This window comes from Diadema antillarum, unplaced genomic scaffold (genome assembly GCF_040938485.1).
Source record: "Diadema antillarum isolate AM-2024a unplaced genomic scaffold, OU_Dant_1.0 seq00000512_RagTag, whole genome shotgun sequence".
NCBI lineage: Eukaryota > Metazoa > Echinodermata > Echinoidea > Diadematoida > Diadematidae > Diadema > Diadema antillarum.
Genome location: NW_027271466.1, coordinates 2834059 through 2903308, shown reverse-complemented (window position 1 = coordinate 2903308; position 69250 = coordinate 2834059). Strand labels below are relative to the sequence as shown.

The 69250-nt window shown below is 38.4% G+C and overlaps 1 protein-coding gene across 1 annotated transcript; it reads right to left on the bottom strand.

The window, feature by feature from the left end:
- Positions 1-8883: 8883 nt before the first annotated feature.
- Positions 8884-50793, bottom strand: LOC139734152 (scavenger receptor cysteine-rich domain superfamily protein-like). The gene is made up of 20 exons (XM_071644956.1): positions 50766-50793; positions 48876-49005; positions 47350-47534; positions 43742-44050; positions 39566-39689; positions 38939-39168; positions 37320-37625; positions 36141-36253; positions 35163-35358; positions 34530-34659; positions 32377-32543; positions 31794-31906; positions 28432-28627; positions 27520-27683; positions 25389-25554; positions 15900-16211; positions 14517-14693; positions 13837-13896; positions 11304-11415; positions 8884-9660 (listed from the first exon to the last, which is right to left on the bottom strand). Exons 1-20 carry the CDS (start codon positions 50791-50793, stop codon positions 9543-9545), a joined length of 3336 nt encoding a protein of 1111 aa, XP_071501057.1. The 3' UTR covers positions 8884-9542.
- Positions 50794-69250: the final 18457 nt, after the last annotated feature.

The following is a 69250-nucleotide window of genomic DNA, read 5'->3' as shown; positions in this document are numbered from 1 at the left end:
CATTCATATCGACTGTTCAAGACCCGTTAAGTGAAAATTAGCGAAACTTCATGATATCAGATCTTACTTTTTTCCCCTGATTTTGATTAGGTTTTTTTTCTGTTGTGCTAACAAAATCTTATTTCATCAGACTGACTTCAACCGGTCTGAGATTGTCCATAAAGGATGATGATGGTATGATTGATATTGTTATTATTATTATTATTATTATTATTATTATTATTATTATTATTATTATTATTATTATTATTATTATCATCATCATCATCATTATTATCATAATTATTATCATTATTATTATTATTATTATTATCATTATTATGATCATTTGTGCGCAAATTTTAACTTGTAGTTGTGTGGAAGAGATCCCTCTCGCAACCTACGGCATGCACGCTGTCCGTGAAGAGACAACTCAGCTGGCGCTATAACCCATTGTCATCCAGAGCCTTTTATTAGAAGGCTCTGTTGTCATCCTTGTGTACTAGTATAGTTCAGAGCTCGGTTACATTTTTATGCACGTTTTTCGTTATGTTGAGCTGTACCATGCAACGCTGCAACTCTGGGCGCGTCTATTCAGTAGCTGGCGCTATAATGCAGACTTCTTCTTTTTTTTCTATCAGCATCCATCCGTAATGAAACCAACACCAATTTAGAAGTCAATTAAAATTTACCTGCTCAGAAATCGACAGAGCACATGGCCTAACACTCATAGAAGGCACGACGACTCATTCATATTAGTTTGGACATATCTAAAAAATCGTCGAGAGAATAATATTGATATTAGTCGGGTTTTTTATCAATATGATTATGATTTTATAGTACAAATGTACATGTATTTTGACATCAAAAGAGAGTTCAAATACACTCTAAAAAAAAAAAAAAAAAAAAAAACAGGTTAAACTTTGTACATTTTAGACCGGTGAGCTCTTTTAAAGATTAAAACCTTGGAAATTTGCACCTTTAAAGGTGCTCATTGGTCTGAAAGGTGCAAACTTGAACGTATTATTCTAAGAGTGCACAGAAAAAGGTGGCAAATATATTTCATAAAGGCCTGCAGTGTATTAACCAGCATTTTATTGCTTCATAGCCTAAATGGGGTTCTCTTGTTTTCCACAAACTTTAATAACTGCGTGATTTTTCTGCATTCGTTCAATCCACATAATCTTTTGGGCAACCTCGCCTATACGCCATTGCTTTAAATGAGAAGAAAATACAATTGTATAGTAAACTTCGTATGAGGCGACGTCCTCGGGAATGAAACTGTCTACTAATTAATTTATCGATGGACTCGCGAGAGAGGGAATGTTTTTCAACTCACACGATTTTCATTTTCCAACCTGTTGACGAGCATTTAGGCATGTTTCTGTTGTGTGTTGCCGTTAACTCTAATGTTATAAAGCAGCTGGCATATTTTGCTAATTAAAGGACAAGTTCACCTTCTTATACATGTGGAATGAGTGAATGCAGCAATATTATTTGAACACATCAGTGAAAGTTTGGGGAAAATCGGACAATCCGTTCACAAGTTATGAATTTTTAAAGTGTCTGTGCAGTCACTGCTGGATGAGAAGACTAATAGAGTGTATGATGTCACTTGCGTACAGCGATGTAAGGAGAATATAAAGAGAATTTCACAAACTTTTATTTTTGGAAAAAAAGTGCACATTCCCTCGACTTGTCGCTGACATAATGTTAAGGGTAATATTATTCCCCCTGCCTTCTGAAAGAGGCAAGTCAAGCGTTCTTTTATTATGCGAGAAAAGTGAAAATGTGTTGAATTTTCTTTGTTTTCTTTATATCGTTGTACACATGTGACATCACAAGCCGTAGGAGTCTTCTCATCCAGCAGTGACTTAGCAGAAACTTCTAAAATTCATAACTTTTGAACGGGTTGTCCAGTCTTCCTTAAACCCTTACTGATGTGTTCTACTAATACTGCTGTATTTACCCAATCCACGTGTCCATAAAGGTGGACGTGTCCTTTAATTGTACACACTTCGATTTACAGTGCTAACGGTTAGGCAGTATGTCGGGGAATGAATTTTGATAAGAATCTAAATCATATATGTTCACGAATCAACACTTTTTACCTTCCGAGCTCATTCGATGTAAAGGGAAAAAATAGCACTAACAACCTATCATGTGATTGGTTACACACGTTATTCCGAAGGTTCCTTATTTCCACTGTTCGTTGATTCGAAAATGAAATATGGTTGGTTATTCCGAAGGTTCATTATTAAACCATTCAAAAATGAATAAGGTTCGTAATTCCGAAGGTTCGTTAATCCCATTATTCTGAAGGTTCGTTAATCCAAAAAAACTGCAACATGTTTCCACTTTCGGGTTAATGAACCTTCGGAATAACGCTACCTAATGTTCAGATTAACGGAATAATATTATCGAAATTCGTTAATCTGAAAATGACGTAGGGTTCGTTAATCCCGACATTATGTGGCGTTATTCCGAAGGTTCAAGAACCCGAAAGTGCAAATAAGGTGCAGTTTTTGGATTAACGAACCTTTGGAGTAACTAACCTTATTTTGTATTCGGATTAACGAACCCAATGTCATTTTCAGATTAACGAATTTCTGTATAGGTATACAGAACATGCGTTTTTTCGGAATAGCAAACCTAATTTCATTTCGGATTAGCAAACTTTCGGAATAACGAACAACACCATTGTAATCAAACCAAGTTAAAGCGTAAGTCCACACCATTTTCAAATTAACTTACTGAACCAGACGAAATTGACAGAAATCATAGCTACATCAGATCATCTTTTTTTTCTTAAAGTCGAGAATTTAAAATATTTTTCACCGTATTGTGATTTGGTTGCAAATTTATATGCACATTGGATGAGAGGATGACGTGAACTCACAACTTTCCCATAGTTGTTTGCATATTATCAATAATAGAACAGAATTCCAGAGATGCATCATACTGTCAATACACTTTATTTAAAGAACACACACATTTTCCGGCGCCCTGTCCTTCGTCAAAATATGATTTTTTTTTTCTTATTTGACAAAATCACTTGACAAAGGACAGGGTGCCTGAATATTCGTGTGTTCTTTAAATAAATTGTTGGTATTGACAGCATGACACATTTCTGGAGTCCTGTTCTATTGTTGAAAATTTTATTTGACCAACACGTGGACAGTGAATTACTTAGCACATACACACACACACACACACACACACACATACATAGACCCCTATATATATAGATATATATATAGATATATATATATATATATATATATATATCAATTGTTGGTATTGACAGCATGACACATTTCTGGAGTTCTGTTCTATTGTTTAACATTTTATTTGACCAACACGTGGACAGTGAATTACTTAGCACACACACACACACACACACACACACAAACATAGACCCCTATATATATATATACATACATATATTATATATATATATATATATATAACACATGTATAGATCCTTGCCATCTAATTGGATGAATGCGGGTCACATGACATAAGAAGAATCAGCCGTCCCACGCTCACTCTCAATGGCAGTGCAAAAGATCGTAGGACACGCTGAACTTGATGCATATACGCGCACCCATTTCAAGAACTAGAGCCAGATCTAGATCTAGATCTAGGCCTAACTGTTAGTCCTCCTCCTAGATAGGATTAACGTTAGATCTATTTTGGTTTACGCCAGGCATACATCGTGTGTAGTAATAACACAAATATATCATTCATGCGACGGTTTGAATATTACATTCAGTGCAAGTTTACCCATTCTATATTCAACTCCGCTTCACGTCGTTGAATAGAACGGTTAAGCTTGCACGCTCATGTAATATTCGGAACCAGCGCACTCATAAACACTGAATATTTGTAAAATATAAAACATACATCTAATCGGCATATATTACAACTGAATATATACGCCATCATAAAAAGCACGTTTTTGGTAGATGATTAAGCAATTACATTCTTCCCCCTCTACAATCCATCACTGCGAGGTTATCACAGCAAAGCAAGAAGGGGGAAAAAAAAGATGATTTTTTTTTGTTGTTTTTTTTGCATAGGTTTTTGTTTACATTAGATATATGAGGAAATTAAATGGTCATATTGATTGTTCGTCAGCTACAAACTTCTGAGGCCGTGAAACATCATCTCACGTAGTCGGCATAATTATGTGCTTACTATGTACAATCTTAACACAATGTATCACCGTTTTGTGAAAAGATGTAAAACTAAAATTCATTAACTGAAATTCAGTAACTTTTTGTTATCTCCTGTCACATTTTAAACAAATTCTGCTAGATCTGTCAATATCATACCAGTAAATATCTTATAAAGTTATTTTGGGGATGGCGACGGATTGGACTTTGAGAAATGAAAGAAACCCAAACAATTCAGAGTGGTTAAAATGTGCCAATAGAAATATCAAAAAGTTTTATTCGAAGAACAAAAACGCTGAACATACATATACATCTGTGATTCAAACGTACTACAAATAGATAATATATACAAAATATAATTTGACATCGTCATAGAGACATTGTTATTAATGGTGTATATCAATCCATTATTAAGTACAATTAATGTTGCTTACTCAGTATACTTTAATGTATCAATCATTTCCTAAATTGTTAATTTCTCCATCCTTCAGTTTAATGCAAAAAACAATACATTCACAATGAAAAGTGGTAAAAAAGAACACACAAGTGGCGCTCCAATGTGGTAATCCGCCGTTAACCCTGTCGATATCACCTCCAAGCCTCCACACATTCTCACAGACTATTGTCCAAAGAGAAACTATCAAATTTAGGGAACATACACAATCAGTGTCATCTGTTCTAATTGGCTTTTACGCATAGATAGCCAATCAACATGATTGTGATATTTGTGTCTCTCGCAATCTAAATCCACGTACAATAAAGCTACAGTTCTCTCCGATCTACCAACTACGTCACTTCAACTTTCTCTCTAGTCGTCTATCGGGTAATCTAATGGACTCTCCTTTCTTGCTATGTCTACAACAGGGTAGTCTTGAGATGGTCTAATCATGGTTTATATACACCGTATGTTGTTTTGTTCTTACACTTGCAAGCGAAGTAATACTGTAGTCATGGAATTCAGAGCACAAATATCATTTTGAAAGCATTCCTGGCTCGTTGACATTGACGTCATAATAGCAATAAGATAATCTGCACAAAATGAAAGACCGCACTGTTTTGAAAGGCCATTATAACAGAAAACAAAACAAAACAACAAACATGAGATGTAGATGGTTCATATTTCCTTTTAAAAAAGTAACTGCATCGATACATCAACAAGTAGTTTCACTACAGGCAATTGTCATGATAATCAGTCCCCATGTCTTTCTTTCCCCATTTCCATATTTGCCCTAGGCCTGGGCCGATACTGTAACACTCCTACCTAACGATGAATCTAATCTAGCTTAATCTATTCTGATCTTATCGAATCTAGTCACTCTAACATAAATCCTTTTCAGAGTGGAGCTTTTAATATTACTGTAGCACTCACAATATATTCCTTCAGTATACAAAGTGTAGCCATGATACCCGACAAGGTCTTAAATACTGTTTAAACTTGATCCTTTCCTTTTTTTCACCTCCGTCCTTCTGCCTTATCTTATTTATCATTGTTGTTGTTGTTGTTGTTGGCAGTATAATTTCCTACATTCACGTTTTAAAACCTGCATCACACAGGCAACTCCCCTTATAACCAAGTCCTCCAGACAGGCAGTTTTCTTTCGTCATACCGAAATTTTGTTACAGCCGCACAATGAACTTATTGTTTATTGATCATAATATGGAGACCTAAATTTGCACTTTGTTGTAACAAGATTTTTGTTATGACCGTGTTCGTTATAACGGGAGTGCACTGAATAAATTGTTTGGCACCAATGTTTACAATATGTAACAAATACATCTACCTTCAAGACACTATTTCCAATTTGAAAATAACATTTAGGTCTGATCTGCATGCTTCTACACGGTCACAGTGTCTCTGATTCAAAAGTCTTTACCCGACAAAGAATAACAGAGTAAATCTTGATACCAGAGTGAACTCTGGATCAAGAGCATGATGATTATCAGGTCCATAAACTTTTTGAACAGCATACCTGCACATGCACAAATCTAAATGTATTAACATCAGCCATTCTAACCTTAAAAACAAAACAAAACAAAACAAAACAAACAAATAATGATACCTACAGTGTACACTCCATCATTTCAAATGAAAGATGAATGACTTTCAAATCACAATACAAGGGAACCTCAATAAAACGAGGCCCTAAAATCTGTGAAATTTTACATCAGAGGGCTTAGTTATATCAAAACTCTTCATAACGAGGTTAATGCTCAATGAGTGTATGATTAGCTTACCCTGGAGTACAAACTGTGTCCAATACACATGCAACTCAAATTAAAAAAAAAAACAAATGAAAAAAAAATACATTGTAGAAATATTCTAATGGCATACTTACATATATTTGCCTTACTGAAATAGGTCTCAAACATATATCTCTCAAATAAGAAAAAAAACTATCTCCAGTTAAGTACAGATATAATCTGGCCATAAATATAGTAATTTGTCTTAATAATCTGGAATTGTTTTGGTGCTCTATTTATATAGTGCATTCAGCTAATACTTTTTAATGGCGTGTTGCTCTATAAACTGACTGAATGTGAAGATCTCATTCATTACAGAAATCACAACAAAGGCACATACATCTCCTATTTGATTGCCCATAAAATGTACTGACAATCTTCAGAAATATATATATATATATATAATGTATAAATATATGATTTAATTGGTTATGCTAGCAAAATAAGCAGCATATTTTAACATTGTATTACACAAAATCATGTCACCTAGCCACATAAGGAAAGCTGCATGTCACGATTGAGATACGCTATGGTCCATTCAAACACGTGCACTCACACTTGTATATGGCTAAGGCAAATAGTATTATACTGCAAGGTTGAAGTGACTACAACCCAGCTAAAGTTTCATTGTGTCTGCAATTCTTTCTGCCATGTTCACCATGTACTAGCCCCATCCCCCTCCCACAAAAAGGTGAAAATGTACTAGACATTCTCAAATATCAGTGTATTGTAAATGGCACTCACACATGCATGCACAAACACACACACACACACGCACACACACACACACACACAACAACAACAAATCTTTGAATGCCTGTGACAAATGCAAACTCAACACTTGCATGGCTACACAATACAGACAGTCAGAATTTAGGATTTTCTCTGCCACATACTGATAACAGAGTAACAGCAAAAACTACAAAGTGAGGTATATGAAATGAAGTACCAGGTATATGAAATAGGATGAACCACAAACCTCAATCTAACCAATGCTTCACCTAATAAGATAACCACACTGAACAGATGAGAAAAGAAAATCTGTTGAGTTGAAATTGTGTATACATATTCACGATATTAACAACGTAAATCAATCTATAGCATCTTCATACTTGATTTAATATTTGTTCTTAAATAATGAAATCATCATGTCAGTCAAAACAGCTGGCTGCAGATTCAAAATGTACAGGCTAAGTCACCCGAGCTACCACAGCTTCGATACTACAAAATCTGTGAAACACATATAAACATAGAAATGCACTCATAGACTCACACTTATAGGCACACTATGACAAAGAAAAACTGACACACAGACACACAAACACACAAACACACAAACAACAATTAATCTATTTTTAGAGTTATCTCATACAGAGGTAATAACAGGGGTGCACTAATTATATGTTTGGAGTAACAATGGCAGCTTTCAGTAGCTAAGCGGACGGGCATGAGCGCTGAGAACGGTTTATGTTGTGCTTCTCAGCAGCGAGTTTGCAGCACACCCAATTTACAACATGGCACATCATAAGACAAAACATGTGTATCTTTTGTTCTAAAGATTACACCATACAGTCAGATGATGCTGTTTGTTGAAGAAGTCACAGCGAATCTGGAGCTTAAGTCTGGTACACAGTTGTAGGATGCCTGCCACGCCCAAGACCAGTCACTGCCCCTGAACAGGATTCCTCCACCGAGTGCTGGTGCTGGACTCCACGGCCTTCTACCAAGCTCTGCCTCCTGTCCATACTGTGACAACTGAAGTGATGACGCATGCACATGTTGGAGAGGTGGCGTTCAAGCATCTCAACACTGCAACATCTCAGCGCTTCTTTCATGTAGAAATGTGTTGCTCAGGACGCCAGCCTAATGGCTGTGCCGATCCACCTGATATTCCTTTCCGTGCAATTTTATGTTGTCACAACTGCTAGCTGGCAGTGAGATGATTCCATTCGCTGCTATGAAGGAAAAAGTGTCACTTAACCCGTTGAGGATGAGTCCCAAGTATACTCAGGCAAGTGTCTATGGGAAATGCGTGTTGTAGCAAAATCAGCCCGTACTCAGTGGGTCAAGGGCATTGCGCTCAAAAACGTGGTTTCATGGGTACCAGTGACACACCTATGGCAATGCAGTAGTACATCTTTCACACAACATACTTGAACTCACTCTGAAGTTAATACTCAAATTGTCTAACCCCCCAGGCTTATCACTTTTCTCTTTGATTCTCCTTCTTCCCTTTTTCTCTCTTTCTCCAACCCCATCCTCTTTTCTTTGTTATTTTGTTTGTTTGCTGGATTTGTTTGTTGTTATTATCTTTTTCTCTTTTTTTTCTGTGCACCATTTGCATCCAAAGCATTCTTAACTATGTTTAACAAGTAAATCTTATGCCCCAAAGGTCTTCACATTTTGATTCTTTTTTTCAGAGTTCAGAGATAAAAGTGGCACATTACACAAACTGCAGCTGACAGAGAACTCATTGCATCACATACATTATGCAGAAAATGAAAGGAGAATAAAAAAAAATGAAATACGTTATTACAAATCTACAAATACAACAAAAACGTAATTTACAATAATTGAAGATTGCATACAGTGCAGGCCAGCCATGATCATCAACCTCTCCTCCATGGATCCATATAGTTTTCACTATGACAGACAGCAACCTCACATCCAGGGTCATATGTCTGCTTCACTCCAAACCCTGTGCACCATCGAGAAGGCAGTGAAATCAATCGTAAGTTGACAATCAGGAGAACACATCTGTCGGGTCACCCTCATAGTCTGAATGTGGTTCCTTAAATCCAGATGATTCGCTTTTTGGTTCTACCCTCATCTTATTAGCACATCAATCTTCTCAGCAGCAGAAGCCCTTTGTTCAATCTAAGCATCAGACACAGACACACATAAACACACACACAACCAAAACAGTGCACCCCTGACGCAGCAAAAAAAGAACTTTATTCTGCACTTATTCAGTTCATCACTGAGCAAATCCCAACCAGCACAACATTGCAGGTGTTTTTCACCGTGTCCACAACCAGAATCAGCATACATCAAGTCCATCACGGGCAGGTGCAAGAGAGAGGAGCTCTTCCATTTCCAATTCGGGCGGGGTCCGGTTTTCTCCTGCACCGCATCACCTCTGCATCACATGGGCTCGCCCATCTCCTCATGGTCATTGTTCATGGAGGAGAAGAGAACTGGCTGCTCCATCTCGTCATTTTTGCCGCGAGGCCTGAAGATGTTGCCTGCTCTCAATTGTGTCCTGCACAGAATGCAAAAACACATGTGCAAAGAAATTACAGATAAAGATAAAGACATGCTCAAAGTCATTTGTTTGATATTCAAAATAGTAGGAGTTAGTAGGACATCTTTGATACAGTTGAATATGGCAATTGAGACACCAAGCCTTGTCGTCCCATGAACATAAGCGAATACTTTCTGTGACTTTCTAGAAAAAGACATATGGAAAGCCAATTGATAAATTGCCCATATATCATGCTTTTGTATAATTGTTTCACAGAAAAAACAAGGAAAAGTAGAAATTACGCGGTGCGTAATATATGTCCCTGCCGGAAGTAGCATTTTGTAGCAAAATGTGCAATATAGGTAAAAAATCAAGGTCAAAGGTCAAAGAAGTCAAAGGTCAAAATTCTGTGTAAAAGTTTGAAGCCCTCACCTAGTGCCATCACATAAAGCAAACGGAATCTAAATCGGGTTAGAAATGGCGAAGGAATAGCATTTTGTAGCCAATGTACAATACAGGTCAAAAATCAAGGTCAAAGGTCAAAGAAGGCAAAGGTCAAAATTCTGTGTAGAAGTTTTGAAGCCCTCACCTAGTGCCATCACATAAAGCAAACGGAATCGAAATCGGGTTAGAAATGGCGAAGGAGTAGCATTTTGTAGCAAAATGTACAATATAGGTCAAAAATCAAGGTCAAAGGTCAAAGAAGGCAAAGGTCAAAATTCTGTGTAGAAGTTTTGAAGCCCTCACCTAGTGCCATCACATAAAGCAAACGGAATCGAAATCGGGTTAGAAATGGCGAAGGAGTAGCATTTTGTAGCAAAATGTACAATATAGGTCAAAAATCAAGGTCAAAGGTCAAAGAAGGCAAAGGTCAAAATTCTGTGTAGAAGTTTTGAAGCCCTCACCTAGTGCCATCACATAAAGCAAACGGAATCGAAATCGGGTTAGAAATGGCGAAGGAGTAGCATTTTGTAACAAAATGTACAATATAGGTCAAAAATCAAGGTCAAAGGTCAAAGAAGTCAAAGGTCAAAATTCTGTGTAGAAGTTTTGAAGCCCTCACCTAGTGCCATCATATAAAGCAAATGGAATCGAAATCGGGTGAGAAATGGCGAAGGAGTAGCATTTTGTAGCAAAATGTACAATATAGGTCAAAGGTCAAGGTCAAAGGTCACGACTGAAATTCTGTGTAGAAGTTTCAAAGCTCCCATGTAGTGCTATCATATAAAGCAAACAGAATCAAAATTGGCTCATAAATGACAGAGAAGTAGCAAATTGAAGATTTTGATCACACACGGACGCACACACGGACACACGGATGGACACACGGACGGACGGACACACGGACGGACGGACGGACACACACACGTACGGAGCCCGTTTCATAGTCCCCTGCTCGAACTCGTTCGGCGGGGACAAAAATGGTGTATCAATTCTCGATTTAGTGTTCCAGCAGAAACAACAACAAATTTGATTTGGAAACACTTGGAAACACAACAATCGTACAGAGATTTTCACAGTGCAGGCAGCCGTTGCCTTCTAACCACCAAATCTATTGAGCATTACATTCCTGCCTCTTCTTCAATGTACATTGCATAGGTGATATCCATGGTAGTAACAGTACTGGGACAGATAATACAGTGATGACCGCTTGAACGTACCCATTTTTGTGACCGGCCTCCCGCTTGATGCACCAAATTAATCCCCCAGCGATTACCACGACGAGAACGCCTACCAGCAGACCGATGAAGAAAATGCCAGCCGGATGGATGCCTGCGAATAGAGCGTATATCAACAACTGACTGTAAAGTCTTGTGCGATATTTTCAAAGGACAGCTAAGAGGATTTAGTCTGAAAAACCATTTTGGCTGTAGAAATTGTTAAACTCTCTGTGTGCTAAATTTATTCCCTGCCAATAGGTATGTGTGTGAAATATAATCATGCATATTACTTTACTCATTGGCACAGCAGAGGCTAAAGTCTCTTTGTTGCTAAATACTGTAAAACACAATATTTTTGCAAGTTGCCTCTAACATTTAATGAATATTGTGTAGACAAGATCTTTAGCGTGCATTTTAATTTCGCGAAACTCGGCTCTCACAAAATTCACTAACTTAATATGCACATGAACATTTTTCATTTTACAGTATTGACGAATAGAAATAACACAAAATAGAATAGAATAAAATAGAACAAAATGAAATACAAAAAGAATAGAATAGAATAGAATGGAATAAATGGAATGGAGTAGAATAGAATAGAACAGAATGAAATGAAATGAAATGAAATGAAATGAAATGAAATGAAATGAAATGAAATGAAATGAAATGAAATGAAATGAAATGAAATGAAATGAAATGAAATAAAATGAAATAAAATAGAATAGAATAGAATAGAATAGAATGTCAGTTTCTGTATCTCTGAAATTGGCAGGCCCTTGGTAATTTATTTCAACAGAAAAAAAAAAACCTACAGACTTTGTGATTTTACTAGGCACATCTAATCTCTCTCTGCAACATTGGATATATGTGGTAGAAGTAGTTATTGTACTGCAATTTATGCACAGAATATGAATCCACTTGATAACTGAAGTCAAAGACATTTTTTCTTTTTTGTCAAATGGATGTTCATTTCTTTATTAGAGTAAAAGAAAAAAATTAAGGGAAAAACTGCATTTATCTGTAAACACAAGAGACCCGCGGGTCTAGCGCTCACCTGAGTATCGCAAGTTCACCTTTCACGCAGTCACTGATCTAAATTATTCACAGCTCTACCAAAATTTGACCAGGCATTCTCAAGTAGAAGATGAAAATGTACATTAAGGGCCAAAATTTTTTAAGATTCCTTAATTTGGGGGGATTGGGTCCCCCTGGGGCCCTCTGGGTGGGGCATGGTGCCCATTTTTATAAATTGAGATCCTGACCCCCTAGGGATGCTACCTGCCAAGTTTGACGAAAATACATCATGAGGTTTTCAGGAAGAAGATGAAAATGTACAATTCAGGCCCCCATTTGGACCTTCCCAACCAACCCTCCCCCCCCCCCCCCCACCCCCAAGAGGGGCACCCCTGGATCTCCTATATGAATAAACTTGAAACTACAGTCATCAATGTACAAACTCATAGTATTATCTTAGCTCTATAACTTCTGATTCTAGAGAAGATTTTTAAAGATTCCTTCATTTTGGGGGTTTGGGCCCCCCTGGGGGCCCCCTGGGTGGGGCATGGTGCCCATTTTAACAAATTGAGATCCTAACCCCATAGGAATGCTACCTGCCAAGTTTGGTGAAAATGGGTTATGGGGTTCTCAAGAAGAAGATAAAAATGTACAATTAGGCCCCATTAGGACCCCTCCTCATCCCTCTCCCCTGGGCCCCAAGGGGGGCACCCCTGATTCTGCCATGAACAAACTTGAAACTACAGTCATCAATGTACAAACTCATAGTATTAACTTTGCTCTATCACTTCAGGTTCTAGAGAAGAAGATTTTTACAGATTCCTTAATTTTGGGGCGTTTGGGCCCCCTGGGGGCCCCCTGGGTGGGGCATGGTGCCCATTTTAAAAAATTGAGTTCCTAACCCCCTAGGGATGCTACCCGCCAAGTTTGGTGAAAATGGGTTATGGGGTTCTAAAGAAGAAGATGAAAATGTACAATTAAGGCCCCATTAGAACCCCTCCCCACCCCCCTCCCCTGGGTCCCAAGGGGAGCACCCCTGATTCTGCCATGAACAAACTTGAAACTACAGTCATCAATGTACTAACTCATAGTATTAACTTAGCTCTATCACATCTGGTTCTAGAGAAGAAGATTTTTACAGATTCCTTAATTTTGGGGGGTTTGGGCCCCTCTGGGGGCCCCCTGGGTGGGGCATGGTGCCCATTTTAACAAATTTAGTTCCTAACCCCCTAGGGATGCTACCTGCCAAGTTTGATGAAAATCGGTCTTGGGGTTTTCAAGAAGAAGATGAAAATGCAAAAAGTTTACGCACGACGCACGACGGACGACGGACGACGGACGACGGACGACGGACGACGGACGACGCACGACGGACGCCGGACGAAGGGCGATCGCAATAGCTCACTTGAGCCTTTGGCTCAGGTGAGCTAATAAGACTAGTAAGCAAAGCTGGTTTTTGAAAGGAGTCAAAAATGACAGCCTAACAAGTAAAATCTACACAAAAGAGGGAGTTTCTTACCACTGCCGGGACTGCCTCCCGTGCGTTCATCACTCGTACCACCTCCTGTGTTTGAAGACTCTGAGGTTGATAGAGAGAAGGAAACATGTGATGCTTTAAGACCGAAGATTTCCCTCCACAAAACAGAATTATTTAATGTAGCTAAAAATAATACTTACCTCCACCAGCAAGGTTATGTTTTTACAGGCATTGGTTTGTTTGTCTGTCTGTTTTTGTTGTTGCTTTGTTGTTGTTGTTTTGCAAAATAACTCAGAAAGTTGCAAATGGCTTTCAATGAAATTGACAGGACAAATTGATAATGGTACAAGAAATCAGACGATTAAATTTTGGCAGTGATCTGGATCACTATCTGGATCCAGGATTTGTTTAAATTTGTTTAAACTCAGACGTGCAGTGCAGAAGTATCAACAAACTAAATTCAATTTCCCAGTGAAAGTAGTACATGTCCAAAACATTTGGTCTCGAAAAACTGCGAATATCTCAACTGCAGTTCTGTTTAAGCAAGTAAATTTTGACAGTAGGGTAGAAAAAAGAATATCACTCTCCCACGTAAGTCAAACTTTAAAAATCTTGGGTTGGCCAACCCAAATGACATAATTGAGTCCACTACAGAGAATCTGAATCTGCAACTTCTTGTGTGTTTTGAGCCGGGCGGTCACATATATAATGTCTTCACGTACTTTCGCACTTTGGCTCGGCAGAACCCCACTCGCAGACACTGAGGCAGCTCAGCGTGCGGGAACCGCTGAGCTCGTAGCCCTCGTCACAGCGGAATGTGATCTTGCTGCCGAGTTCGTACTGTGTCCTCCGGGGGGACCACGTTCCATGCGAGATGAAGTCAGGAGGATCACACCAATCTTTGAACAAGAGATGTTATGATATTGACACAAGTCAATTCACACAAATACAGATATCATAAGATACATATACACTGTATAAATGGAATATGTGTATATATATCATCACTACGTATGAATATTGTTTGTAGACACGGATTTGATAATCTAATGATGAAAGGTCCTTTTTAATTAAGGTAGCTTCTTCAGTGTTGTCACTGTTCTACCAGAGGGCCCTGCCATTTTTATTACCCTAGCATTACTAGGTACATGTATTCATACACCCGGGTCAAGAACTACATGGTGGGTAAAAACATCTCGTCCAAGGACGTAAGTAAGCACTGGGTGGGAGTAAAACTTAGGAGTTGGGAGTCTTATCCACTATGCCACAGCATTCCACTGCCCGCCCTCTTTTACAGCTTGGGTTTGTGCATAAACTATAAGAATAAACCATGACATTATGTTTTGGGTTAAAAAATTCTAGCTAGTGGCTACAACCCATTTCTACACTCACTAATGCTGTGTTATTGCACCACCACCAAAAAAGTGCAAAGCTCACAATTTTTTTTTTCTACTTCATGTCATTAAAGGAAGATGGGTGAAGATAAGATTAAGTATAGATCTCTGGGGGACTTACGTACAAGTAAGCCACGACATCATCAGTTCATCTGATTTGCATAGATGCATTGCAACTAAGACTTGCACTTTAAGAGGTGTCTTGAAACCTTTTCTTTTTTTGCTAGTTACTACATCTACATAAGAGCAGAGTAAAAAGGAACTGTTAGTAGACCCAATTTACTGAACAAAGGGACATCTTGAACAGAAATGTGTCTGTGGTTGCACAACAGAAACCAACGTAGTCATCAAAATGTCAACAAATCCATTTCTCCACCTCTTAGAGGTAAATGTAAATGAACGATGCCCATAGAATTCATCGACACTGACATACTATAGGAAAAAGAGCTATCCATGTTCGCATGAAAATTATGGATATGAAAGCTGAAATATGGGATATGACTCACATGACATTAACATTATGTACCATTTCCACCACTAGAGATAAATTTTGCGAAGATACTAGGAGACTTGTTCGACCTCCAGAATTTTATAGAGAGACAACTCTCAATTCTCTTCCCTTTTCTTTTTCTTTTTTTTTTTTGTCATGGTAGAGGAAGAATTTTGCTCATCATTAGATCATTCTAAACCCCGCCTGAGGTGCAAGCTCACTTTTACATCTAACGGCACCCTCAAAGTTGTAACCACTGCAGGGGAACGACCCCCACTCCTTGTGGCAGTCGCGGAGGCGCTCTTCTCTGCCCGAGCAGTTGAGGGAGTGCCAGTGCATCAGGTTGCGCTCGTCGATGGGGTCATTCCAGCCCCGCATCGTCTCGATGACGCTGCAGAAGCCCAGCTGGCGGCAGGCCACCGCCCCGTCCGCCAGGTCCCATCCCAGGCCGCAGATCAGCCCCCAGTCGCCGTCCACCAGAGTCTCCACCACGCCCTCGCTTGGCCTTGAACCGCCAACCAGCCTGATGTCTGCTCAGGACCAGGGGCAGATTGGGAGGGAGTAGAGTGAGAGAGAAGGACACATGCACATTTGGATTGGGAGGGAATTATGTCTATACACATGAAAGGCAATGCTAGTCTAGCTTCAAGGCTGACACCTAAAGTTCTTGTAGCACCTAATTCTACCTTTAAAAATGTGCACAAGTCTCGAGTAAAGGCTATTTTGATTTGTCTGAATAATGTTATGGAGGGCTAAAACACACAGATAGAATGTCTCTTCCTGTAGACGAGAGTGTGAAGTGTAGAAGTGAACATTTTTGTGTATCGCACAAGATTTTGCACCAGCTCCACACTCATTTCTGTCATGTAATTTAATACTTTCCAGAATGTACCTCTTATTTCCTTTCCTGTTTTGCCTAGTCTGCATTTCCACAAATCCTTTCTATTTCAGTGCTAATGTTAATAATCTGCACATCCAAGTACGAAATGCAGGACAGCAGGAATAGCATTGAATCACTTACAATAATTGTACACTTGAGAAAAATTGACTGTTCTCAGGTGCAATATAACATTTATTTACTAAACTAGGATTATATTGCTGCAAAGTCAAATACAAGGACTTTTTGATACTGGCTGAGGATATAAATGGTGTATCACAAGGAAAAGAGCAGTCAAATATCTTCATCAACAAAAAATCAAGCCTAAGGCTGATTGTTTTTGTTTTTGTTTTTTTTGTTTCTTGTTTGATTGTTTGTTTGGTTGTTTTATTTTCAAATAAGAAACAAGCTATATCAATTCATCCCCCATCACCACCATCATCCTAAAAAAAAAAATGAAAATGAAAAAGAAACAAAGAAATATCCCATTGTGCAGCAAACCATTCAAGCAAACAACTGCTAAATATAGATGTAAACCTCCAGGAACTTTTACTCAGCTGCTAAAGCATGGTACCACAATTTTCATTTTGTCTTTGTCCCATTAAGACCTGAGATGTGAGCACATACACAGAGTATAATTTGCCTATATCACTGCATGCAGACATCAATTGGCTCGAGATCAGTGATGACATACAAAAATATTACACTGTACGTGTACATTGTACATGCCTATTAAGCCTCCCTGAAGATTTTTTTTAAATAATACAGAAAAATCTATAGATAGCTTGATAAATAAATGAATGAATGAATGAAAGAATAAATTAATTAATCAATTAACATATATATATATATATAAATAAATAAGTTGGCAGGACAGTACCACTTATCACAGTATCACATTTTGCAACATTCTACTAGCTTTCAATCTGTTTGATACATTACACTGAGCTTCTATCCAGCAAATAACTACCATTGGTCTGTGCTCTGTGCCAGTTAAACATTTTCGTCTTTACTGAACAAAAAGCACAAATCTACCAGAGTTAATCATCTTAAAAACCCACATGAAGCTGAATGAATACTTGCTGATGTGAGCCAATATCATACTCATGCAGTTTGAAAATGGGCCTGCATTCATTACAGGTTTAAAGATTCAGAAACTTATAATGCCAGATGCTTTAGACTAACTGCATTAGTAAATGATTGATCTACTGAGTCACACTATAAGGGAGTTCATGGTTAGTGCATGTCTCATTTGACCCCTACACCACAGACTTTGAAATAACATGGACATGTGTTGTGATCAAGAATTCCTTCTTGAAGCATGTCATCTCGTATTAAATCAATGTTGAGAAAGTGCATGGAGAGATTATGCTAAACAGTGTTGATGAATGACTTACACCTGTACGTTCTAATTTAGTCTGAAACACATACATTGTACCGACATAATTCAGATTCTCATTGTTGCTCGAGACTTCTTTACGTTTTAAAGTCAGTAGCAAATACAGACATTCTCATTTGACCTTTGTTCTGCACATGCGCAAATCACAACCGTGAACTCCCTTATTGAACTTACATGTACATGTACACTATCTTTTGGACATCAAAGTTTGATGAATTATCCAAAGTGTTGTCAGGAGATTGAATTGAACCATCAGGAACCATCAGTTGTAAAGGGGAAAGTAAACCCACAAATTTAGCTTGCAAATAGCAGAAACCAAGGTGGATACCAAGTAAAAATGAGGATAGGGGAGAGAAGAAAGCAGAACAGATATGGACATCATTATTATAAACTTTATGAATATGTGAAAGGACTTGACTTTCTCAATATACATACCAAATTACTAAATGAACATAATACTGAAATATTCACAGTGACATATACTATGACATACACTTTAAGAAAACTGATTTTCACAAATTAAAACCAATTAATCAAGAAAACTTGGTACATTTTAGTTACAGACAAAATTAAATTGCCAATGGCAAACTACAACAAAAACAATTCGCATTTTCAACGGGGAAACACACAAAAATAATACTATTTAGTGCAAGAAATAAACAGAGTAATAATTCAATTGGCATTAGAGTAATTTTTGATTTCCATTTGTATGTATTGTCTTGATGTCTTGCTCTGAAGGCATCTCTAGTGTTTCATTTGAGCGCACTGATAGTTTTACCTAACTCTTAAGCACTGTCATTCATTGGATACTGATAAAATTAATGTCAAGTCTTGAACAAAGACTAGCTTTGCTTTATCTCATTTCTCAACATCTCCCAGAAGTGCAGAAGAAATGAACACACAGGCACCATCTTTTCTGGTACCACATTGTTTACAATGTGCACAACATATGCCAAGGTATTGGAGCAGAATCAATCACCACACTTTTCAAAGAGATCAATAAGTCCTGACTGGCAGAGTTCAAAGGTTATTGCTCTAGCTACATTTGCTTTTCCTCCAGGTCTTTTACGATCACATTTTTCATGCAGCAATTTCTGTCTAGGCTACTGCCCCTTTTTAATGATAAAATAAGCATTGTGGCAAGGCGGGAGTAAGTATAATCATAAGCTGCAGTAAGTTACATTGTTTTGCTTTTTCTATGTTTTCTTGCCGGGGGAAGGGGGGGGGGGGGGTGTTATTAGCAAGCAGGAGGGAAGAGAGACTTTACATGAAGATGGAACACTATTAGATGACAATGCATGAGCCCAAATTGATAGCAAGCTGAAAGTTCATCCAAGTTGATAACTCTAATCCCAGATATATACCATAAGATGACTTATAAATGACAATTAGTTACATTTCCCCCCAATGATGCAATTCTCTCCGAGTATAATAATGGAACTGTAAAACATAGAACTATAGTCATATACACACACATTTCACTTGTTTATCTGGGTAATTTGAAAGAGATATTTGAAAGCAAGGTATTTGAGAATATTTTGGTGCTGGTCTAAAAACCCGATGGATCCCAGGTGGGTTGAGGTAAAAGTTTATGCCATCTACACGTCAGACAAATACAATGGAGCAACATTCTACAATGACCGAGTTTAATGGAATTACTTGACATTTGGGAGATAGATACATTCATGTAGATAGATAGATAGATAGATAGATAGATAGATAGATAGATAGATAGATAGATAGATAGATAGATAGATAGATAGATAGATAGATAGATAGACAGACAGACAGACAGACAGACAGATAGATAGATAGATAGATAGATAGATAGATAGACAGACAGACAGACAGATAGATGATAGATAGATAGGGAGATAGATATATTGATAGACAGATAGACAGACAGAGAGATAGACAGATAGATACAGATAGAGAGTGGGAGAAAAAAGAGTAAAAGACAAAAAAACAGACAGACAAACAAACAGACAGTGTCTGACATTAAAACATAGAGAAAGTGGGTTTGCTGCGGCTATTTTGTAGCGAAACTTAAGAGGTTCACCATTCCAACAGTCAAATTTGAAAGCTTTTCAAAGTTTTCCTGATTGCACATTCGACTGAGCAACATGCAAGAAATAACATACGACATGACTGCCATGCAGAGCTTGTTATGGAACAGTCTGGCAAATTGTTTTCTAAAATGCTTTCCAATGCCCGCTAATCTTTCCCAAACAAATCACATGCAACTCTTCCGACAGAAGGAAGCACATATCACAAAGGAAATCAAGCTTGGAAGAAGATGTGAGCAGATCGGTTCACAAGTCAGGGTGTGATACATTTCAGAATGGCAGAGACTCCGAAAATTCAGCAAGAATTTTATTTTTTTTTTTCAACATGACACAGGCTACACAGGTGCTAAAGGTGAAGTATCATGCTCTTTGCCATCTACTCCTACACGAACAAACAAAGGATACAGAACCGTAGAGTGACAAAAGAGTGTTTTCAGACAAGATGGATTACTACATCCATTAAAAGCAAACATGGTAACACAGAAACATATTATCCAAACTAATATTTGTGTAAAGTGGATATTTCCAAAAGGAAAACACGTAACATTCACAGCGACTTGATAACATTAATAGAAAGCACAAAGTAAATATGTAGGGGGAAAAATACAACTATCAATCAAAAAGAGAAATAGAAGTCATCATTTTAGATGAAAATAAGCATCCTCAGTTAAAGTGATCATCTTCTGTCATCATAAAACAGTTGAGAGTGTAAAAATGTATGCAATATGTCTCTTTTGGGGGGAGATTGCTCACATCAAGAAATGCTGTACAATCAAAACTTTGGTATGTATTGATATGCTGGATTTCATATGCTGTACTTTGAGTGAAAGAAAAATACTAGATAGAGGCCTAACACAAATTAAATCTTGATCACGTATTTAACTCATACATTCCCCTCTCCCCCTCAAAAAGGGGGGGGGGGGTGGATTTTACTTAATATTTATCATAGTCAATACTTTACACACAATAATGGTTTGTTATTTAAAAACCTTAAATACTAGAATGATATTGCAGACAAATGCATTTTTACTTTGCTAATCTAAAGCCATTTATTAGAGAAGTACTTTCAACCTCTACCACCCATTAAAGTTAGACAATCATATCAAGAGGGGAGATTAGACTATTACAAGGCAGTGAGGGTTTGGTTGTTTGGGGGTATTTTTTCTTTTTGTCACAGGAAAATGTTATGGCCCAAGAATAGTTCTGGTACTGAAAACTAATTTTGAGGGGTAAATGCTTTTAGCTAATAGTACTTGTCACAGAAAGTTGGCAATGAAACTGGACACCATACATTTCATCATGTGGCCTTACAACAAATATGAAATGAATTTAAAAAAACACACACAAAAAAACTTTTCTCCATGTCAGAGAACTGCAAAGTACCAACACGAATATGGGTGCATGCAGCTGGTGGCATAATTTTGCATTTTAGTATACCACCTGAGAAAAATGATTGAAATACTTGAATTGAAAATATTTTTGGTGGTGATAAAACTTTCAGGCATGATGTTTTACTGGCACACACCATGTGAGAAAACCAACAACAAAATGCCACTCCATGTTCAAGTTGAGATTAAAAAATAAAAATTAAAAACTTCAAGTAAACAGAATGGTAGGGCCTATAAATGATTTCATTCAATCTGCTAGCAAGATTGCACTTGAGTTTAATAAAAATCCAGAGTCTCAAAGAAAAATCACAAAACAATGAAACAGATTACAATCATACGTATGCAAATTTGATGAGGTGACGACATCATGCCCTCACAGCTCTGTCATTGACCTGAACAGAAAATACTTCATTTCCTTTTGAAATAAGATAAAACAGAATTCACATCATTCAGTAGAGAAAGAAAAAATTGAAAAGCTGGAGTGATTTCACCTTTATATAAGGAGGAGTAATTGCAGTTACTACATCATCAATCAAAATCATGATTTTAATCAGTTTTCTTTCTATAAAGAGGCTGAGACAGAGCTGTGAGATGTTGTCACTCATATTTCATCTGATTGGGATTTATGTTTGCGACCTAATTCAAGATATGGTGGAACTTGAAATCTCTCCCATTCTTGTTCGTCTGGTTTTACTCTGTCTGCTATAACAGTCAACTTTGAACATGGAGTGACGCATCCTTTAGAAGTTCTGGAGAGTATTTTCTGGAGTTTTTATTTTGGTTTGTTTTGTTTTTGGTTTTTGGTTTTTGGTTTTTTCAGAACTACACTTGGGCTGCAGAGGGGGTGCAAGAACAGATTCAGTCTTAGCAGTACACAAGTTAGAAAAGGCTCATGACAACACATTTAAGAAAAAGAAACAAACAAAACACAAGACATGTAGAACCAACAAGAGTGCTGCTTCTGGACGGATCTTTCACATACTATGGAGAACATTTTCTATCAGATTTGAAGGTTTTCAGGTCTTTTCTTTGGTGGTTTTTATTTTTCTGTTTCACTATTCATGCTCTGCATTAAGTCATTGCCAAGTGCATTTTGTAAATTTAGGAGAAAATTCTAGATTGTTCTTTCACAATCTCTTGACTTTACCAACAGAGCTTAGACCGTGATCTCATCAGCCCAGCCAGATGTCACCCAGGAATTTTAACCCGTTGAAGACGAGTCCTGAGTATCTATGAGAAACGTGTGTTGTGCCAAAATCACTCCGTCCTAAATGGGTTAATCAACGCCATGCAACACCAATGCATGGAATTTCCACACACATCAGTTGCAGAGATCACAGCTTGGAGAATTCAAATTCATAGACTTTTAAAGGACCGTCAAGAACTATTTTGGTCTTTTTCTCCTACAATAATTTTTGTTCAAACTTTTAATGAATATATACAGCATAAAGCCACACAAATGTGGTTTTGGGGTCTGCATGGGTTATTTTAAAAGACTATCTGAATCAGCTAGGTTTCGTAATCATGGGCATATAAATTGTATCTGGATTCTCAAGGACTGCATATCTGATGTGGACCTTCAATCAATGAGGTACATCAGTACGAATACAACTTGTCACCATTTATTCCAGAATCTGGCAAAATGGGAATACCACTCTAACAGGTTGATACAATCATGTGGTTCATTAAAAAAAAAAAAATTGACGCAATAAGAAACAGCACTCTGATTGGTCTTCTGACGGCGGACACATTCCATTACCTGATTCCTGTTTGGAATCTGTTGATAGGTTAAAAAAAAAATGATACAAAAGATAGATAACAGGTTGAAGATGAGATATTAAAGAGTAAACCACATTTGTCAACAGATATACATGAAACACCTATCAATACTTTCTACTAGAGTTTCGACTGATATTTGTTTTGACTGGATTAACCTTGATACAGAATAACATCTCTTGTTCTTGAACTGCAAGCTTGAGAACAAAAACGCAAAAGTGCAAAAACAAATTCTGCAATGAATTTGTTGTTGCTCAGGCCTTTTCACTCCTTGAACAAGGGGATGAAATCAAATACAAGTATGTGATTCAATGAAAGTATTCATGATGAATACTAACCACTTTCATTCTATCAGGGGACTAGTCAAAACCATGATAAAAAGCATTCATGTATATCAAAACAGATAAGTCCCACTTCTTCAAATCTAAGTAGTGTATTATAAAGAATTAATTATATCCTTTAAATACATCGTACATGTACATACAAACCAACATTTTCATTAAGGTTTTTCTCTCTTTTTTTTTTGTAACATGCTTTTATACATGCATAGATGCATTTGTGCTTGTGATATGTCTACATAGATCATGACATGGAAAATCTCTTTTCATTTTTTTTTTCACATTCCTTGCATGCTACATTTGTAATTTGGGACATGCATATATCAGGTACGATGTATTGCTGACAAATTCACTACTAAACCACAATGTAATTACGCTGCAGTTGGCCGTTGAACTTATTATTATTATTATTATTATTATTATTATTATTATTATTATTATTATTATTATTATTACTGTTACCATTATTATTATCATTATCATTATTATTATTATTATTACTGTTATCATTATTATTACTGTTATCATTATTATTATCATTATCATTATTATTATCATTATCATTATTATTATCATTATCATTATCATTATTATTATTATTATTATCATCATCATCATCATTATTATTATCATCATCATTATTATCATTATTACTATTATCATCATCATTATTATTAGACAAATTTGCATAGCACAGCTACTATTTAAATATGCTCTACTGCCCTGTGATGTAACAGAGCTCTAACATTGTTACTGATTAGACACACAAAAAGATAAGTACAAAATTAATCAAAGGCTTCTGAAAAAAGGAAATCTTCAACAAAGATTTGAAGACAGCAAGTGATGGGGCCTTCCTTATTTTTTCTAGTAATTTATTCCAAAGTTTGGAAGCAGCACAACTGAAGGCACAATCCCCCAAAGCTACTTTAGTATGTTACTTAATTTTAATACTTAATTACGTTACTTAATAATGAGTAGGCTTATAATACCTTATCACATCATATTAGATAATAGCTCTGCGATATATTCAAATTACACTAAAATATTTTCTGAACGCAGGACTTCTGGTATAGCCAAAAACCCTGTCAAACAAATCAGATGCTAATGTACTGTTCTTCATTAACTTTTAACCTTCACATTCACGGCGTACAAATACTGAATAAAACAAGCTCTCATCTACTATATGACTGTTCTTCTCTCTATTTCAGATTAAACTAAGAAATGAATGCAAGGTAATCTGAAAGAGATCATACGAGGAATATTTTCCTCTTATGCCGATAATAAATGAAAGAGGAGAAAGCCCCAGTTCATTTAATAGTCTCTCTGTGCAACCTAATAAAATCTTCAATATTATGAGAAAAGTTTCCTGATAATATGAGAATATTCAAAACTGTTGTGAGACTTTTTTAGGTGTTTTGCTCCCTATTTCTCTTTTACAATACACTAGTAAATTAGACAATTTGACAATTGTTAATTACAGCTCACTAATGTGTGCATTTCAAAACAAAAACAAAACAAGAAAAGATAAGAGAACTGATACTCAGGTGCTCTAAATGTAAAATTGTTTGCTGCTGGTATGAATTACATTGAATTTCATAGTATGCAAACAACACACACACAAATACAACATATGTGCACAAATGAAAAATGAGAGTGTAGATCATGGACACCCAAACCTGTTAACAGCAGTGCACAGAGCCACCTACACACAGAGTTTGGCCAACACAGTTTCAGCATGTCACAGCATGGTGTACATTCCTTTGCAACATGCTTGCCTAACAGAGCACCATACTGTCATAGTGCTACAATGTACCAAGTAGAACAGAGTTGGCCAGACTTTATGTGTAGATGGCACTGGAAGAACACAAGGAATGCTGCCCTCACCTTTGCACTGCACGCCCGCTCTCCACTTTGACGTGCAGACGACGCCAGACGTCTTGCTCGGACAGGCAGACAGCATGGACTCGTTGCCACGGCAACGGACGTCCGTCATGCCCGTGTGCTTGCCTTCCAGGGCGGGGTAGAATGTCACCTGGGGGGTAGGGAAAGCATGAAGGGGCAAATCTTTAGCCACTGGAAGATCTGAAGTCACTGAAAGATCTTTAATCACAGGAAGATCTGTAGTCACTGTAAGATCTTTAGTCACTTTTTAGTCACTCTTTAGTCACTAGAAGATCTTTAGTCACTGGGAGATGATGTTCCTCCTCCTACCCCAAACAACTCTAGTTCTTCCATTTCCACAGATTGTACATTTGTATGACGATTGTGCACAGGTTGTTTGGTGTATGTTTGTTTCATATTCAAAGTCATACAAGAAAGTTGCAGATGTGTTGGTTGCAGATGTGTCTGGCTGCACTTGTACATGTCTTTTTCTAAAACCCACACAAGAAAACACACATGTACACACACTCACAAGGAAGTTTTCCTCGAACAGATGCCACTACAAGGCTTCAAAGGCTGGTATAGCAACAACACAAAAAAAATCACACTCTCAACAACAGGAGATTTGAATTGACAGAAGTTCAAATTAAAGAAAACTTTTGGATGGCCCTCTTAAATGAAGTCTTGCACATTGGCAATTCGATTCAGTGCAAATTCCATTGATTCTGTTACAAAACATATGAAGAGAATTTGTGTCATCGAATAAACCAAAAACATATTATGACATATGGGGAATCAATCATTCACTGATAGAATTGCCGGAGAACCACCACAATTTGGTCAAATTAGGTAGGGGAGAGGACTAATTATTAAATATCTATTAAAATGGACTAAAATCCTGTAAATTTTTTACCTACTGTTTTCCCTTTTATCACTCAGGCCATTACAACCGGGCACACTTCCAATCTTACGATAAATTTGGTAGTCTCAGAGTCATTGCCACTTCCAGTTTCCGTTTTGACTCGGAAAAAACTCCCAGAGTTCAACCCTGAAGAAATGACACTATGCCAAGCAAAGCATGAGTTTCCTTCCCTCTGAAAACAAACAAATTGCCATTTTCCACCCATAATGGATTTCATAATGGAGAGACCTTTGGCCACGTGAATACTTATACACATACAATGTGCATACAGTGTCTGATTATGCACAAAATGTCAGAGAACCTGTCTATAGTAGCCACCTGTGTATAGAGGCCACAATTTTTGTTTCCCTTGGGTGGCCACCCACCTGTAAAAGTGGATACGTTTGCATGAGTAATTTTTTGCGCTCAGCCGAGTACAAGGAGTTTCGCCTGTTTTTCATTCCGCAGAATCAAGACATGATCAACTACTGAAAAATATGGCAAGTGAAGATATCCAAATGCTTTTATTTTCACGGTAGTTTCTGGTTGTGCAAAATGCGCGAAAATTTCAACACCGCAAAAAATTTCCACTTTTACAGTATTTACAGGCTTGACACATTATTAAACCAGAAATTTTTGCATGCATGAAACCTTCATGAATTTTAAAAGGAGCCCAGATTCAAGAACCTGAAATGCACACAAAAGTTCTTGTCTAGACAATGGATTGAATGCCAGTGGCAATTCGCAAAACTCTCACGCCACAGACAAAGGCCATCAGCTCTAATTCTCCAAACTTCCATACCATGAATGTTTCTGGCTTTACAGTATTTGCATATGATGCATCACGCGTTACCCCGGGGTACCACGTTGTGTAGTGCCACCTCAAGTCCACTCAAGGACAGCCGCAGAGAAATGCATGCACTGTGTGTGCATCTACAGTCATTCCCATGCCACTGCATGTGATACTATGCATGCATGGTATGCTGTGCTGGCAATATAGCGTGTGCTTCAGTGCAGTGCAATGCAGTGGCTAGCGCGCGCTACAGTATGTAGCTCCATTACCAAAATAATTTCCCACTTTTTGGCACCCAGGGTACAACCTATTAAAAAAATAATAATAATTCAACAAAATGGCTGATTTTTATTTGGTACCCCGGGTTACCATTTATGTCACCATATGTGAGTAACCCGACCAATCCGGATTGTGGTACATACGTTTTTGACGTCGGTGTCGAAGAGCTGCCTACAGACAACCTGCGCCTCGGCTTCATCCCAATCCTTGTTGCATATGGACTGCCACTCGTTGTCGATGAGGATCTCCACTCGCCCTCCCAGCAGGCTGGTCGACGTCGTGCCGTTGGGGTACGACAGTTTGATATCTAGAGTTGTGCAGACCACATGATAATTTAACTGAGCTAGAGATTACGGAGGAGCCAATCACAAGTAAAACATAATAAGTGGATATGAACTGTAAATGCATTAACATACAGTTATGAGTGACTTAATGATATGAATGTTTGAATGTTGCACTTAGATATCAATTAATATTACATCGCAACTATACTTCACCGCTACATTTGATACTAACTGACAAGACCACACAGATGAGCACATGATGGGGGGGGGGGGGGGAGTGGCAGGGGGAGGGCTATGGGAGGGGTGTCAATATTTCAACAAAGGGTCAATATTTGACTACAAGGATTCGGATGGCTATGGGTGAAATAACATTTCTGTACACTTTAAATGCTTACAGTAAATTAACTTAAAGTCATTTTGTGAACTGATTTTGTGTTCTTTTGTTGTTGTTGTTGTTGTTGTTGTTGTTGTTGTTGTTGTTGTTGTTATTGTTGTTGCTGTTGTTGTTGTTTTGGAGATAGAAAAATACATTGTTCCGTGTACATTGCAGCATTTATAATCTGTATTGCATGCAACAATCATGACCACAATTCAAAACAAAACAAATATTCAATAGCTCAGTGACTTCTACTGGTTTTAGACAAAAAAAAGCAAATGATACATAAAGCATGCCCTATCACTCTGATCAGGCCCTAGCTGTTAGCTCCACTCCACACAGAAAGAGATGGAAGACTCTCGAAAAATAGATACAGATTTTCCCCGTTCACCAACCTGTGCACACCACGGAGGCATCTTCATAATGCTGGCAGTTGTGGGAGAGCCAGCCCTCGTGCGGACAGTTCTCCAGGATGCTCTCCGTGCCGTCGCAGTCCACCCCGTCCATGAGGATAGGCCCCGCCCCGGGCCCGTAGGCCTGGCAGCACTTAGCCGTCAGGGCAGCATAGTTACCCAGCTGCCTGCACACAACCTGTCACACATGGCACATGTTTTGTTTGTTGTTTTCTTTTTTTTTCATATCATCCATCAAATCCAAGAATTTATATATTTCACAGAACTGCAGTTTTCCTTCACCAGGTTGGGTTTGTCAAACTTAAATCATAGCTCAGTTAAGAAAGGAATAACTGAATGCCTGTGAAATATTTCAGCAAGTTATGGTAAAGTGTATATAAAGTGCTATCAAATAGCGGGGATATACCAGATCAGTGTGGCCATGCTGCTATTAAAGTATCATGCATTACATCTTGCTAAGAGAAGATGGGGACAATTGGGAGAAAGGGAAGGGAAAACTTTTCAACAATATGTCATCATCAGTCCCACAAGGGCATGCCATTGCATTGGAGTACTGTTAAAAAAGCAGGGAGCAAATGAATTACAATAATGGACACTTAGACCAGGCGTCCACTAGGGCGCGGACAAGACGCGGACAAGACCCGGAATGCAAATTTGGTATTCCGCACTCCTTCGGCAACCTGTCCGCACGTTCCTGAACGTGTCCGCTCACTGTCCTAAACATGTCCGGGCGTTTCCGCACCTTCCGGAGAGAGAAAAATTTCCGCGTCCAAATTTTGATCGAGACCAAAATTTGGATGCGGAAATGAACTTCCTGACACATTCGGCGACTTGTCCTGACGATGTCCTGAGGATGTCCCGCTTGTCCGGAACCCTTCCGCTCCTTCCGCACACGCTCCGGAAAGAATCCCGCGGTGTGGGGAAACTTCCCGAATGAAAGCGGAAGACACCAGGAATGTTTTAGGACAGCGCGGAGCCGATGCGGATCTATATATGCAAGTGTCCGGAACCGATGCGGAAATGTTGCGATCCAGACACGAAAATGTCGACACTTTCCGCGAGAGTCATGCCAATGAAACGCAAAATGAGCAAGAAGGGAGGTGAGGCCCCCATGCAAATATCCCCATCACAGGCACACCTTTCGTCTAGTGATGAAGAACAGGTAAATCTAAGGAATTTCCGGTCCCAGAAGGCAAAGAAGAAGGTAGTATAAGAGACTGTGCCAAAAGCAACCAGAAAGAAGTGTAATCAGCCCACTAACTTCCTAGTAAATTTATGTTGTTTTGATCTTTTCAGAAATTATTTTTTATCTGAGTGACTTCCCTGGTTCCTATTTCTTACTATGGTACATTTTCCTTTATGTTGTTTTCGTATTTTATTTGCAAACAAACTAGGTTGTCCCATGTGACAGCCCAGCTGAAAAATCACAAAAGTAGGTGGAAGTACACTCAGAAGAACAAAGTATAGAATTTTTAGCTAAATGTTAATGTATTATATAAACATGAACAAGCTGTTATTCATAAGTAAATGCTTTCTAATGATACAACATATTAGAACAAAAGACAAATTCATCACACTAAAAGGCATGAATTCAATTGCAAAGATATACCTGTGGTCTCATTACAATGTAATATCTTTGAAGCCCAAAATAACAATGAAAGCTAAAGATGATGGAGGAAAATGAAGAATTTTCTGTCAATTCAAAATTCAAGTGAAATGAGAGAAAAAGCAATAAATTATGAACTCGAAAAAGTATTTCTGTCTTTCTTTCTTTTTTTGCTGAGTGTATAATTATATTTAAGTACACATTAAGCATCACAAATCGTTCCAGAAATATTCTTTACTTGAATGATTTTCGTAGTTGTTATTACCTAATGATTTTATCTTCTCTTTTTGTTTTTGTTGCAAATAAACTCGATTGTCCAATTTGACAGCCCAGCTGAACCCCCCCCCCCCAAAAAAAAAAGTGAATTAAAGTAGGTTAAAAATATTTCCCCATTTTTACACTTCATTGACAATAAGCTAGTAAGCTCTAAGCATGAAAAAAAAACTTCTCGGACTTGAATCATTGCAAAATGTTCAAAAGTGATCAAAATAAGAGAGATTTAGAGATGCACAAGGGTGAAAATGAGAGAAAGAAAAACAAATTGAATGATTAGGATCATTTTGACATGCTCTGCAGAAGTATCAGACAAAACATGTATATACTTCAAGATGGATAAAGCACAGGTCTAGAAAAAGGGAATAAAGAATATGTATACTAGTATATTATATATATATATATATATATATATATATATATATAAGTAACAGAACTGCAACAAAGTTCATGCTGTATTCACCAACGGTTTATTTCTTGTGAAGAAAATTAACTTTGTTGCAGTTTTGTTACTTATCTTTTTATCTTGCCAATACGTGGACTACCTTATCAACACATATATATATACATATATATATATATATATGTATATATATATATATATATAATGTATATACATTTACATTTTTATGTATATTATATATATATATATATATATATATGGTTCAAAAAGTTTGCGAATATATCATCCATGTGACTGTAGGCAGAAAAAAGATTGTATTCCCAGATGAGAAAAACTATAACAAAAAATGAGTCGTCAGCCGACATGCAGACAATCCTATTCTTCGACTTTTGGTGGTCACATTTATGAAATAATATTGACCAGTCATATATAATATCAGCAGCTACTGCGGAATCACAACAAGGAGCATCAATGACGGCTACAGTCAAATGAGGAAAAGTCAAAGTCAGTGCCAAATGTATACCTTTCCATTTTCCTGGTATTGTCCGCAGTTTGTCCGCATGCCTAACTTGTGTTGTCCGGAAGGCATCCTGATTGTCCGCGTTCATTCCTGGTGTAATCCTAGATGTTTCCGCGCTGCCCGGCTACGATTAGCATATTCCGAGTTATTTCGCGCTCTTCCGGAGTGATTCCTAGGAATGTCCGCAGTCAGTCCGCGGACAGTCCTAGGAATGTCCCAGGACAAGCCGATTCACAAAGTTATTCCGCGTCTGTCGCGGACAGGATGCCGAAATGACAAAATTTGCTTCCGCAACCCTTCCGGGGCTTGTCCGCGCCCAAGTGGACGTCCGCCCTTAAGCACACTTAGATCTACACTACAAGACAATGAATAGTTTGGAGTTTTCCATGCATACTACGGATACAGAAACATGATCGATTCTGTTTGTCACAATGTCAATATTCAATCCAGCTTGTCAACATGTTCGAGGGAGGACAAAATGAATGACTGCCTCTGGAGGCACTTTGTGGAGGAGGCATAGAAATGCATCAGGTGCGTCTTACCATGGCGTCGTTTAAATCCCAGCTGTCGTCACAGACGGTTCCCCACTGGCCATCGTGGAAAATCTCTACTCTACCCTCGAGGGGCGTCCTTCCGCCGACAAGCCTCAGACCCCCTGCAGATGAACACATTGCAAGGAATGCAATGACAAATATTACAACTACAGCAATGGAGAGCTAAACTCATTTTTTTGTTTTCCACCATACAACAGCACACTGCTCCAATCAACTGGGACTGGTAACAATTTGAAGAATGAACATTGCAGATTTAAATATTGCTGTAATAATCATAGTACTATCATCATTACTGCTAGCTGTAGTATTTTGATCATGTATCACAACAGTTATAAATTATTATTATCATTATTATTATTATTATTATTACTACTACTACTACCTACTACTACTACTACTACTACTACTACTACTACTACTACTACTACTACTACTACTACTACTACTACTACTACTACCATCGCTACTACGAACACTACTACCACTACAGTGAAGTGTAGTCCGAGTCTGAAAACAAAGAATAACAGGCATTGATGGCAAGCGTGGTGGCGCCAGAAACTCATCCTCTCACCTCGGCAGATGACGGTGGCGTCAGTCTCACAGTCTCTCTCGATGGGCGTGTAGGAGCAATTTTGCAGCATCGTCTCCGTGCCGGTGCAGCCCAAGTTGGTCATGAAGCCGACCCCCGTCCCCGCCTGAAACGAGCCAAGCGCCTCGGCCGTGCTGTTGTACAGCTGCCTGTCTCATTAATGGAGCAGCAAAGGGAAAACTTTTAAGATGGGGATATGGGTGAGATACACATGTATGACAGTAGTCCTACGTACATGACATGACTCATTACCTCCGCCAAGGGAGGAGTTTATGTTTTCATTACCGTTTGTTTATTAGTTAGTTGGTTAGTTTGTCTGTGTGCAAAATAACTCAAAAAGTTTACGGATTTGGATGAAACTTGCATGAAAGGTTGAGAATGACACAAGTAACAAACGATTAACTTTTGGTAGTGATCCGAGAATTTTGGGGGAATTTTTGAAGGCTTTTTTATATTTTGGCAGGTAGGGTCAATAAACTTGGGAGTTCAGGCTGTGCGTATTTGAGGTTTGCATGCCGCGCACTAAAGTGCGTGCTCTGGTTTCTGCTAGGGCGAGGTGCGCCGTGCAGCTGAGGGTTTATGACGAAACAAAGGCTTCTATATTGGGAAATCCGGCGATTTTCAGCACACAATGCTATAAGTACGTATGGGTGGAAATCACTGATATCTCTAGATGGAAGAACAAGATCAGTGGTGGAAATGAGCTGTATGCTTGGCAGAGGTCTGCACTCTCAGAGTGCTTCGCTAGTTTTATACATGATCTCTGTAATTAAAATGTTGAGTAATGGTTTATTGCAAATACATTGTAATACCAAAACTAGATATATCGCTACGGCGACTGATATGCCTCCGCCATAATGCATGGTTCTCCAAATAGGTCTATAGTACAATGTCTTGACAATGTGTGATGACAGTTTCAAACAATCGGCAAAATACTAAAATGACAGTTTTGACACAAATGTGCTGAATGTTCACTTTCCTAGAACTAGGTTCAATTGGATGAATGATTAAAATGTCAGAGTGCAGGTATTTGGGGAACTGATGATTTTTACTTGACTTTTGACCCTTTTATAAGTTTATGCATTGAGTAATTTTTCAAGGTATTGAGAAAGAGTATAATTTCAGTATCAAATGGGAAATTAGCATTATCTAAACCTGGCCTTTGACCTTTGACCTCACAGTTCCAAAGAGAATCACTCTTAGGTTGAACATGCATAAATATGTAAGTTTCATGATGATAACTTGAGTTAGTTTTGAGATATGGAGGAAAGAAAGAGTGCAATTCAGCACTTTCACTTGACCTTTTGACCTTTGACCTTTTGGCAAGAAACTTCGCACAGAATATATATTGGGTAATACATGTATACATCAAGTTTTAAAAAAAAAACCTTCATTCATTGCATAAATATAAGGAAAGTAGTGATATTTTGAGGAGTTGACCTTGACCTTTGACCCCCATGACCTTTGATCCATGACCCCCAACTTCCCTAGATAATCACTGCCCATCGGTACAAGCATATATACTAAGTTCCATGAAGATACCTTGAACCATTTGCGAGATATGGAGAAAAACATGAAATTTCAATATTTTTTTTCCACAAAATAACCTGTGACCTTTGACCTTTGACCATGTGACCCTAAAATCCACACAAAGTATAATCCCCCAAGGATATACCCTCATACCAAGTTTGATGTAAAACCACCCCACGGTTCTTGAGATATCGACAAAAACAAAACGGGACGGACGGACGTACGGACGTACGGACGGATGGACGGACGGACGACCCGAAAACATAATGCCTCCGGCCACTTCGTTGCGGAGGCATAAAAATAACAAGAAATAACTGACTGACAGCAGCAGAGCCACCATAAAATGTTGAGACAATAATACAAAGGATCTATACATGAATACTTTGATCGATAATCAGCTTTCCATAAAATACCCATTTACACACATGGGCTGAGAAGGAATGGTGTGAATTTGTCTTGCCTGCAGACACAAGTGCCATGAAAGTAATTTGAACCCTGGACCTTCCTCTTAGTAGCACAGTGACCAATCCACCAAACCATGACAACTCCAAAGAAACCCACACACACACACACGCACACAAACACACAACAAACAACCTTCTCACCTGCAGAGTACATTTGCATCTTTGATGTCCCAGTTATCACCACACACCCGCCCCCAGCGACCATTGTGAACAACTTCCACTCGACCTTTGGGACTCGAGGCGCTGATGTCTTCGGAGACGAGACGGAGATCTGTCATTAAAATCAGAAATATCTTCATGAAATTTAAATCTTCCCACAATAAAGTTTAATGACACAAGATAGTCTCCGCAAAGCAAACTCTCAGTGTCATACTGTATGTTTCACAAATCACATAGTTTAAATGTACACGCCATATATTTAGTGAGTCTAATTGAGTCTAATCTTGAATCCGGACTTCCTGAAAATTTCACATGTGCTAAAATGAGCACAAATTAGCCTGTATTAAGTAAATAAATGAAAATGTAAAAAGTTTACGCACGACCCACGATGGATGACGGATGAAGAGTGATGGCAATAGCTCACTGGCTCAGGTGAGCTAATAATATATATATGAACAAACTGCACACACATTTAACAGCTCTAGACGTGCTCAGCAAATATTTTATCCTAAGCTCTCATGAATCAGATTTGTGACATTCAAAATCTCAGAATCTCAAAAATACCAAGGTCAACAAACTTTTTTTTTAAAAGAGAAAACAATCTTCAAGACTCACTCCGACACGACACACCGGCAGCTTCGCTGGTGCCGCAGTTGTGCGTGCCCCAGTCGCTATGGTAACAGTCCTCCAGCCTGCTCTCAGTGCCGCTGCAGCCGACATCGTCGAGGTGATAGGAGCGGGTGGGAGGGGCATGCTTGCTGCAGCAGGAGTGGGAGACAACCTCGTAGTTGCCCAGCTGACGACAGACGACCTGCAGAAATAGGATACCATACGAGATGTCTGTACAATTTTCTGCGCATTTGAGGTCTCCACAGTACAAATGGTTCAGAGAGGATAAACACTAGATATTTCTGGGAGAATTTACACACACAAAAAAAGATTACCAAAATGAAAGCTTGTCTGTCCTACAAGAAATTCTCTCAAAGCTAAAACATACGATTGTAGTTCTCGGAAGGAATCAAAATCTATCTTCCACCGTTTGGACTTTGCTTGCAATACATGTACAGTGAAAGGGTCTACCAAGTACCAACCCAGGATAATGGGTTGTTTTGGAGTATTTTGAGATCAAATGCATAAAATACTGTAGTTTTGATCACAGTACACAACTTTTATTCCTGAAGTCCCTCCCCTGTTCAGCAGTAGATTGGTAAAATGTCACTAGACCTAGTTTATACGTGATGATCAATTCGTGCCCTAGAAGTACTATCAAACCGCATGCAGCTAACAAGCTCTAAATGTTATTTTACTCTTGTGCGATGGATACTGCCACAGCTTGATCTACTGTAATCATTGCAATTGAATACAGAACATCAAGTAGCAATCACAATGTGTATGATCTGAGATCGCAATATGTCTGGTGTACCTTTTGGGTAACATTTCGCTTCTCTGTTGTTACCCAACTAAAATTGTGTTATCACAGCATTACTTCACACATTTTTATGCATTATATGCATGTCTCCATTTCAGGGTAAATTCAACAGCTTCTGCAAGCGGATGAGAACTATGTTTCGTCTTTAACCAATGACCTCTCACCTTTGCGTCCTCCAGTCCCCAGTTATCATCGCATATGTTTCCCCATTCGCCATTGTGGATGATCTCAACGTTTCCCTCGAGACTGTGCCGCCCACCGATCAGACGCACCGTTACTATCACGAAGGAGGAGGAGGAAGAGGAGAGGGTGAGTGGATTGTGAGGGTCATGTGACAGTCACAGGATGCAGAGGGTATCATGTGACAATCTTGGATATCATGTGACAGTTTTGGTTATCATGTGACAGTTTTAGATACCATGTGACAGACTTGAGAGTGGTGTGACATTCTGGCATAGGGTGTAGTCATGACAGTCCAAAGTGTCAAGTGAGTGTTGGGGCAATATTTTCATCTTTCTCCTGTGAAAATTTTTATCACAACCACTCTTGGTATAAACTTAAAGTCTGCCTATCATCCTCAGCAGATAATATTTGTCTATATCAAAATATATATTAAGAAAAAATGAAAATTAGTGAAATTTTGTGAACAGAATGAATGGAGAGCTGCTCAGCGGCAGTATCATATACAATGTAGCGCTGCCAACTTGCCTTATCCTCTAGACTTTCACAATTTACATATATAACTTTGTATAACATGGTATGTGTCGGATTCTCCTAAATAATTCACTGTTTTTCAAATTGCTATTTTCATACCAAGCATTACCATACTAGGCTGGGATTGCCCTTCAAAAGATGAAGAAAGACATTAACACTTTCAGTACCAGGGACTTAGGGCAGTGTGTACAATGCTATGGGGTTTTTTGTGCCAATCAGCACTCAAAAGTACACAAAGTATACTCAACCAAAAAAGAAAGTAAACACTTTTCCAGTTCATATTTCTCATAGAACATTTAGCTAAAGAGTAAAGCATTATATACCATATTAAAGGTAATCTAATTGGCTATCAACCTGGTAGGTCAAATGAACAAGAGAACTTTATGTGTGAGTGAACACATTTAGTTCTTCTCTTCCAAGGCACAAAAGTAATATTGCAAAAATGAACTAGTTGCATGAGTGATCTTCCATGTGACAATGGAAACAAAAGACATATATTCATCACAATAAGAAACATGAATTAATTTCCAAAAACAAACCTTTGATATCTATGATGCCTTCGTAGCCCCAAAGACAAAGAAAGGCTAAAAATGACAGAGGAAAATGAAGAATGCCAGCTACGTACGTACCTTGACACTTGGCAGTGGCTGCCAGACACCCCATGGGCAGCGTCTGGGAGGACGGCGGGCAGTCCTGGAGGCGAGACTCCGTGCCCAGGCAGCCCAGGCCGGCCATGACGGGGTTATTCACCGTCTTGCTGGACGCTTTGCAGCAGCTGTTGGCCAGCGGGTATTCGCCGAGCTGGCGGCACACCACCGAGGCGTCCTGCTTGTCCCACTGGTCGGCGCACACGTAGCCCCACGCGCCGTCCACGTACACCTGCACCGCTCCCTCCAAGAACGATGAGTTGCTGTTCCCGACCAGACGCACCGCGGCTGTCCAGAGAGGAGTTGACAAATATAAGATTGGTTCACACTTACATTATATCTCCATTCAATGCCTCATTGATATCGAATGTATGCATAGCCCCATTCGATACGCTGTAGTAGGGCATACGACAAAAACAAAAAAAAGGCTGTTGTGACATCCCCATTTGGCTCACATTTTTACACTTACATTAAATTAGTAATTTTCAAATTTTCCTCCGAAAGAGATACTGTAAGTGAGGAAATTTTTGTGGTGTTGAATTTTCACGCATTTGTTGTTTCATGCAACCAGACACCAGCACGAAAATAAAATTATGCAAATATTTTTGCTTGCTACATGTTCCAGTAGTTAATGTCTTGATTCCACAAAATTTAAAACACGCAAAACTCATCATACCCGGCCGAGCGTGAAAAATTACTCAAGTAAAAATATCCACTTTTCAGTACGGAAGGAACAATGTTCATCAAAGCATACACGGACACACAAACATACATACTCTACAAGTTTCACAGATGTCAGGCTCTGCCTTGCCTTCCCTTTGCCATATCTTGCATTGCATGGACCACAAACGGTTCCGTCATATATATTCATTCAAGTTCATCTGAGCTGCCGACCTTGTAAACAGCATTGGAGATAATTATATTCATCAACTGAAATTACATACAGATATGATGCATTCTTGGTCCTCATTACATAGAAGATGTATTTACAAAAAAAAAATCTTGTGCTTGTTTCTGAATTAGCGTGCTAATTCGCCCCACGGTAACCATGTGAATGCCTCACCATATAATCTTGAGATTTTATATCCCATCATTCCAAGTACACATCACAACAGCATGCGCACCACAACAACAGCAAGCGCATCACACCACTGTGATGCGAAGGGCAAAGAGAGGCGCATGCAGTGAAGCACACTGTGTACATCAGTTTGGCCGATTTCATGTATGCGCAGATTCGTTGGCAAATTATTGTGATCGGCAATTAGCAGGATATTTCTGTCAGTGTGTTAAAAAATTTTGAGATTTGAATTTCAATCATTATCACTCTAATTTATAGGTGTGAATGTGGCTAATGACTACAGCATATCATATACTTACGAGAACATCTGAACAGCAGTGAGGCACACTGCGTGCACCAGTTTGGTAGATTTCGTGTATGCGCAGATTCACTGGCAAATTATTGTGATCGGCAATTAGCGGTATATTTCTGACAGTGTGAATGTTTGCAAAAGAATCTCGAGATTTGGATTGCAGTCATTGGCATGCTACTTTGGAGGTGTGAACGTGGCTACTGACTACAGCATATACAAATGTATACTTACGAGAACACCTGACACCAGCCAGGTTGCTCACGTTGTTGAGCAGCGTCAAGTCGCCTCCGACGGCCGGTGCGAATCTCTGGCAATCTACGTCCCCAGTGTCCGTGAACGGGCACTCATCGAGGGCCGCCTCCTGACCCGTGCAGCCAACATTGGACATCAGGTAGCTTGCAGACGACTGGCCGAAGCGCATCCCGTCCGTTGCCTCAATAGCAGCCAGATCCCCTATTTGACTAGACGAAACAAGATAGAGGAAGAATTTTCACCCCAAGGGAAATAACAAGGGCTAAGTTTACAACCTCATCCAGTTTTGAGTATGTAACGCTCCCCTCTCCATCTCCATTGAATGAACAAGAAAATTGGCAACATTTCCATTCTTGCCATGTGACACAAAGCATCACTTAACAGTGTATGCATTTCTTTGATGTGTTAAATGCATGTATTTCACTCTATCTACATTTTTTTTTCTTTCTAACACCTTTTTTTCAGGAGGTTATTAACAAATCTTTCAGTCTGGACTTGATTCAAAAAGGAAGTAATCACTTGCAGCTCCTTATCAACAAAAACAGAGAGGTCTTTAAATCAAGATCGCTTGAAATGCAGGAGAACAAGAAGCAGCTAGAGACTGACCTGCAGACTACACGGGCATCAGCGATGCCCCAATTTTGGGCACAGATGGGCCTCCAGCGAAAGCCGTCGTACACCTCCACATACCCCTCCATGGGACTCCTCCCATTACTAAGACGCAGGGATTCTGTACACCAGGGGGGAAGATGACGGAAATGAAAAGAGACACACATATTAGAGGGGGGGGGGGGAGATGAATGATTGCCATGGAAACGGGATGAAAGAAATATCCTTGGCACACTAATGGTGTTAACCCATCAAGTATTGAATGAATGTTTTTTAGCTGAACACATTTTCACCCAGTCATCATTAAATTGACACTTCCAGATATCAGTGCATGTTGTGTATGGGAGAAAGATTACATAAGGATGGAATAAATACATGAAATCTGCACTAAATAAGAAAAAAAAAGTTTTACAAAAATGTGCCAACTTGAGAGAAAATAATAGAACTTCAATCTTCTGCCACACATTGCAAATCTAAGAATCAATGAAGAATATAGAGGCTGGCAAAATGCTGCACGACCTCAAAAGATTACATCCAAACAATGGGCTTATTTGGAACAAAGTTTATCTATTCTACCAAACAAAACATTGATAATGAGCAGTAAAACACAATCATAAAAAGAACATCATACCAAACAACACAAGTGTGGCTTCCAGTACTTGATTAGTTACCTCTCATCAGAGGCAACACATTCTATGCTAACTTGGTATATTAGTAGGAGGAATACAGTTCGGCCATGATCTGGCAAGACTATGTGTCTTGTTTGAAGCGATTTCAAGATATTCATGTTTAAAGTTTAAACGTTTAACATAAAGTGACTTACATAACTTAGAATTGTGTTCTATACCAAAAAGGAAACTTTTATGTTTTATCTACCTCGAAATACATGCTCATTGCCACATATTTAAGTTTATCAAAAGATACGTAGTTCTGCCTGATCATGAGAATCCCATAGATTGTGTACAAATACGACACGCACGTACAGATTGGAACTTGAGATACGTAGTTCTGCCAGCCGCTCAAGCTGCCTAAATGAAGGAGTACAATCAGGCAAAACTATGTAGTACTACGTATCTATAGCACTTACGTAGTTCGGCCAGCTCACTGACGTCACTTTGTCCAAAAAAAACCTTGATAATTGATGATTTTATTTTTAAAATGACAAAGAGTTATAATATCATATTTTAGCATACTAATCATGATGTTATGAAATGCTCAATAAGCCAAAAAACAAAAAAAAAGGTCAAAAAACCGAGATAGGTAGTTCTCCCAAATCATGGCCGAGTTGCCACTGTTGATACTCTTAGTCTTACTGTGCTTTGTTTGCCTATTAAACTGGCATGGATACTGGAACACTCTCTTAGCTGATTGGCATCTAAACTTGTGGAAATTAGTTGTCAATGAAGGAGATTACCTAATCCCCCTAATCCCTCCCGTGTCAGCATGACCTTCCTGTGTAATAGACTGAGGAACATTGCTACATCTGAGTGAAATTTCACTGAAATGTTTTGTCTGTGATTTTCACTGGGAAATTTGCTCTCAGCCTATCAGATACAAGGATTTCAGTAGCTTAAAACAGTTGTCAGTGAGTGACAGGTTCCATGAAATGCTGCCGCGAGTGGGTCTGCTCATCAGCAACTGTATCAAGTTTGAATGGATTACTGAATAATACTTCGAAAGATTGGCAAGTTTATTCCCTATAATGTCCAAGGGCACATACGTGTACAGTACATGGTTAAGAGTAATGACATCTTATTTGCCATTATTCACATTTGTGCAAGTCAGTCTCTGTTACAGGTTTATTTTCAAAACAAAATTTGCTGTTACAACTGGAACGTTAACCCTCCACGCATACAAAATGAGTGAGTTTTATGCAGAGATTGAAAGTTTTGATGATGGGGGCCATTTCTGGTTTGAGAATGTAGGTCACTTCACAAATAAAGAGCTACACATACAATGGTAAAGGCTTTATCAGCATAATATCCAATAACTAATATTGCTGAGGCGCATGGTCCATGGGGGGGGGGGGGGGGGGGGGGTGAAAAGAATGCTTTAGCCTCGCCAGATCAACCTAGATTTCAAAACATTTGGAGGTCAAGAGACAATCTGTCTACACAAGCATTGTACTTTGCATATTATATAAACACCTTGTTACATATCTACTCTGTGATGTATAATGATGTAAATGTCACACCATATTATAATCCAAAGCCCTGGGATTCACCTGGATAAAGTCCAGTTCTTTCCTTCTTTTAATCAAGTGACACAACACAGCATGTAATACATAGACACCAACTGCTTCTCTGTGTCAAAAAAAAAATGCTTTGACGCACACCAACATGGCGTCTTGACATGAAAGATGGCCAAATAATTTAATGTGACTCCAACTTTTCCATAAACCTCCTACGTGAGCTCCCAACATACAGACAACCACTTACACACACACACACACACACACACACACATGCAGACACTTTACTAATAGAGGCTTTGGTACAATAATTTAGCTTTGGCATCAGTACACTAATGTACAACACTTGTTCAAATTGTGTGACACAACTGCTCAAATGTGGCTGATGAACAAACACAAGTGTTTCTCTGTTAATCCCTTCTCACCATAAAAGTGTTTCTTTCAGCTCATAACTGTCAATCTCATGCACAAGGGTCCCATAATGATGACCATGGGTTATGAAAAGCTGTGATTAGGATGCCTTGGCCTTGCCAAAGCTCGTAATCCCTTAAAATGACTTTGAGTATTACGTTTGTGATCCTTGCCAATGACTTTAGACTTTTATCAGGTTGTTTTGACGAGAATGGCCCTCCGTTCACATTATAGATGAATACACTTTGCACATTATCGAATGACAGCTAAGACTTGGCATGATGTTTAACTGTTACTATACTACTATACACTTAGATGTTTGAAATTTTCTTGAAATTCTTAATTTTCTCATTTTGGTTTTAGTTCAGGGCAAAAATTTTATTTTGTTCTTGTAACTTGAAGAAGGGTTATGTTTAGTGTTCATTTTGACAATATTTACCAACATGTACAATTGTATAACTGAAAAATACAAAAAGAATTCAAATAGGAGACAAATAAATATCCATAAGAAACAAGAAACCTGAATGTTTCTTGTTTCTCTTTGTTTCTCAATTCTCATGTATTTCTTCGTTCTAAATTTTTTTGATTTTCACTGTTTTGTTATCTAGACAGCCAAACGTGATGTAATCACAGGAAAAACAGAAAAAAACATACATTCATCTGACAACACTTCTTGTGTATATTAAGTACAACCAAAAGTCATAGGAAACTGCAATTTCTTCTGACACTGTTTGTGACTAAGTGCAATATCTCGGCAGCCGCAACCCCTGATTTTTGCAAATAAAGGTTTTGAAAGGTGACAGAAAAGAGTAACCAAAATTCAGCAAGAGATCTTTTTGTATTAAAAAATTATTGCTTACACTATCATTACCCTCATTATCAGACTTCTACTCTCTCTTCTTACAGTGGGCAAAACATATCAAGGTGAACTAGGGTTGCCTTTAAAGGTAGGGGACACCTTTTGAAGACCTCCCAAAATGCAGCAAAACATTAAATATGAACCTCAGGGGACTTGCTTAGGCCACTGCTTAGAAATTTGGAAGTCAACAGTTATCTAAAATTTGAATGATGCACAAAACTCAACTACTCAGTAGTTCTGTGTGTCAGCCACACTTGAGCCTTTTTGTTGCAGTCTTCTGTATTTGTTATCTATAAACACAAATCTAAAAGTACACGAGCTGATGTAATAACATATAGAGTGTGTGGCAAGAATGTATATAGAACTGTTTGTAAGTGTTGATGAACTTTCTTCACAAAATATACATGATGGGCACACATGTGTTGCATGGGTCTGCAAAGGTAGCCTAGTAATGTACTGGAATTTACGGTGAGCCCCGAAAAAAATTCAATTCAAAATCTAACGGTCAAAAAAATGTACTAAATGTTACCTTCCACTTTCAATACTTTATGGGAGTTTCGAAAATGATACTCTCTTCAACATACCACTGTATTTATACAACTCTTCATTTAAGGCATGCAAATGGGATTCCCTACCTTTAACACTCTGGTGTGGTTTGATATATTAAGGGCTTAACACGGTCATTCTCATAAGAACATTTGGACAAACTCACTTCGGCATTTTACAGATGCATCTTGCGAGTGATTGCAGGTGGGCGGCGGCAGGGTTGTCATCGTGCAGTTGAAGAATTCGGTCTCGTCGGGGCCGCACTGCACGTTGCTAAGTAGCACGGGCCCCGTCCCCGGCCCGTAACGGGCCCCTGCATACGTTTCATTGGCCCCCGGGAAGCCCAGCTGCCGACAAACCACATCCCCATCCACCTTGTCCCAGCCCTCATCACAGATGGTAACCCAGTTGGAGTCCTTGTAAACCTCCACTCTCCCCTCTAGCGTGCTGTTGCTGCCGGCCAGTCGGATGTTGCCTGGAGGGCGAAAGTAGGGTAATAGGAGAAGTAGTTTCAAGAGTTATGATGGCAGATAGAATGACAATGCGATGAGTGATTTCAAGTTCGGTGCTCGGTGCAGGTGTTACGTAATGTTATCTCAACACTAGCACTGGCGATAACCCCAAACTTGAAAATAGTCTGTGTTAGCAGGTTGACCTTGAAAGTATGACATATGTCCGGGAGCTAGTGTTTGGCCCGGTGTCAAATGCTGTCTGCAAAACTGAGCTCAAACTATTCTTGTAGGTGATTTATGAGCTCTGTCTCCATCGGCTAACACTAACACCCCTACAGATTATCAATATGTAATTTGGTGTTGTCACGTTTGGTGTTGGTGTTGATGCTGCTATATGAGAGACCCACATTTACATAACACTTAATTCTAAGATTCTTATATCATACCACCTTCAAACTTCATTTGGCAGGGGTATGACTGCAATTTGTACTTTACTTCTATGAGCGCCTTAACCCTTTGCCAACTGGCACAATCATAGTGTTGCACACTGTCCAAAGTTCCTTACACAGAAATCAGTATATTAATAGTTTCCCAACACACACAAACACACACACACACAACCACTACCAGTTTTTTTCCCCCTCTCTTCTACACTTCCTGGGAGGAGTTGGTTCTAGTAATACTGACCTGAGATTCAGCCGATAAGGCGTCTCATGGCTTTGAGAATTGCAGGAAGTCTGACATTTCTTTGTCCACGAGCTCTAATGCTGTTTCATAGAATTATGTGTCGCATTGTGTCTCGGATGTCTTAATAAGATTTCCTGGATTGCTGGGTTTCAGCCCCTGAACTCAAAATGCCCCTAATTGTCAAGAATCAAAGTGAGGTATATGTGTGTGTGTGAGCATGTAAATGTGATTGTGTGTGTTTTACTTTAATTGCATTAGCAGAAACATTGCCAAATGTTATGTGCTGTATTGCCTGACTTTTTTATGCAACAGAGTATACAAAACTAATTTAGGATGGGCTGTCGAATGACTAAAACAGCTGAGGTTTTTAGGTCTTAAATGAGAACTATCTCAGATGATTTATTGGCAAATACTCATTACCATTTTTATATGAAAGCTGGGAAAAATGGTCGGAAATGTTGTTCCTCACTACAAAAACACTTTCTCTTTTGCAAATACCATTTACTTCAGGAGAAGAAAAAACTACAAGTATTCATTACTAGTCAAATGCTACACCATCAAACAGACCTAACAATTATGATCCTACAAAAACAGCATGATTGTTTCGCCAAAATTATTGTTGGAGGCTATTGGTGGAAAACATATAAAAGGATAAATAAAACATGCATTCTAACTATTAGAACTCCTGTACATTGTGGGAGTACTGTACACTGTAGGTTTGGTGGATAAGGCTTGAGACTCTTGGACACGAGTTTCTGGATTGAAACCTCTGCCTTCCAAAAATACATTTGTATATCCTTTAACAAGATGTCTAATCTATCATGTCCCTCCTTCAGCAAGGGACAGAAAATGAAAAGCTGGCATGATGGGGGTGAAAAAAAAATATACTGAAAGAGCCATTTGGAAGAAAAGTAACTTATATTGGAGAGGATACCCAGTGCTATCAGGCACATTATTGTGTCATCATAACCGACACATGTGCTGAATTTACTACATAGTTTCTTTTTCCACCAGGGTTAGGCACCTCTTATTTGGGCCAAATGTAGGTTCAAAGTGGGTGCTTAAGCATCAAATGTGGGTGGGGTGAACAGACCCTCACTCTAAGTGCAGATGTTACAGAAATTACTGAGCGTAAGCAGGAAGGATGAGGTTTTCCGACAGTCAAGTGTAAATAACCGCCAAAACGGAAATAAAAGTAGCAAGGTCTTACAAGTGGCAGAACTCTGTACAGCTCAGCGTGCAATTACAAGAACAGAAAAGAAAAAAAACAGCAAGGAAACTGTGATTTTGAATCCTTTTATTTATACTTTCGGATTCTTCTTTGCTTCCAGGGGAGGGTAAGGTTATAAGCTTCATCCAGGCAAGGTTAAATGGTGTTTGGATTTGAAACCAATGATTTTATTTCAACCTTAACCTCCTTCTGTTGTCACAAATATACGTTTGCACATATATCTCCTGCCAGGAAACATGGTATAGAATCTAGTGGGTTATTTAACATTTCCATAATGAAAAACAGCAAAGACAGTGTACAAAACACTGAGTGGGGGAGGGGATATGGTTTAGAAGACACTTCAGCAATATTTCAGGACAAGAATGATTGTTTTTATCTACGCATTTGTTTTGGTTTCTATGTGGTAATGACAAGTCGTCATCTGGATTTTATTTCTTTCATTCATTCTTTCTTATCTATTTATACCACTGACAAAGAATTTTCTTTTAAAAAAATTCCAAAGAAATATTTTCTTTTAACTTGGTCTTGGTATTCAACATGTCTTGCGTGTCCTCTTAGGCAGATAAGTTCTTTCTGTGGCAAAATATTTGAGAAAAACTAGACATTAGTGAGTTTTGAGTGAAAATAGAATGGAGAGCTCCTCAACACCTAGCTGCCACTTTGCCTTACTCTTTAAACATTAAAAAAAAAACTTTTTCATGTTTTCATTTTTCCCCCAATTCACACTGATCTACATCTATAATTGTTCTGTTTCAATACGAAGCAACATACATCTAATTGGAAGTTTACTTAAATTGCATCTGGAGTCTCACTTTACAGCCATTGAATCACAGAAGACACATTTACAATTCATATTATGTACTTTTTTTTCCATTCATCAATTATTCATGGCCAGAGTTCTATAAGGAAGCGAAAAATATTCTTAGAATTATTAAGCCCTTTATTGTTTTCATTGCATATAATATTGTTTCAGGTGGCAGAATTTTTAAAACCTGTTTCTCAATGAAATGAGTACATTTTTTTTAATTCTTTCTGATTTTGTGGAGATTTAATGAAATCCTCCATGTTTTATCTGATTTTTTTCCAATACTGTTAGACAAGAAATTTTTGTAGGGCATGAAACTTTTGTAAATTTTGCAAGGAGCCAAGATTCACGAATGCAAAATGCACACAAAAGTGTTTGTCTACATAATGCAAAGAATGCCACTAAATATTTTGCAAAAGTTTTGCACTTCAAAAAAAGGCTGTCTGCTCCACTACACAAAAGTTTAATGCCGCATATGTTCCTGTTTTTTCAGAATATAAATTGAAATTCAGATGTGTCAATTTAGTGATGACAAAACAATTATTTCTTCCCTGGACCTGAATGGGTAAAAAGATAGTAATACTAATCATATCACTCACCATTACATGTTACACTTGCGTCCTCAGTGTGCGCGCAGTTGTGCTCGCCCCAACCCCTGTGCGGACAATCGATCAGTCTCCCCTCCGTGCCGACACAGGCCAGGTCGTCCAAAGCGATGACCCCCGACCCATGGGAGAAGTGTGCGCAGCAGTGCGACGCATTTGCCGATGGGAAGCCAAGTTGTCTGTGCATTTTGGGAGAGAAATGAGAGAGGTTGTAGAATCTGGCCCCATGATGCCATCTAGGGCACATCATAGAGTTACTTTTATGTATCCACTTCCTAATTATGTGGTAGATGCACTCTTAAAACAACTCTTCATTCGTACTCTTACCATGACCCCTCATGAAATATTCTACTTGCTTGCCATCTCGAGAATAGTTAATCTTGTCACGTATGACATCACACCACATGACGACCATCAAAAGGTATTTTTGAATTTCAGTCAAAATTTTGAGGTTTAGAATGAATTTCTAGGCTTGATGATACTTAATCAAAAGTCAATGTTCCAAACTAATGTTTCAAACTTATCTAACTTGTAGCAATATCCCTTGTGAGAAAAAGGAGCATTCACATTTTTGATCTACTAGAACTCACTATTTTAACTTACTCTCAATTGTGCACACACACACACATACATACACAGCTTTAAAAACTCCATCATAGCAACCACATACCAGAATTATCAAAAAATCCTAAAACTCAGGTCTCATTAGGCACATTTTATTCAAAATTTTGAAATGTAATTTCTACTGCTGACCATCTTAAAATGTATTTACCTTTTCTTTCATGCAAGAAAAGCAAGAGAAAAAAAGAATGTAAATTGCCAATTAAAGCAACTTGGATTTTAATTAAAAAAAGCAGCTGCAAGAAGCACAAATCTGTCAACATTTCAGGCTTCACACTTTAATATAACCTGAAGGACAACTCAGGCAAACAAACAAAAAATAAATTCACACTGTTGACCTAGATGCTAAAATACCAACTCTATGATGCAAGGTCACATTTCATACAATATTTGGTGTACCTCCCTTTTCATCCCAACACCCTAATCATGACGAAAAGGGGGAGGACATTGAGACATGCATCGCATTAAATTACGAGGGTCATCACCTGGGATTAGGATCTACGGGTTTAATACAGATTTGGATTTGGGGTTAAGTTACAGGTATGGGATATATTTATGGCATGACATGTGGGAAAAATACCATATATAATTGTACACACACACACTTACACATAAACACACACAAAAGATAAAATCACAAATTTTGAGATGCATTAATCATGTCTCTTGAATGAAGGCCTTAATCTTTTTGATAAATTCTGGTGTAACTGGAGATATGAACCAGAGACCCCAAACTTTGGTAGGGGAAAATTTGTTTTTCCTCTAGATATTATTGAATATCACTAAGGAAACAAAAACAAAAAGTACAGAGTGGATGTCAATGTCAGTAGGGATGACTGGTTATACCCTCTGTATTGCATTTGCAAGTTGTCTACTTCTATCATGTCACCTGCAAATACCTGCAAATAACGTTGGCATCTGCAAGATCGAATCCGTCATCGCAGACCGTGCCCCATGCCCCGGAATGGTACACTTCCACGCGGCCCTCGGCCCTGTTGGCACCACCCTGTAGCCTCACATCACCATCCTCTGTTTGGAAGACACATTAACAAGTGGCGATATGAATGCTTCATCGACAGTTTCATCACAGCTGGACTTGGTTGGAATACACTGGTAGAGCATGTTATACAGTCATGTACTGTAACTCAAAACCAGCAAGACAACTGGCTAATCTCAATGTAGACACTGTCTAAAATTAGTGGCAAAAAAAGAATTATACATCACGGTATACGCACTAAATCTTTCAGTGAGGATAGTGATGTGGTTTTTCCCAAAATCCAACAGCAATGACTGCTAAATCCCAATGCCATATCAGCTTAAATAAGCTTCCAATGGTCATAATGGCCTTAAAAAACAAAATTAAAAGAAATATATATAACATTTCCAGAGGCAAATGTAATTTATTATTATTATTATTATTATTACTACTATCATTATTATTATTGTTGTTGTTGTTATTATTATCATCATCATCATTATTATTGATATTATTACATGCAGCTTTTTCACTGCCTAACATAGAGCTGATGGGACATACCAGTAATGCCGTATGGTCCTTTATGACACCTGTGAAATGAATTGCATGAGCTTGATCTTTAACCTTTAGTATCGACCTTTTCTCCCTCTTTGCACAGGGAATGATTTCCCATTCATATTTATCCTTCCTTCCAAATAAAAATAAATTACAGAAAACATTGCAAGCTGAAAGCTCAGGCTACACAAAGATACACACACGATGTACTTTCAGCCCAATTCAATGACAATTGACCTCAAAGTTTGACCCTTCATTCCGCCATTTTGTTTAGATAAGTGTCTCTTTGTTTTTCTCCTACTTACTAGACTGTATCACCACTGGACATTCCAAGCTAAAGCTACCAATTAAGGCTTGACACTGAGATTATACGTCCAGTGATTCACGCTTCAGTGACTTTTGACCTCTGACATTATGGATAATACTTAGAAGTAGAGCAAACAAGCATAAGCACAGGGGATAGAATCCCCCCTTCCAAGATAAACAATGCATATATGCCACTACACAGCGATGTCTCATCAACCCACTTGCCAGTAACGCGATTTGTGATTATGCATTTTTCAATGTATAAGTTCATTGACCTTTTGACCTTTGACCTTGTCTGACTTAACTAATATTCAAACCTGGCCAGCATCTTTAGGTGATGTTATCTGTGGTTTGAGTTTTGTGGCAATGACTTTCAAAACTGTGGAAAGTTATTGCGAACATACAACTTATGGCGCTTAAATTAGGGAAACTCCACTGACATTTTGACCTTTGACCTTTCACCAATATTCGAACTTGACTAGCATCATTAGGTGAATGAACTGTGGTATGAATTTGGTGGTCATAGTTAGAAGTTGTGAAAAGTTATTGAGAGTACATCATATACTATGTGACATACATACAGGCTTATTAGGTGAAGTTTGACCCTTTAGTTGACCTTTGACCTTTTTGGAATTCACCAATATTCATAATTGACCAGCATATTTAGGTGGTGCACCTGTTATATGAATTTGGCGGCCATTGCTCAAAGCTGGTGAAAGTTATTGAGAGTACATCAAAATACCATGTGTATAGTGCACATTTTATTTACCCTTTGACCTTTGAACTCGTCAGATTACACCCATATTTTGAACTTGAATTTCACCTGTAGGTTTTATATACCTGTGGTGTGAATTTGGTGGTCAAAGTTCAAATCTGTGAGAAGTTATTGCGAGTACATCACAACACTGTAATTACAGTGCTTATCATCAGGGCAAGTTCATGACCTTCTAACCTTTGACATTGTCGGATTTGACCGGCATATTTAGGTTATGTACCTGTGGCGTGAGTTTGGTCGTCACGGCTCAAAACTGTTGAAAGTTATCGAGAGTACATCACAACACTGTGAGTACAGTGCTTATCAGGGAAAGTTCATTGACATTTTATTTTGACCTTTGACCTGTCGGACTTAACCCATGTAATTCGAACCTGACCGGCATTTTAGGTTATGTACAAGTGGCGTACAGTTGGTGATCATAGCTCAAAGCTGTGGAAAGTGCACCAAATTGTTGCACCAAATTGTTGCACCAAATTGTTGCACCAAATTGTTGACGACGACGAAAAAGTGCCGCCTATGTCTCGGTTCCGCTACGCAACGCAGGCAAAGGCAAAAAAATTACGATAAACAAATAAATGAAAAATATGAATCATTATGAAAAGAACAATATTGATGATTAAATAAAAAAGGTACTAAGTATATCTAACTCGAGTATCATCTAATTGTTCTAAATTTCAGTTAAGTTGTCAGAAGCTTGAAAGAAATACTACAGTGACCTCACGTTCAGATCTTTGACCTTATGATCCGAGAACAAAGTGGAATCATCAGCCAACTATGAGAATATATAATGGTATTTACAAATTCACGATTTTTTTTTCGGATATGCTTAGTTCTATTTAGGCTGCAAGTGGAAATTACAGGGTTAAATGAATATCCAGACAAGGTGTATTGATCGTTTTAGCTCGATCTGTTCCTCTTTTGTGGGAGGGGGGGGGGGGGCTATTTGTAAATGTATCCGTAACGCTATAATTACGATGAAAATCCGCCCAGGAATTCGTTTAGAAGGAATACAGGCATGAAAAAAAAAACAAGCAACAAAAAATAGAATAAAACAACACAAAACAAAACAAAACAAACAAAACCAAAAACATAAACGAGAGATAAATCTCGGACTTGTATCGGCAGAGAGAGGGAGAATCGGCGCTGGAGAGCCCGATGAATAGAATATCGCGTTTCACATAAAACGCCCCCCCCCCCCCCCCAAAAAAAAAAAAGGTTTCGAAAGTCCTTGAGTGCAGTCCTTTAAGATCAGCATCGTCTGATACTGATCTCACATTGGATAGAGAGGTCCTCTGTTTGATTTTTAAGACATCGCAGAGTAAGGTAAAGCCAAGATCATAATACGATCTTGGCATTACCTATAGTGCGATGTTTTGAGAATGACGGAAGGGGCGCACAGAAACGTTAGTTACAATCGGACGTAATTTCAAATGAACTTTCCGCAGGTTTTCGACAATTTCGATATCAATATCAGAGGGTGTACCACAAAGACATAATCCTGAAAGTTTTTCTCCTTGGATTTAAGAAATGCCGTAGAGCTAAATGCATGTTCACCCTCCTGTCAATTTATGGAAAATATGTATGACCACAGCCATTTATTCAACTTTCACACTGGCGTAGAATTACTTAAAATGCCGAGCTACAGATAAACTTTAGGGAATAAAAAGTGTCATCAATATCATTACGGACGGACAAACATCATGTGCGGGCTTTTTCTGTAGTTTGTAAGCAATTGTTCGGGCAAAGATTTAACATAAAATGATTATCTAAAAAGAAAGAAATCTAACAACAACAACAAACAGAAAGGAGGAAGATTGAACTTATAGAGACAGTTCGCCCTATATATAATCTACCATGTTTGAGGAAGAAATTTGGACGATATCGGTGTATGTTTCAATTATTATTTACTGCTTATACACTCCACGATTAATCGCTTCCGACGGCAACTCGGGTTTCATTTCAACTCAAAGATGGAGTGACGCTTGGGAGAACTCGCGTTCTATGGCTCTGAAAACGACACCGAGATCCAACTTTTGAGCGATGGCTTTAATGGTTTCGTGCGATACTGTGCGATTTTCTATCATTTTCTCTCTATAATAACACCTATATGATTATCTCAATCTCTCCGGATCCGTGTCTCATTCTCTCTCTTCATCTTTTTACATGGTTCTTCTTATGGTTATATAGCGAGGAATCAGTCATGATCGCGTCAAACTGGATCGCGTATCGTACAACTGTATTATGGTACTGCCGCAGTCCCATTGTGTCAAACAAGGCGGGGTCCCGAGCGCTGCGATTATGGAAACAAAGAGGGGACGTTTTACAACCGAGCTCACTTCCCGCGGTGTCTTCTAAATTATCGCTTGCGGAAATCCGACTTGCTATCTACAGCTGGTGCCAAGTCACGTAGGGGACGATGACCGTTTCGTCACGCTGTATCCACATATTACATGTTTTACACGTGTATGCACGCTATTGTAGACACTATTGAGCAACAACTTGTGGTAGCTCCATGACTACATAATATCAGCATTCTGTAGAGCCATTAGCCTGAGCTCCAGGATGATTTTTTTTTCGTATATTTAACACTTCGTGCGCAAAAAAAAAAAGAAGAAATAAATAAATGAATGAATAGAGTATAAGTAATATCGGTAAGTCAATTAGAAGATTATGTGGTATAATTGTTAAAACGGCAAACAGGGAGTCGGATGGAAAATATATTAACATGAAACGACCAAGAATCCGCGGTAGAGCTTGCTTTGGGTGCGGACATGATTACACGTCAATAGAGATGTTTAAGGCGGCTTAACTGGTCTTGTACTTCCTTGAACAATATGCTCACCAGTAGAAAAGCGAGAGATAATTTTCCATGTGTGGTATGCATACACAACTTTACAAAAACAAAAAACAAAAAACATTTCCTTATGCGTTTCACGCATTAAAAAAAACAAACATACCAATAGTGGAGGATAACACTGATTTCTGACAAGCATAGATTGTTTTCAAGTTCTGAAAAACTATACAAAAGTAATAACTCCAAAGGCATGAAAGGGAAAAGTACACTTTCCGAAAAAACAAACAAACAAACAAACAAACGAAAACGAAGTAGGAGGATTACTGCCTATTTTTGTTCACGGGATTCCTATACGTTATTAAAAGTTATCTTTCTTTGAGAGGGAGCGGGGCTTGATATACAAATCGAAGCCTTTTCTGCAATCGGGTCAGGTTCATCTCGCAGCTTTTCCTGTTGTTGCAAATCACTATACATGTATAATGGTACTCGAAAGGTTGAAACACTTAAAAATTGTTATATGAGGCCTCAAGCGTCGAGGAATTAAATGATCACACATGCTGAATTAGCAATACGACGGGGAATCATAGGCATCTGACTGCAAAATATATGAATGCACGATCAAAGGACAACGAAAAAAAAATTGTCGGAACTATAAAAATTCATAAACATAAACTAGAAATGTCGCTATGGCGACTGATGCCTCCGCCATAATGCAAGATTCTCCCAATAGGCGTAAAGTACAATGTCTTCACAATGTGTGAGCCATGACAGTTTCACATAAATGGCAAAATATTGAAATGGCAGGTTTGTCAGAAATGTCTTGAACTGGGTTTGCTATAATTTGCTAACAGTGTAGGTACACATATTTGGGGAATTGAGAATTTTTACTTAAATTCTGACGGACCTTTTTATAAGTTTATGCAGTGAGTAATTTCCAAGGTATGAAGAAAGAGTGTAATGACGGTACAAAATAGATTTTTTTTTTTTTAGGGGGGGGCATTGAAACCTGGCCTTTGACCCTTAACCTTTGACCTTTGACCTTCTGGCTGGAAATTTCCCAGAGAATCTCCATTAGGTAATGCATGTATTAAGTTTTTAAACTAATAATGTAAACATTGCATATACTAGTATATGAGGGAAATAGTAAAATTTTGAGTTGACCTTGACCTTTGACCCGTCACCCCTGACTATTGACCCATGACCCCTAAATTCCCTAGATAATCCCTGCCCGTCAGTACATGCGTATGTACCAAGTTCCACGAAGATACATTGAACCATTTGCGAGAAAAGTGATATTGCAACATTTTCACCTAACCTTTGACCTTTTGACCTTTGACCTTCTGATATGAAACTCTCTCTGGAGAATCTTTACGCAGTAGTAAATGTCCACATAAAGTTTCAAGAAAATACCTTTGGGCATTACATATATATGGGGGAAATTGCAACATTTGTAGCATTTGACCTTGACCTTTTGACCTTTGACCTCTTGCCAATGTCACTAAAATCTACTCAACTAATTGTCCCATCATACATCATCCTTGGACCAAGTTTGGTGAAAGCTGCTTCATCCAGTTTTGAGTTATCACGTAAACAGATAAATTTTAGGATTTGACCTTGATCTTTGACCTTTGACCTCTGTCCGATTTCACTAAAAAACTAATCAAGTAATTGTCCCATCATACATCATCCTCCAACAAAGTTTGGTGAAATTTGCTCCATCCAGTCTTGAGTTATCGCGTAAACGGATACAATTTCATGATTTGACCTTGACCTTTGACCTTTAGCCGATTTCACTCAAAATCTAATCAAATAATTGCCCCATCATACTTCATACTTCATAAAGTTTGGTAAAATTCCATTAAATATTACTCAAGTTATCGCGTAAACGAAAGCGGACGGACGGACGGACGTACGGACGGACGGACAAACCCGAAAACATAATGCCTCCGGCACCACTTCGTGGCGGAGGCATAAAAAACAATATCTTGTTATGTATCGCAATAACAGTGATAAAAACAAAATTTCACAATTGTAAATACATGATCATCACTAATTATTAGTACATTAATATGTTTTATGGATTTGATATTCATTTAATATCTATCATTTAAATTAATTTAGAAAAGTGCAGCAAAATAGCACTAAGGAGCTCTCGCAGAGCATTATAGAATATACATAGCTTCTGCGCTAAGCAAATGGTTAACTATTGTATTATTATCATAGTTATATTATTATCATTATCATCATTATTCAATGTTTTCTTTTTCTTACCGTAACTTCTTGCCAGAACCAGCACGGAGAAAAGGGTTGTGAGGACTGTTATGCAATACCGCTGCGCTTCCATCTTCTATAATATCTTTTGTAAAGATATTTCTCGTGTGTCCCTTTCCCCCTTCAGATAACCCAAACGGTCAAGTTCTCAACGAGTCTGTCCTGTCTGTCATTTGTAGCACGAGGGTTCCGAAAAGCAAACGCCTCTGAGGTGTGAGGATTGCAAAAATGAACACTCTAGTACCGTCTCCCGCACGAGTGTACCTCCCACATCCAGTTGCTATGGCAGAAGTTCGCTCTATACAGGTTGCTATATACTGTTTCTCCACGTTTCACGGAGAGGAAGAAAAATGTGTTTAGTTTGCTTGTTATCTTTTTGTAAGTTTGTTGTTTCGATTTGTTGTTGTTCCGTTTTCTGGTGTCTGCTTCTGTTTTGTTTTTTGTTTTTGTTTTGTTTTTGTTTTTTTCAGCACGATTGTGATCCCCAAGAGAAAGTCCGGATTATCCCGCGATTAGCCAGATCGTGAGAAGCTCGGTTCAGGTCGATAGCCGCTTCAGATGACCTCCACGTCTGTAAAAACAAGGATACAGAAATTTTATGAAATTGATTGATATCGTTTTCACGGAGTAAACAGTTGCTACTGATGTGGTTCAGTGCACTTCAGAAATCAAAACAGTATCATGCAATCATTACGAAATAACACGAACACAAAACACTATTTTGGCCAATATTCTTTTCCTTAAACCACGAGTCCAAAGAGGTATATATCTTCTTCTTTTTACGCGAAGTGAAAATGTTACAGTCACCTGTCTTTGTCCTTTCCGTTTATAATTTTTGTTGTCCATTAAAATATCAGCAAAAATTGAGCATCTTTCTTCTCATGGCTAATTTGTCTTCCATTATGTGTATGAAACGCATTCAACCTTAGGAATCGACTAATACTTGCAAGCATTGCTTTTTTTCGTTGGTTCCTATTTCACACTTTTCTTCGTAACGGACCTAAGGTTTGGTTCCACCATTTCCCAACAGATAACCTAATGGTGTTGTCAATTCGCCCTGATATCACTGCTTTTTGTTTTGTAGCAATACGTTTTTTTCCTTTTGTTTCGAATTATCTCATGATTTAGATTTTTGTTTTTAGATAGTGATATGTATCATTTTCAGTTTTGTTGTGAAATATGAGAATAAATTCAATTCAATTCAAAATACGTAACACGAACGAGGGCCGTTAGAAAATAAGCCTTTTCAACTCATCCAACAGCATGGGCAACACGGCAAGAGCCCACTTTCAACAGGCGAGTGTCCATTCATATATCACTTGGCAAACGCTGTTTGTTTTTCATTCCTCGTTTCGCCTTGAATTGCCTTGTTGCCCCATTTCGTTCTTTGACGTCTTGGCCCGCCGAGACATCGCGCGCGGCCCACACGGACTTGACGTGACACTTTACATGCGTGTGTAGGAGCAGGAAGCTCAAGTTAGATCATGATTACAGATAATAAATAATCTGCTCGTATTTATATTATGTCGATTTATCGCCACCATCAACATATCAGCATCCAGTGCCAATGACTAAAACGCTGTAATCTGCATTAACTTGTGATCGTAAGCAGTACAAGCGGACACCAATATCTTTACAACCGACACATTCTGGTTGCCCGGAAGATCACTGTTATGATACAGATAGGCCTATCAGCGAAATTTGAAATCTTAACTCCACTTGCACACGATTGGTTCCTTCATGCATAATGTATCGTATAGAGGACATAATAATGAACTGCGTTCAAGATCGCCACCAGCACAAGGGTGGCGAAACGCAGTCCCGAAACTGATACCGCAGATGGCAATATGTACAGTACGAATATCATGGAATTTTCAATTTCGTACGAAGATGGCCCAGAACTTGGTTAGAAAAGCCAATCAAGAGCCGAAGCAAATACGATGTATACAGAAGGCTCCACGATGACACCCGAACCAAACTAGAAGGCCACACGAAGATGTGAATTTTTATTATTAATGAACCTTCGCAAGATCTGCGGGCTATTTTTTTTTTTTTGGGGGGGGGTGGTTTTTGTTTGTTTTGTTTTGTTTTTTTGGGGTTGATGTTGTTGTTGTGGTTTCTTTTTTTTTTTCTTTTTTTTGGTTGTTGTTGTTTTTTTAGATTTTGCCGCCGCTCACGAAGTGGCTACCGGAGCCTGAAAACTCCACTGGCGGTCACGAGGTGCCCTCATGAATATAATGATAGGTAGTTTATACGATCAGAGCCGAATGCGAAAATTTCCTTTGTTGTGCGTCCATCTCTGCTCAATTTCGCGACGGTGTACGCCTGCATTACCAATCTTCAAGTTCCAGCCAATATAGGGAATTTGTGTAATGAACAATGGTTACCATGTGAGACACGTTTCCGCAAACATGGAATACTGTATGCATCTCAATTGGGCTATCAAATCGCTCATTCTTCCTCGCACATGAAACAGAGATGCACGTGACTCAGCTTGGTATTGATTACGCAACGCAGCTGGAAAACATGCAACATGTATCAGTATAGATCAGGTCATACATTAGGGATACCAAGGAGGTTCTATAAAGTACCTCTCTGGTAATACCCATCAACACAGCAGGTGACCCCTCTGCGTGATAGTGCCAGTCAACGAATTTCATGTGATATGCGTTGACCAATCACGCAACGAGGATAATTTGTTGCGTAAAGTAAGACATTTCACGATAAGGTGTGAACCACTGATCTCCATGTATTTACAAAGAGATCAGCGATCGGAACTCATGAAGGCGGCGCACGGTTTGGAAGCTCGCCATATTCATGTCGTTTTCTAATGGCAGCGAAGTAAATATTTGAGGATCCAAATCCCCAATGCATTTCCGCTACATAGAATTCATAAACGTTTCCAAGTGGAAATCGTTTTGGAAGAAAAAAAAAGTTTTCGCAAAATTACAGAGTATTAAAAAATCGAACGTTTTAAACAATCAAGGCCAAGGACATTTCCATGTGGAAATATTTTATATTTTTTGAAGAAGAAAAAAGTTTTAATAAAAAGTCTGTTTTAAAAAATCGAACGGTTAAACACAATGAGGCCAAGGACCAGAAGAATTAAATGTTAAGTCGCACGCGATTCAGTGACCATGGGCCAATTCCCCCTTCCTTTATCATCAGATCATTAACATGTAGGGCTAGGTATTTGAACGCGAGTAAGATTAGCGCACGGACAGCATGTGATAATTCTCAACACTTCGATGTCCATGACCTTGTGCAGCAACCATGAATAAAATGCAAGCGTTTATAAGACTATACAGGTAGTTTCAGTATCACACAAATACTCATTACAGTTTCAGGAACAAAATTTTGTATACACTAGTTACTTTCAGGGCCGGCGGAGCATTTTCAAAAGTGTGGGGGCCCACTTCCGGGTTTCATGAGCTAACAAGCAAAAAAACAAACAAACAAACAAAAAAAACAAAGAAAAAAGGTCCTCAGCTCATCTCTCCTCTTCCATTTCCGGGTTTCTCCAGCTGACAAGTAAAAAAAAAAAGTCTTCAGTGCAAAAACGTAACTTACTGCGCTCACACTTCAAGATCTCTATCTATTTCTATTTAGTGCCACTTACGTACATCTGGGTTTAAAAAAAGTGTGGGGCCCAAAGTGATGACACCTTATGTATTCCTTTGTAATGTGCACAAAAAGTGTGGGGGCCCCGAGCCCCCACGGCCCCCACGGCTCCGTCGGTCATGTCTTTCAGACTGTGCTCTTTAACCTCGAGTATAGCTAACCTCGAGGATAAGTTCTATGGGGCGCCAAGTGTCGTACGGTCGATTTCGTTACGAAATGGCTGATTTCTTAACGATAACGACCGAGCGACACTTGGCGCCCCATAGACCTTATCCTCGAGGTTAGCTATCCTCGAGGTTCAGGATTATCGTCTGAACGTAACTAATGTCTATCAAATCACTGGTCAGACCGTTAAGGTAAATAACAATGTAGCATGGGATTAAAGCGGCTGTAGGATGACTAAACCAAGTTACCAAGCTCCAAGTTAAACTCGGTGAAGAAGTCCATGAGCCCATGCCACCTCACATAGCTCTTAGAAATGAAGTGGGTGCACTTGGTTGTGTATGTGTATGTGTATGTGTGTGAGTGTGTGTGTCAGAGAGTGGGAGAAAGTGGGAGAAAGCGTGTGCGTGGGAGAAAGAGTTGGGTTATCAAGAAATCTTTGATGGAAACTTGCCATCACGTGAGTATCATTTATGCTTTTACGACTTTCATGAAATAAAGGAGAACTTGAAAACAGCTTGGCATCGATTTCATACATTCAAGTGGTTGACGGGGAAAGCCAACCGAGCTCAAGAAGTGGAACAGGGTTACGGGTTTATCGGATCACATTTGGAACAGAATGCTGTGCTGCAGCTTCTTCCTACAAGAGGATCATGCAAACGATTTGGTTAAATTTAATGACTGTTGATTTCAGTTGCATTCCTTAGGGGCTAATTAGATTATTCGCTACTTGCCTTGGACCACCATCTCAATCTAAGCGCACATAACACACTGACTGGGCACATAGCGTATCGAAGTGACAAATCCACTTCAAGTTATAGCTGAATTTATTGACTGGCGTAAATTCACGCAGACAGAAGAGTATAAGTTCCGTCAAAATTGGACGAGAAATTTAAAAATTATATGGAATAGAGGATGACTTGTGTCACACGTTTGTAGATGAACATGTGACACGGGCAAAAGTCGAAGTCACGAGTGCATCCATGTAAGTCAGGGGAGGTGATGACGTCACGGTCTCGAGTGTCTCGTATTAATTTTACACATACATTTTCACTAACATGATTAAATTTTGTTGTCTAATGATTTTAACACAAATTAGAAATTATTTACATGATGATTGCAGAATATTGATCCCTCCGACTCCCCCCCCCCCCCCCAAACAAAAAGGTTGAATAAATATTCACCTAAAACCAGTGGGAGAATGTGCGGTTTCGAAATATCACGCAGTCTAATCGCTATACGTAACAAAATATCCGCGTTACGCCAACTTCAAGTTCAAACGTCCAGGGTCCCATTGCATAAAACTTTTTGAGCAACCTTAAAAAATTCAGGTTGGGATTTGCCCAACATGAATTTTTTAAGGTTGCTTACCTAAGAATGTAAAATCCGTTGCATAAAAACTCTGGTTAGGAGATTCCAACCGGAATTTTGTGATTTCAACCAGAAAAAAATCCGGTTGGAGTTTTATGCAACGGGCCCCTGTTCTCTATTTGGCCCGATTTTATCGAAACTTTCATCTTTGATTCTCTGATTCAAATGCGTCTTATAGCGGAAACTTCATCGTGAGTGAGCTTTCCACTTTAAACAGCCTTCCGAAAAATCTAAAAGTTCACGTTGGACAAACGCGAGAGAAACACATATAACTTGAATTCCGATGTTTACCCGATGCTGCAGCAAGGCACGTATGTATTGGTACCATGCCAGCGAGCTGGCATCATAGAACTTTTTTTTTTTCACCATGATTATCAATCTTTACATCAAATTTGGCAGCAGCAGTGTCCCACCATTTCTATTAGTCATATCCACAGACACTGTCCCAGGTTCCAAACATCTTTTTTTTCTTTCAAGCAAGGAACTCCTAACTGTTAGATATCATTACAAAATTAGCTGTCACTGATATCAATTTTCGCTTCCTCTCAGATCGTTCTTCCAAATTTCAAATGCATGCCCATTGAAACGAATGTATATAACACCCGTACAGGGTAATTATATTACACATCACACATATACTCGTCAACAAACAACGAAACAAAGAAATCAGTGATAAAACTGATTATTCCTGCAATCAAAACTCTTCCACATTGGATGATTTAATATTCTATTTCTTTTTCGCAAATAAATAACTTAAGTTTCCGAAAAAGGATGAAAGGACCCCCTCCTAAAGGTCTCTTAAAAGCTTGAGTGAGCTCGATTTTGTGTAGCTTATAGTGAGGTTTTCTTCAAACTGGCACTCTTACACCTTGCGCTCACTGGAACCATGGTCCCTGAGAAAAACTCACGAAGAAGTTTCAAGTTTCTTTATTTCACCAAAGCAAGGAACACATTAAAAACAAATACATGCATCAATATTCGGATACGATACAAACATCAGTAAGACAGTGAAAAGGGAAAAAATGCAAAAATAGATTGACAATTACACGTACATAGGTTAACAGTTATGCTATGGTAGGTAGCAGCCAGAAAGGAGATGTCCCTTATTTTTAGCTGACTGAAAATCATTCATTCAATTTCACATTGATAATCGTTGATAATCACGTTATCAACGTGAAAAAAGTCTTCCTCGTATTTTTTGTTTTCGTCTGTTTGTTTGGTGGTGGGGATTGACGCCGTGAATTGCAATATTCCCTATTTGGGCTAAAACGAATACATCTGATGGCTATCTAGAAAATGGCAAGTGAATGTCAGAGCAACGACAACGACAAAGTCATACATTACTCGTAAACTCGAATGAAATGTATGCGTATATAGGTGTGCATCTATATAATAGCGAGACGAAACGCACACGTAGACCATGTAGACTTCCCATTATACATTCGATTATCAACGACCTCAGATCACAACGGTAGTGAAATATGACATACCGTACAATAGAAATATGAACTGAACAAGTGCTACAGAGAAACATACCTGAAAATATATTCCCAATCAATTCCGTTTTGACAGTAACGCACACAAAGTAGGGAAAAGTGGTATGCTGAGGTGCTTCGAAATACAAACAAAATGAAGAATGTTTTTCACGGTAGAAGTAAATCCACAGTTGACGAACAGTGCATATTTATGCGTAACTTCCAGAATCCACTGAGGCAGTCATTCGATATAAGTTATATAGAACTCGCGACAAGGGATACGCGACGCGATTTATCAGTATCACCCATGATCATATTATGCCATCATAGATCGTTCACACCAACGCTGACACAACGGGCAGATCGATGAGAGATGCGTACGTGAACAGAGAATGCGGTTTAACGTGCGTCTCAAATTTAAAGCAACATTATGGTTTTCTTTCTTTGAAAATCTTGAATCAATTTCATGGCAATCTCGGTTCTTTGCAGCGCTTGAGACCACGTCACATTCGCAAGTTGAACTAGAAATGTCGCTAAGGCGACTGGTATGCCTCCGCCATAGTGCATCATTCTCCTAATAGGTCTATCAACTGTGGATAATGTGGGATTACATTTTCACAAAATTGGCAAAATATCAAAATGACAAGTTTGTCACAAATGTGTTGAATGTTCACCTTCCTTGACCTAGGTTTAATTGGATGAATAGGCGAGCATATATTTGGGGATTTAAGGACTTTAACTTGACTTTGACCCATTCATAAGTTTATGCATTGAGTAATTTTCAAGGTATTGAAAAGTACATTGTATAGGATAATAAAAAGTTAGTTCAGCACTTTCCCTTGATCTTTGACCTTTTGACCTTTGAGGCAAACAAACAAGAAAAAAAGAAAGTTTCCAGAGAATCTCTATTAGGTTACACATGCATACACCAAGTGTAAAAAAAAAAAAAAAAAAAAAAAAAAAAACCTGCTGGCATTGCATAAATACAGTATGAGGGAAATTTCGAGGTGTTCCCTTGACCTTTGACCCCTGAAATTTGACCCCATGAACCCTAAATTCTCTAGATAATCACTGCCAGTCAGTACATGTAGCCTATATATATACTATGTTCCATGAAGACACCTTGAATAATTTCCAAGGGACGAAGAAAAAAGTGAAGTTTTAATATTTTACTTGACCTTTTGAACTTTGACCTCATGACCCCAAACTTTCATCAGAGAATCTTAATTGGGTAATACATGTACACACTAAGTTTCAAGAAATATTTTCAGGCATTGCGTAGATATGGTGGAGATAGTGAAATTTTACGTATTTGACCTTGACCTTTTGACCTTTGACCTTGAGCATGTGCACCAAAAAGTTGATAGGCACAACTTCACCCCCTAATACACATACATGCCAAGTTTCATCAGGATACCTCAAAAGGTTTTTTAGTTACGCTGTCCACAAAATTCATTACGGACGGACGGAAGGACGGACGGACGGACGGACGGACAACCCGAAAACATAATGCCTCCGGCACCACTTAGTGGCGGAGGCATAGAAAATAAATAACTGAATAATCTTATTACTATCTACATGCCAGTTTTTATAAGCATAAAAAGAAGCTGAGCAAAGTAATGACATGAGCCAGCAATGGAGCGATTGCGGTCTACGATAAGAAATTAGGAATTCTTGACGTTGAACTTCGTTCATCCAACTGCTTTCATCACCGTTTTAAGTTGCAGCTATTATAGTCCCCGTCAGAACAGTCATTACAGTTGCTCAATCACCAATAAAATTACCACAGTTCCTTTTTTTGTTTTTTGTTTTTTGGTTTTTTTTTTCACAGTTTACATGGTATGCCAACATGGTACATGACCCCTTATGGCCGAATTTACATTTACGAATAATACGCCCAGATTGATTGATTGATTGATTGATTGATTGATTGATTGATTGATTGATTGATTGATTGATTGATTATTTACGGCTATAACACTTCCATAGATGAAAAACGGACATTCCTCGCAATAAGACATGTATAAAAGCATAAAAACTGCACCAATATTCATAAGAAATGCGGAAAACAAATTAATTGGAAGGTTATTTATTACGCGACACAAAGGAAGGCGAAGCATTACATTGTTATAACAAAGCCTGTCTTCGAATAAAAGTCTGATGCAGGGCAAACAAGGGTAAAGTTCTACACAATTTTTTTTTAAGTTATATTTTTTATCTTAAAACTACTTTTTCTTTCAGCATCATTTTATTTAAATCCAATTATCTATACATAAGATAATTTATTCATTTATCAATTTATCTATCTACCTATTAATCTTTTTGGCACTCTTGCAAAAATAGTACAGGTGACGTAAGCATGACTCTTTCACGTGATGGGTTCATGCCATAAAACAGGCATGTACAAACCAGCACAAAGAACTCATTATTGAAATCTCAACGTGATACGCGGTACTTGATTACATGGTTGCTCTTTGCTCGCGACGTCCTTCGCATGTATATCAAAGTCAAGTTTCTTTTTCTCTGCTTGATATTGCGAGGAATTTTTGGAACGACATAATTGTGATGAGATTTCAAGAAAGTTCCAATGGATTTTTACTTAAAAGGTTTACTATTCCTTTAAAGCAGAGGAAGTGCGACCCCTGAAAATGGCGGGAACACTTTGGCTTATCAGGCGGAAGCGAGAGGGAAGTTAGACCTCCTTTTAAACAGAGGTCTCTTCACGTCCTAACAATACATTACTTTATACAAGCCGGTGCCTGCACTGGTCACTTCGGACACCATGTGACTCTAATGCCACAACCTGAAAACGATATATCCGTAGCTACATTTCTGTGGGGTCTTTTTTTTTTCTTGTCCTTTTGAACTATTCATTCACAAAAAGGATATACTTTTCTAATCTCTCCACCCTTTGTATTCAAAATGAAGATCACTAATACTTCCAGATGGAGAGAACCAAGCAAAAGGTCAATGTCGAAAGTAAGTGGTCAGCAAAAAATAAGGACATGAGCGCTGATCGCCGTGATGTGTAAATACGTACCGAATGATGGCTATGTAATTATAATTAAACTAAAAGGGAAGCTCTACCAAATGTTGCTGCCAACTTTATAAAAGATACTATATTGATTGAAAGAAATAAAGTTTTATTAATATTCTACAATGTAGGAACGTTTATGGAATCTTGAATTTGCACACTCTTCAAACATATTTAACGTTACAAAATGTCAGGGTGGGGTTTTCTTTTCTTTTTTCGTTTTTGCTTTTGTTTTGGTTTTTGTCACAGGTGATTTTTATCGGCTCCTCTCAATGATTTTTTTTAACCTGAAAAGTCCTGAAATTCATGGGTTGCTCGGTTGTTTGGCAACCGTTCTTCTATGAGTCTCTATAATATGCCAGTTTCAACGCTTCAAAGTGTTTCCCCTCAACGAATGCTCACGGTTACTGGTTATGAGGAAAAGCACACACTACTGGGCAAACTCATACAAGAAGATATATACTATAACATCACGAACTTATTCTGATCAGTGACAACAGTATACTGATCTGCCGATATAAGAAAATATGTGTCAAAAAGACTCTTGAAACGGTTCGTTATTCTTCCACAACCAATAAAAAAATATTAAAATATTCCATCAGTTACATCATATTTCCGGAGGGATTCTATATAGGTGCATTTATTGACAATGTTGGTATACCAGTAATCTGTGCTCTTCAAAAACTTTACTGTCATCAGGTTCGTTTGGTTGGTTGTTTTTGTACGATTAGTTTGTTTATCTGTTTGAGCTCTTCTCCTTTTTCTTGGGATGGGGGGGGGGGAGGTTGCTCCTCGAGGTCAAGTTCTCTGTGAAATCTTCCTATCATATACATAGAATTGTCTTTCTTGAAAGTGGCTCACGATAGACGACTATATGAGGCTTGAATTCGTACAGGCTGATATAGGAGGGGAAAACTGGGGGGGGTGTTTAATCAATTTAGTCAGCGCTGACAAGTTATCGGTCTCTGACAATTTCAGTAAAATCCTCGGTTTTGATTGGCAGAGACGCTCTTGTCACCGACTGTTACTATGGTTATTGTCAGTGACTGACAACTTGTCAGCGCTGACAACTTTCATGAAACGGTGCCCTGGTCCAAAACAGGGAATGTTAGCTTTTTATTGAACAGAGTAGAAAAGGGTATTATTATCATCCAGTTCTATTCTCTCTCCCTCTCACCCTGATGTGTGATATTCCGAAATCAACGTAAAGAAAATAATATTTAATGCGACATCTTCCTGGAATAAAAAAACAAAACAAAACAAAAAACAAAAATTTTTAGGTGTTTTTTTTTCTTCTGACATCCTAAAGGGCAGCGGAAAATTTGTTGTTGCTGCTCTTCTTCTTTTCCTTCTACTTCGTCTTGTTCTCTTCTAATACCTTTCTCATGATACACGTATAGTCCGTGTAGGCATTTCTCGCGTTGAAGTTTGAAATCGCAGGTGATGTCCGTTATCCCGAAGGTTCGTCAATCCGCACATGAACAGAAGACGTGTATGAACAAACCTTTGGAATTACGATATTCTTATTTTTCGGATGAACGAATGTTCGGAATAATGAACCTTTCTTTTTTTCATTTCCACATGAACGAGCCTTCGGATAAAGGAACCTTCGGAATATAACGAACCTTCGTAAGAGCAAACTGTAACCGAAGTAACAATAGCTACAATTCATGGCAGTAAGGGAGTGAAAAGTCCGCATGATTCTCTGTAGGCCTACAGAGTAATTCCTCAAATGATTCACTTGGTTCCGCGAGCAATTGGTTGAACTAAATTTCGAAATCATGATTTATAACGTTCAGTATTTTGGTATGGAAAACACACTTCCATTCTTGGCATCCGAAGTAACTAGGTTAACGACCTTGACATGAAGCAATATCGATACTGATCTACATAGTCTTTTTTAAAGGCCACAACGCTGCTTTTAACCCTTCGTGCGCTTTGAGTGCCGACTGGCACACACGCGCCAACACATAAACCTAGCCTTGCACACGCTGCCCAATATCCCTCTAGCATGTCTAGCAAGTAAAGGGTTAGGCACCGACAACCGTGAAAGAACCTGTCGAGATCCGAAGCCGAGCACGTCGCTGGTCTTAACTCTTGCTGGTGAATTAACTTATGTCTAGAGTAAGACTCTCTGAATGGGTGATGTTCACTGTTCCGAAGGTTCGTTTATCCGACAATGAAATAAGATCGTTACTCTGAATTAAGGTTCGTTATTAAAACAAAAACAAACAAACAAGCTCCCTTCAACTACAGATGTTCGTCAACCCGAAAAAGAATAAGAGTTCGTTAATCCGAACATTAAATTGTAGCGTTATTCGGAAGGTTAATCGTTAATCCGAAAATAACGAACCTTCAACTTCACTTTCGGATTTAAGAACCTTCAGAATAACGAACCTTATTTCATTTTCGGATTAACTAATATTCGGAATGACGAACTGCAACCTTTGAAATTCGTGATTTCAGTAGATAGGAATGCCCATTGTTTTGTTTTTCCTTCCAGACGGTGCGTTGCATTTAGTTTTGTTTTGTTTGTTTTTTTATTCTTTACTTTGTTCGATATCTTGCTTGCTTCATAGTAATCGCAATATCTTCTCGAGTAAATTTTGCGGTCTTATAAGGACACCAAACATGTTTGTCATTGACAGAGGGCAACTTGCAATGCATGATAACCTCTGAGTGAATTGCTGAGCATGCAGATAAAATTTGCTGTCTGCTTTTTGAAGTCGTCCCAATCTGCAAATATGAATTCAATCTTCTTTATATGGCAAAACAGAAAACAGAAACAAATATTACATAACATGTATCTTTCTTGGTGAAACGACAAATGCTCCCATCTTATTTTCTCAAAGCACTTAAGGTCACAGCCTTAGGGTTGAGATATAGGGTTTTGGGTTTAGTTTGATGTGAGGATTAGGATTAAGGTTAGGGTTATGTTCCGTGGGTAGAATGACATTCATGTCTGGCTTATTGCGTGCAGATACTTCCATGGGAGCAATAAATTGTCACAAGAGCAAATGTCATGTAACCTCTTGCTATAACTTATCAATGATGGCCTTGGGAAACGGGTTCGAGTTAGTTTATTCATTTATTTATTCTAGTTACACGTTCACAAGTGAGAGCTGCTTCAAGTTATTTTTGAAAAATGGTGGAAATGACCCCAAAAATCACACATTCACGCCTAGAATGGCCAAAAAAAAAGAGATAATAATCCCAGAGGATAAGTCCATCTGCATGACTTCCTGAAATTTGACACGTCTGAAACATTTCCTGAATCTCACCGCAAGTTTTTTCTCGAATTGCACTGTACTGGTAAAAGGCTTTTTTTTATAATAATATATATATCTAGAAATATATACATAGTTATTTCTTCTTCTTTTTTCAAAACAGATGAAAGCGTTTTTCTCGGTCAAAGTCTATAAATACATACTTTCAAATTTCAATAAGAAAATAGGCATCATACAATGTCATAGGCGTGTACCAAATTTCCTCCTAAAATTTCACAACTCGTGCATTTTCAGATATTCCAGATGATTATTGATACTCACATTTAACCTGGTAATATGTTCTAAAAAATGAAGAAATCAATTTCGCTAATAGAAAATCTTCATGAGTAGAGCTGCACTGAGGCTCCTGTCAAGACAGATAATCATGAAATAGACAGGAACAAAATGCAAACATGAAGTCCCTTCCTAAATGCCGAATACAATTTTAGCAGCTACACTTACAGAACCTGACGATACATGCAGTATACACGATATTCACTAGCATTTTCATGTCTGTCTGCATTTTAAAAACTTTCTTCACCGAAGATTCGTGTTCAGTGAATAGGGTCTATAGCTTATCACAGAGATGAATATGTGACATTATTTTTATGACTGCCTTTCTTTGGAGGGGAAAGAATCTGTCGCAATATCAGCCAAATTTTAAAGGG

Bases quoted from the DNA above. Each gene is read 5' to 3' on its own strand.
- LOC139734152 (XM_071644956.1), bottom strand. From the start codon at position 50,793: ATGCCGGTCAAATCCGACAATGTCAAAG. The intron at 47,535-48,875 runs GTATTTGCAGGT...CAAAATGCACAG, and splicing joins GATGCCAACGTTATTTGCAG to ACAACTTGGCTTCCCATCGG. The intron at 16,212-25,388 runs GTGTTCTTCCAG...CCTGGTCCTGAG, and splicing joins AGGTGAGGGCAGCATTCCTT to CAGACATCAGGCTGGTTGGC.